At 36.4% G+C, this 72,089-nt stretch overlaps 1 protein-coding gene across 3 annotated transcripts; it reads left to right on the top strand.

Annotated features, from left to right (window-relative positions):
• The first annotated feature begins 40,315 nt into the window (after window positions 1-40,315).
• LOC131078381 (remorin 1.4) lies at window positions 40,316-43,866 on the top strand. Of its 3 annotated transcripts, none has more exons than XM_058016058.2 (6): window positions 40,316-40,428; window positions 40,519-40,595; window positions 41,765-42,211; window positions 42,298-42,502; window positions 43,036-43,117; window positions 43,461-43,866. In XM_058016058.2, the coding sequence occupies exons 1-6, from the start codon at window positions 40,403-40,405 to the stop codon at window positions 43,647-43,649; spliced, it is 1,026 nt and encodes a 341-aa protein (XP_057872041.2). In that variant the 5' UTR covers window positions 40,316-40,402; the 3' UTR covers window positions 43,650-43,866. The 3 variants fall into 3 exon arrangements, with proteins under 3 accessions (XP_057872041.2, XP_059073058.1, XP_057872039.2); XM_059217075.1 differs by having other exon boundaries at window positions 40,319-40,428; window positions 40,513-40,595; window positions 43,042-43,117; XM_058016056.2 differs by having other exon boundaries at window positions 40,319-40,428; window positions 40,513-40,595.
• The last annotated feature ends 28,223 nt before the right edge of the window (window positions 43,867-72,089 follow it).

The following is a 72,089-nucleotide window of genomic DNA, read 5'->3' as shown; positions in this document are numbered from 1 at the left end:
TGGGTCATGATGGAAAGTCTAACGAGTAATTTCCCATCGTGACCTAATGACCGCCATTAGATCAACCTTGATCTGCTCAACCGTTATCTCACCTAAGTTGCTCTCTTGTTGGGCCCCATCACTTGGTCGCCAAACCACAATGAATAAATTTTTATCATCTTCCCATCGTGGTATAGCGACAGCCGTTGGATCATCTCGAACTTGCTCACCAGATAGCCTGATCACAAGAAGAGGGTTCCATCAGCCCATCGACAAGAATCACACCGGCAACTATTCCATTGGGATAGGTTACTTCGATCAGTTTGAACACAAGTCAAGTGAATTAGAGGCACATTTCCAACAAACCATCCTCATGTCATCAAACTTTCCTCTTAGACTCTCTTCCTTGGCAATATTTACATGTTCATCACCGCTATAAATCTCTTCAAGTTTCTTCCATACCTCATATGCAGTCTCCAGACCATGGACATCTACATACTCTGCATCAGACAAAAAATTGATAATAGCCTCCAGTGCTTGATTTTTTTCTTGCTGCTCTTTCTTTTGATCATTAGTCATAATCCCACTTGGTGCAACATATTGAGTATTAGCATGTTCAAGTATTGATTTCCAAGACTCTTGATATGAATTTTCATTCTGTCACTCCATATCCTATAGTTCTCTCTATTAAACTTCAAACCTTCCTTCTTCATCATGATCTACAAGATATTTACCTCAAGCTGTTAGACTTAAACCTTAGAGGACCTGAGATGCTTTGATACCAATTGATGGTATGATGAAAGAACCAGGGATCCGGTCAACTACTAAGAGGGGGGGGTGAATTAGTAGATAGAAAAACTGATAAACTTCACTAATCTCAAAATCAATCTCTCAAAGTAAACTTAGGACTATTAATATAATATCACTGTCAAGCTTAAACCGATTGACTATTACAATAGATTAATAGTAAACAACTTGTAACTCACAAACATCCAAATACTTTTACAGACATAAGTAAAACTTCATTTCATATTGTTGTTAGTTCATTATTGGCATTATGGATGAATTGATTATGTGTTGCATTGATGTTTTGTCATTCATGTCAACACTAGTTGTTATGGTTGGTTACTGGTAGACAGGTTTTGGTTACCGAAATAAGATCTAGTGTTACCGACAGAAGGGACTTTCTCTTGGATACTTCCGACATGTTTGGATCAATGGAGTATGTTTGATTTTATGTGTTACATGTTCCTGGAGTATGTTTTGGTCAGTTGGTATTGACTTGGTGATCGATGATATCGTACACTCTTCTAAACCCTTACCGACATGGGTTTAAGGTTTTACCAGTAGATTTTTTATTGAGAATCTTGGATAGGATGCATAAGTGGTGTTGGTGCGGCTTCTACATGGATTTCAGGATGCTGAAGATGTTCTTTGATCATGCCTCAACTGATTGAAGACATTTCTTTGGCATGGTGGACCCAGATTAGGTCTGATACCTATCTAGGTTATGGACTGGTATCATGTTAACGTGTTCTCTACATGTTATTGAGATGATTCATGGATTGGTTATTGTTGTTTTGGTCTCAAGAAGACATGGCATATCATTGTAATATGGATGTATGTAATTATCTTATTGTAATATCTTTTAGGTGGCTGACCTAATTGGTTTAGGCCTTAGGGTTGGTATAAATTGATGTAAGATCTCATTGTAGATTATGGTATGGGAATGGAAATGTAATATCATATGCGAAGGAGTTTTGGTCGATCATTGAGGATCGAATTGGGCTTAAAGAAGAGGTCAAAGGCCTTTGATATTGAGCTTAACTAGGACTGTAATCAACCATGGTAGATGCTATCTTTGGTAGTTCATTCTTTTGGATTGTTGTCCAATTATCTCGAGGTGGTTATAACCTCTCTATAGTCAGTGATACTCTTTTGTAATGAGCACTATGCTCTAGACAGTGTGCCTTCCTGCATGTACAAGCCCCTCATTGTATCACATACTTTCTACAGAAGTATCATCTGATTGTGGGTAGGCTTCCCGCCGTGGTTTTTCCCTTTCTGGGTTTTCCACATACAAATCATGGTGTTATGTGGTATGGTTGCATTGTCTATTTTATTGTTAAGTTGTATTGTTTACCGGTATCTATTTTTTCTATTCCGGTACTTAATGTTTATATGCTCTGATTAAAGGTTATTAAGTGGTTTGATTGATATAATATGTTAACAACTGATTCACCCCCCCTCTCAGTTGTTCACCGGTCATCCTAACAATCATGACTTATCAAAGTGGATTAAGTAGTTAAGAAAATCAACCATATAAAACATAACCACAAAAACATTCACCACTTGACACAATATTTTTGACTTGGAAACCCAAATGGGAAAAACCACGGTGAGATGAGACTCACAAGATAACTATTTGAACTCTTCTGAAGTTCACCTTGTTAGGAGCCAAGCCTGTTAAAGCATTACACAAAGTCCTGTTAAGAACAGATCCTGTTAGGGACCACCCAATGAGGGGATTTCAATCTACTGTAATTGTTAGCAAACAACAGAAGTTTGCCGATCTATTTGAATAGCACTACACTTGCATGTTAAGATCCTTTTCATGCTCCTATCTGCCTTTACTCAAACTACAAATACATCATCCAGTTTGGCAACCACACACTCAACTAAAACTTTGCCAACTCTGAAACTAAACAACTCATCAATCGTATAAACAAATCAACTAGGTCAGTAACACAACACAAACCTAATTCACATAGAGATTACAAACAAGTCGGTTCTAGTATGACCATTGGATTACATAACAATCTCTACACATCATTCAAGAAAGCCTCGATTTCTCCTTGATCACCGCTTCATCAAACTTAGTAACTCATCACACGCTTTGCATTACATGCAGTATACTTTCTCATTCCCAAGAAAAAAACTGTTACCTCAATGCGCCAAAAATACTTTGAAACTCTCTTCATACAATATGCATACATGTCATAATCATTACCTCTCACCATCAGATCATAAACCAATATAACCAATTCACCAGACTTAATTGATTAGGGTTTACTGGTTCAACTCTCCGATACTTAGCAATATCGGTTCACTCCACAAACTTACCTATCGGTTGCAGTTTCCTTTCACTAGCTCTTCCTACCGATTACAAAATAATATTATCACAATAATATTACCGGTTTAATTAACATCAATGACAACATAACATCTCATTAATGCAATCTTCATGCAAATGCCAACAATTGGTACATCATAGAGAAGCATACTTACATAAGAATCTATGGATTTGAGGGACAACCACATTTGTTGTCTTTGATACTTCCCAATAGATTGGCATATCTAGAAATAATCAGAAAAATGTGTGGGGTAGATGCTCCTTTTGATAAGTCACATAAGGCCTCTTTTCTCCCTTCTTATCTTCATATTGGAGACTTTCAAGTTTCTTCATCATCTGGCTTTGCAAAATCCATCAATATCTTGGATAGTTATAAGTTACCCCTACATTCAGAGGGATAGAAATTTGATCCAAAAGGATACATCACATTTTCAAGAAGTTGTGAAAGTTTGGGCACATACAGTAACACATTTGTGCTCAAAGAGGAATTAACAAGGAATTTCCCCACTTATGAAGCTACTGTGGAAAGGGTTAAAGCATGGATAATAATCCATCAATCTGAGAAAGTGAGAAAGTTGGCTGACCCTACATACAAGGGTGCATTTTCAGACGTCTATGATAAAGTCAGAAGATGAAGTTATTACTCCAACATGAATCTAGGTTGATATCAAATGTGACAATCATTTCCCCATCTGAATCCACTATCTCATCCATCATGGTGCAAGGACATAGGGATGTTCCTCCTTTAGCTCAAATGTCTCCCACTCCATCAGTAGGATAGGAAGTATCAAAAGATGTGGGAGAAAGTACAGCACCCCATGAGGAAGAGGAAGAGGTTATTCAAAAAATGCAAGTGCATGTGCCAACTTACTAGCCCGCAAATGATCAAGATGACAACATTGCTGAATTTGCCAATTTCTTAACAGATGAAGTTAGAGATCTAGCTTCCAAGAAGTTTATATTTGATGATGACTTCATCAATACAAGAAAGTTCAAAGTGTTTATTAATAAATTCATGGGAAGGAAATTGAATGAAAGAACTTGTGATACACCCTCAGAGAAAATAGATCAGGTTATCAAATAAATTTGGGCAGAGGTCCACGAAGAAACCAAGGACATGACCCCAAAGAAGGGAAAAAAATTGCTAAAAGAAGCAGGATTTATGCTCCTTCCAGGGATAGGCATGTCCTCTTCCATTACCTTTGAAAATCTTAGGAGATATGAAGGTTTGGATCTAGAGTTAAGTGATGAAGGAATAGATAAGTTGTACTATGGTTCAGATTTTAGGCCTAGTGACAAAGTGTTGGCTATATGGTGTTTGTATCCACTTGACAAGAGACCTATCACCATTGCAGATCCACAACATATTTTGGGGCCATTTATGGTTTACAGGGTGGAAGATGTCATTGCAAAATAGGTAGCATATTTAAATGTAATTACTGTATTATTTACCAGGGTTGCAGTAGAGAAGCTCACATCTAAGAACGAGGAGCTAGATCATAAGAATCGTAAGATAAATAAGAGATTAAGCACCTCTACACAATAATGTATTCTATTATCTATAGAGCATCATGCTACTCAATTGAATATTTACCTATCCATCGAGAAGGAAAATAGGATAGAAGTAGAAAGATGAGTAGCCAAGGCTCAAGAGGAAACTCAAAGGCTTAGTAACAATCTCAGAATTTATAAGTTCAAAATGCCTCGGAAGTTGATTAAAGGTAAATTTGTATAGATGCTACCTCATTTCCAAAGAATGTGGAACAGGTGCCAAGATATTGTTGGTCTTGTCAAAAGATAGAGGAAGATAGACTTTGGATTGAAATTGACTGAGAGGTACATAAAGAGAAAGAAAGAACTGTTACAAAATTTTGAGAAAAATGGAAGTCATTTTGATAATGATGTTCAATTGCAATTAGTAACTATAATGGATGAGACAAAGGATATATTGTCAGAGATGGATCTATTGTTGAATGAACATCATAAATATCATGGGCACCTAGGGGAAGCTTTGAAAAATTTCAATAAACTGCAAGGAACACAACCACCAACATTTTTCAAGGACACGAGAGAAATAAAAAATGAAGCTGAGTGGAAAGAAGATCTTGGGAATGCATTTATCCATAAAACAATGAATGAAGTGTTTGATGATGCTAACAAAGTAGAAGAAATGTCACAAATGGAGTTCAGTGTGAGGTTCTTGAATAGAAAAAATGCTTTGGTGGCTATTGAAGCTTATGAAAAGCATATAAAGACCTACACCGAATTCTTGCAAAAGGAGAAATGGTTTCTCATGAAGACCATATTCTGGTTGAGGCTAATGAGATTTTGAAACATGTGTAGATGATCTGAAGCTTGTTTGGCTGCTTTGCTATTATAAAAAGGAATTCAAGGCCATTTACAAGTTGTTCTAAAAATTCTCTTGGCGAGTAGAATGTATAATGTTTGAGCTTTTTGATAATGATAGATAGTTGTAGAATCTCTACTGCTTTACGAAATTGTATACACAATTAAGTTGAATAGAATGACTACAAGAAAATTCAGATTGTCTCTTGTTTTATGTGTGTACTTATATGAATGGATGTGTCTACGGTGCATGGATTTGGAGAATTATAATCCCTTCTTTCTTCTCTATGTCTTTCCAAACTTGAAATTTTGAATTTTTGGATTCTTAGCTTCCCACCCTTTTTTTTATAAACTTAATTTTCTTTTCTTCTTCTTGGTTAGAAAATATTTGATTATGTATTTCTTGATTAAATCACTAGAATTTTCTTCTATCTCAAATATTTTATCATATCTTTCATGTGATCCAGAATCTTATATGAGTTAATAGAATCAAGGATTTTAAATCCATATCTCTTCATTGTGTTAAATGAGTTTGAGTGGATATTGGCTTCTTCTAAAGTAGGAGATTAAAAATTGCTAATTTTTGTTCAAAAGGATTCTATGTAGAAAGAAGGTTTTGTGTTGCAATTGAGAAATTCATCTTTTGTTGTGACTAATACCTGTAAAGCGGAAAATCGCGATCGAACCCTAGTTGTTCTCCCCTCTTCCAACTCCGAGGAGGGAGAAGGGAGGTTCGCTAGGATTCGATGGTTTTTCACTTAGGGGAGAGACTTTACATTCAAAAGAGGGGTTGAAACTCATAAGATCCAATCCCACGCAATGCAAGATTGGATGCTAAATGAATTTCAAGGGTTAGGAAAGCAAGGCTACCCTCTTTTGTAAAGAATGTTGTTAAGGAAATTAAACTAAGCATGCATAGAAAGTCATAAAGATTCGCTTATAAACTGAGTTCAGGTTATAGGATGAAGCTACGGACCTGGAATTAGCAGTAGAATGTCGATACGGCGCTGTCCTGCAAATTTGAGCAAAAGTTGTCGGGACGATGGCGCCCAGCGCCACGGTCCTCCGAAAAATCCGCGAAACGAAGGGGGATCTGTTCGTCTCTGCACAAGGATTCCAGATCTTCAATTTCAGCCACGTACCTGCAACCTACACACAGAAAAGCGAAGACGATTGGGGGGTCAGGGATTGGGGGTTTGCCTTTAGGTCAAACCCCAGTTTTGGAATTAACCAAGAAATGAGCAAGAGCTGTAAATGTAAATGATTGTAAAACAAGTACTAATACCTTGTTCTAAGGATGTTGGTATGCTTATGTGCGAAGGTTTAGATGTTGTATGTTGTAGCATGTAGTATATGATCTCCTCTTCAATGGTTGAATCCTTGTCTTGAATGCAACACTTAGCCTTGAATGGAGACTTGAAATGATCAATTGCTTGAAAGAATGCTTGAATGCTTGAATGCTTGAGTATAATTTCCAAGCCTTTTCCATCATGTCGAATGAAAGAGGAAAATGTAGTTTATATACTTGTCATTTAGGGCTGATAGACTGATTTTCCCGACCTTAGGCTGACCAGGAAATGTAATTTCCAAATTGCAAACAAAAAGACCCGAGCCCCTTAGGAGACCGGGCCCAAAATAGGACCCAGGGACCAAGGCGCTGGGCGCCATGGTCTGGGGACCAGGGCGCTGGGCACCATGGTCCTGGGGACCAGGGCGCTGGGCGCCCTGGTCCTGAGGGACCAGGGCACTGGGCGCTCTGGTCCCACCTCCCGGGACATCAGGGTGCAAGGAGGTTCAGGCCAGGGTGCTTGAAAAATGCAGTTTTCAGTGTCGCGAGCAAGTTTTGGGGTCTCCATTCAGGTTGCGTGTTGCGTTGCCATCGTGAAGACCGAAATGTAGTCGAAATTGCAAGTGTCACAGTTTTAGGACGCTACATTTAGCCCCCACTTTAGCGGGAGTATAAGCGTACGCTCATACTTTCGGTAACGTACAAGGAAACAACATTGAAAGACTTTCACCACGTCAAGGAGGCAAGACACACCAAGCCCCCAGTGGACTAAGGATCTTACGACTTCGATTGACAAAGTAAAAGGGAAGATCACGAGGGAGAACCATGACTGTCAGTAGTAAGGTTCCCTCACTATGAGTCATGTAAAAGAAAGATATCAAAAATTTTCAAGGCAAGGTTAAATTTACCAAGAAATTTTCAAGTATCTTGAAAAGATATGAACGGGATGTATGCCCCCCTACGTTAAAGCAATCGCACACGCCTCACCGGGGGTGATTGTTTTAACGTAGTGATACATATAAGAAATGAGAAAGGAGCACGTTATCGCAAGGATTTAGCCCCCAAGTGTGAGATAAGCCCAAGGATAATAGACACAAAACACAAAGCACGAGGTGACTTCGCTTTCCTTGGGGTCAGTATGTTGTATGATAATTCATGTATATATATCATATGTATGTATGCATAATTGTTCTTCATTCCCCAATCAAGGAAGGTCACCTAGAAGAAGGGAACACATGTGTCTTTTGAGTCAACATGAGAGAGATCGAGAGATCTCAATGCTTTGCATCGTCCTCAAGTAGACAACACCAAGGACAACAAATAGAAGAATGAGAATAACATATAGAAGAAGTAACAAAAGAGAGGAGGAGAGAATCTGCTATGCTAATGTAACTAGTCTAGCATGTCATCTATCCCCCGATCTTGCTGATCAATGTTTCGGGAAGGCAGGGAACACGCCAGAGGAGGAACATCCAACACAGCAGATGGACCTATCACAAGATCCAAACAAGGGCTATGTTCATGTTCCGAGCCACATTGTTCTTGTCTAGGAGCTAGGATAAGTGCTTTAGAAAATTCATTAGATAAATGGTTATCGACATCAACAAGTTCATATTCACTATCAGAAGCAAGAGGAGTAATATTTTCATCATGCATAACATTTTCATCTATATCATCATCAAGATTTATAAAAATAGGATCTTTAACTCGCACCGGATCAAGACCATCATGCATCTTATGTTTAGGAGATTTAGGCTCAATGTCCGGCTGAGGAGAAAATGGAATAATGCTTGTTGAAGGTGTTTTTGGAGATTGCAAAGTTTGAGAAGCAGCTGCCTGAGCTCTAAGACGACGCTTTCATCGGCGTTCACGTGCAGAACGATTACGTCTAGTCTTAGTAGGAAGTTGAGAAGATTGAGGAGGAGGAATGTTCTCATCCTTAGCACTTGGGTGTTTAGGTAGTGGTCTCTTAGGCTGGATAATAGGAGAAGAAGAAGGTCTCTTCTCTCTATAAAAAGAAGGAGGAGGAACTGCTCCATATAAAGGAGGAATTTTTGGTTTAGGGAGAAGACCAAGTCCATCATGACGAGGAGGTATAGGTCTACTCTTAGGAAGTTTATTAGGCATAGACATAGTCACATCCATAGGGATGGGTTGAGAATCTTCTTGAGGAAAGACATTAGTTTTATCTTTCAAAGGAAGAACTTCCTTCTCAAGAATGATAGGAATGTCAAGTTTAGGTGTTCTAGGTTCACTTAGAGATAGGATCATATTTGTTTTCCACTTTTGATAAGATTTGAAAAGATGATCACTTTGCGGAGGAAGAGATTGGAATTGTTTAGGCCAAAAGTAATCAAGAGGAACACTAGAGGTTCTTTCAGCTAGTTTAAAGAGACTATGATTGACAGTAACAACTTCACCATTGTGGGGAAATTTCAAACACTTATGAATAGGAGAAGCAATAGCTTTCATGGAAGATAGCCAAGGATAGCCAAGCTTCACACGAAATTGTTCAGATGAAGGAATAATAGCAAAGTTCACATCAAGAGAATTGTTATGGACCTCAATAGGCAATGTAATAGAACCAATTGTGGGAGAAGAAAATGCATCAAATAATTTCACAATCACATTTGTTTTGTCATAGATCACTTGATTCAATTGCAAAGTAAAAAGAAATTCTTCAGTAATAACATTAACCATGCACGAAGGATCAATAAGCACTCCACGGCAAGGTGTATTCTTGACTTTTGCAACTATGTATAAAGGACTATCAGGTGCCCTAATGGTTTCGCTAGAATCAAATGTGATGGAAGGTTCTTTAGGGTTTTCTTGCTGCTCTACAAACTTAATCACATTCGGAGTCATAGACACAAGACCATCAGATGAGAGAGAGGAATCATTAGTCTCAATCGCATTAGAGGTATGAGAAAGCAATGGATCAGTGAAAATCTGAAGATTTTGATTAGGAGGAGCTACATATGTGTTGCCTTTATCATTCACTCCAGAAACAGAGATAGTATTATTATCAATCAAATCCTGAATTTTACCCTTTAAAGAAAAACATTTTTCAGTATCATGACCATGCTGACGATGAAATTGACAAAAGGCTTTGTTATCAAAATAAGGTGAAGTAATCTTTGCAGGATCAATTTGTCTTATAGGAGGAAGAGTAAGCACATTTTGTTCCAATAACTTATTCATAATACTATGCAATGATTCATTCAAAGGAGTATACTTTCTTTCTTTCTTGAAAAATTTAGAAATAGGAGGCACACCTGATGCTGCATTCACATTGTTGTTGATGATGTTTTCATTGAATTTGATGGAATCTCTGTTCGGTTTAAACTTCCCAAATGGTTGTTGACTGCTATCACCCTTATCACTCGGAGCCATAGGATGTGATTGTTCCATTTGACTCACAGTCAGTTGATAATTGTGAAGAGTGGCGCACAACTGTTGGAAAGAAGTAAACTGAGAAAACAGAAGTTTGTCTCGAATATCTTTTTGTAAATTAGAAATAAAGATTCTTTGAATATCATTGTCAGGCACTGGAAAAGAAATTTGAGCATACAAATGCTTATATCTACCAATGAAATCAGTCACTTTTTCTTTAACACCTTGTTTACAATGCATTAAATCAATCAAAGTAACTTTAGGACTTATATTGTTTTGAAATTGTTGAATGAAAGCATTTGCAAGTTGTTCGAAAGAAGTAATAGAATAAGAAGGCAACGAGCAATACCATTGTAGGGCTTTGTCTCTTAATGTTCTAGTGAATAGTTTTGCAAGCAACCTTTGGTCATAAGCAAAATCAGTACAAATTGTTTGAAAAGTCTTAACATGTGTTAGAGGATCTCCTTTACCATTATAAAGCTCCAAATGCGGGATTTCAACATGTTTAGGAGGAACAGCTCGGACAATGTCAAGAGAAAGTGGGCTCGCAACGTCAAATGTGGGCACACTGAACTTAGATTGATTCATAGAGGCAATTTGTTGCTGTAAAGAAGAGACAGTTTGTGCTAGATTGTTAATGGTCGCTTCAGTCGAAGAATTCATATTGGATGTGTTAGATTGTGATGGAGGTGTTATGTTATTGAAAGAAGGTAAAGAGTAAGGTGGTGGGACTCTATGATAATTAGTCATAGGAGATGATTGGACAGGAGGAACACTACAAGGAGGAATAGAATGGTTAAATGAATTGCCCCCTTGCGTCATGTTCATTTGTGGAGATGTAATAGGGACACTCATTGAAGGAATGAATGAAGAAGTCGGATTGAATGAAGGAAGAGGGTTAATTGAAGAAGAAGGATTGCCCCCATGACTAGTTATCACAGGAGGAATGTCTTGTATAGAAGTAGCCATTATGTTTCATGTAAAGGTAGGTACGCTAGCAATAGAAGTCGTCAAAGGAATAGAATGATTGTCTTGAGTAGGAGGTTGTGTATAACCTAAGGTTTCGGCACAACTCTTCATAGGCATCACGCTCGAATTCACAATGTGTGAAATACCACGCAAAATATCAATTCCATTCTTATCACTTTGAAGCATACGTTTTAGACCCTCAATTAAAGGAAGAGCTTGACTATCAGGGTATTCTTGAGACATCCATTGTCGAAAATCGTCAAATTGGTTATCCAATTTCGAAAGTTGTTCTACAGAAACCTCATGGAGAGCTTCTTCATCATTAGGAGGATTAGAGGAATTACCCATGTCCTCGTTAAAAAGGCTATTCAAATTAGGTTCCATCTCCTCAGTAATTAAACCTCGGAAAGACTTAATTCTACGGCTTCGTCTAACGGGAATAGTGTAAGTAGGGCTTATTGTTGTAAAACTCATGCACTAGAAAGAGAGAGAAGATTTTGGATTTAGAGGTAGCAATTTTCAGTAAAATCAGCCAATCTTCTGGATTTAAGCTGTTAAATGCAATCACAACAGTCTCCCGAAATTTCAGAAAAAAAGTCCGGGACCGTGGTGCCCAGAGTGCAACACGGTCCCTGCAACTTTTTTCGAAATTTGCAGGGATGAGAGGTATGATGATTTTAGAGCTAATCTGAAAAAATTGAGTGATTTTACGATCTGTAGATAGGCCAAATTAAAGTTGCAAATTCAAAATTGAACCCTATCAAGATTGTCGAAAAATGCAAAATTTGAAATTTTGAAAAAGAGAGGGAAACTGAAATTTTGAATTTTATGATTTTAGAGGGAATGTCAAGAGCAATGCAAATTTTGAAATTTGAAAATTGACTCAATTTCACGCAAAATTCAATTTTGAAAGCGGAAATCAAAGTTGTTGTAATTAAACACTTAATTTCAAAAGTCACAAAATGCAAGAATTTGAATAAAGCACTGAAATTTCGAATGAATGCAAACACACTTTTCAGATTTAGGACAGTAAGAACACAATTTTGACACAAAATTTCAATTTTGATGATTTTTGAATGATTAGAAGCCTTAGACCAAGCAATCGCAAGACCAACTTTGACTGTAATTTTGAAAGTGTTATAATTGACAAAATCAGCCAAAATTCTGGATTTTAGCAGGAAAATACAGCAAGATCTCGCTCCCGAAATTTTGGAAAAAATGTCGGGGACGATGGCGCTCGGAGTGCAACACGGTCCTCGCAACTTTTTTCCAAATTTTCAGGGATGAAAGATATTGTGATTTTATTGCGGAATCCAAAGTTACAGCTGATTTGGAGATGTTTTGATCAATGAAATTGTCGGACATAGGTTGAATCAAGAGGGTTTCAAAAATTAGGGTTTTGACACTTAACCACTTAATTTTTAGAATTAAAGCACAAATATGAATTGAAAATTTGTAATAGAAGGGCAGATCTGAAATAGGCATTAACACTTAGACATTTCACAAGTTCAATTACTAAAAAGAAAATTTAGGGTTTTTATGCATTCACCTCTAAAATTTTGCAAAAGATCCAACATGGAAATGTAATCAATTTTTTTCAGATCTAAGCATGAAAAATCAGAAAGGATGTTCACGTCGGGTTCACCAAAATGTAAAGCGGAAAATCATGATCGAACCCTAGTTGTTCTCCCCTCTTCCAACTCCGAGGAGAGAGAAGGGAGGTTCGCTAGGATTCGATGGTTTTTCACTTAGGGGAGAGACTTTACATTCAAAAGAGGGGTTGAAACTCATAAGATCCAATCCCACGCAATGCAAGATTGGATGCTAAATGAATTTCAAGGGTTAGGAAAGCAAGGCTACCCTCTTTGGTAAAGAATGTTGTTAAGGAAATTAAGCTAAGCATGCATAGAAAGTCATAAAGATTCGCTTATAAACTGAGTTCGGGTTATAGGATGAAGCTGCGGACCTGGAATTAGCAGTAGAATGTCAATACGGCGCTGTCCTGCAAATTTGAGCAAAAGTTGTCGGGACGATGGCGCCCGGCGCCACGGTCCTCCGAAAAATCCGCGAAACGAAGGGGGATCTGTTCGTCTCTGCACAAGGATTCTAGATCTTCAATTTCAGCCGCGTACCTGCAACCTACACACAAAAAAGCGAAGATGATTGGGGGGTCAGGGATTGGGGGTTTGCCTTTAGGTCAAACCCCGGTTTTGGAATTAACCAAGAAATGAGCAAGAGCTGTAAATGTAAATGACTGTAAAACAAGTACTAATACCTTGTTCTAAGGATGTTGGTATCCTTATGTGCGAAGGTTTAGATGTTGTATGTTGTATGTTGTAGCATGTAGTATATGATCTCCTCTTCAATGGTTGAATCCTTGTCTTGAATGCAACACTTAGCCTTGAATGGAGACTTGAAATGATCAATTGCTTGAAAGAATGCTTGAATGCTTGAATGCTTGAGTATAATTTCCATGCCTTTTCCATCATGTCGAATGAAAGAGGAAAATGTAGTTTATATACTTGTCATTTAGGGCTGATAGACTGATTTTCCCGACCTTAGGCCGACCAGGAAATGTAATTTCCAAATTGCAAACAAAAAGACCCGAGCCCCTTAGGAGACCGGGCCCAAAATAGGACCCAGGGACCAGGGCGCTGGGCGCCATGGTCCTGGGGACCAGGGCGCTGGGCACCATGGTCCTGGGGACCAGGGCGCTGGGTGCCCTGGTCCTGAGGGACCAGGGCGCTGGGCGCTCTGGTCCCACCTCCCGGGACATCAGGGTGCAAGGAGGTTCAGGCCAGGGTGCTTGAAAAATGCAGTTTTTAGTGTCGCGAGCAAGTTTTGGGGTCTCCATTCAGGTTGCGTGTTGCGTCACCATCGTGAAGACCGAAATGCAGTCGAAATTGCAAGTGTCGCAATTTTAGGACGCTACAATACCAGGTATTAACCACTCTAGGCCCAAGGAACTATAGAGAATACATATATTTCTATTGTAATAATGGTTCATCTAGTGCATAGCCCAATGTGTTGGAGTGCTTTTTTTTTCCTACTAATAGGTTTAGGGTTTATCTTGTGCATCTTGAAGGCTTTTAGGTCTAAAACCTTAAACCCTGAGTCCTATTTTTTTTGTTTTATTTTTGTTCTATTTTGATGGTGATTGTTGATTGCTCGTTTATGATGGCTTAAGTTATCTCATAAGCCTTTTACCTCATGTCGGTGATCGACCCATTGACATTATCCATCCGGTTTATCTTTCCCCTCAGACTCCATATTCACCAAGCACCTCTACCTAGATCAACGATCACAAGAGCCACACAATTGCTTCAATATGCATGATACAGCTAACTCCGCCCTACCAGTGTAGACGTATCAAGGGGTGAAAAGGCTCTAACACGCAATGCTGGAGGTCACTAAATGGTCCAAGCTAGAATTCACATATCAATGGGCCCTGTTTGAAAGAGTCGAATGCTGATGAAGAAAGAAGGGCCCCACCTGAGTGAGTCATTCCCTAGGTGGACTTATGAATGGTTGCCATGTGGATCATAGGCCATGAAGCAAGGGCATGGGCCCAACACCCCGTCTCATAAAGGGGAGGTAAACGATGATCATTTTGATCAAGATCAATGCTACATGATGAACATGCAACTGCACAATTAAAGAAAGATGCAAGCAAAAGTTAACTCTGCAACTCCACTGATGATGTTGCATGAGGGTCCCACCAAGATGAGTCACCTCCCATATGGACCCAATGCAGATAATATGCACTCACATTTGATCAAATCAATGGTTGTGGTTATTGAGTGATTGTTCCAAAGTGCACCCATAGGCTAATTCCAATACCATTGCAGATGTGGTATGTAGAATCCACAGACAATAATGGTGAATACTCTAGCAAATAAAAACACAGATACATGTATAAGTGAGCCACGCAAATAAGATGGATTTTTCATGATTAACGACGACAAATAAAATATAATATAAAACTATTGATGTGTCGAGCTCTAATTTTTCATCGATTGACCGTGAACTTGTTGTTGGGGCCCCAACATTCAAATATGAAATACAATGGCTATCTCCCACCATCACACCAACATACATGCCTACAATTAATTTTACCATTCTATTCATTATGATCCAATTTATTTGTCTATTTTAGCACCAAGATTGCTCCAATTCATTCTTACAGTGCTTTGTACATGCTCTCAATTTTCTTTCATGCTTCTTCTTTCATAATTAGGGTTTCTACAAATGATTGTCAATTGCAGTTTTAATTGCACTCTCCTTAGTTTTCTACTCTTTCATGTGAAATTCTCAGTTGCTAGTAGTCATCTAAACACATAAAATTTAGCTTGTGTTAAATTTACAATTTTTTGTAACCATTTCATTTAGTTCGCTCACAAAAACCATAACCCTAAAAATGGTAGAATCCTCCAGTCTAAGAAAGAGAAAATTATTTGAGGAGATTATAATCCAGCTTCCTAGATCAACCGAGACTCATAAAAATTTGAAGCCTGGATCAAGGCCAAATGAATTCATTGTCGACCGAACTGCAGACATCAGAGATGCACTAATCCCACCAAGGGGTTTCAATCTATGGAGGAAGGGTTACAACAAGAAGAAAGAAAGAGTTCTAGTCTCTAATATCTAGACTTGTACTTTGGGGAGGCTTGTTATACCCAATGTATATGTGAATACAAAGTTGATTGCTGCAATTACAGCGAACTATAAGCCCGCTACTAGGGAGATTTTGACCAATGAAGGTGGTAGACTAACATAGATTAATAGAGATGTAATCAATGAAGTGTTTATTCTCAAACCCAATGCTAATTGGGTTATAAATACAAAGGAATTGAAATTAGAGTATGAGAAGAATGAGCACATATATAGAGAAAGTTGGTGCAATTCTTGCATCCAATATTCAAAGGGGAAGATAGGCAGTTAACACCAAAATAAACAACCCCTTATAGTGTGGACCTATTTGCTAGCTATTTTTTGGACACATACTATGCCCTCTATCAAGTATGTGTTGTGCATGCCAGGGAGTTGCTACCAGTTTGGATACTGATGCTTTGCATTGATATCCAAAACAGGGATATCAACAGACCCTTTGATTGTGCTTTTGTGGCGGCTGAGGGTTTACACAATGCCCCGTCTAATTACAAGATTGGAAAATCAAATATTTTTAGGTATTAATGTCTTTTGATGCATATATTCTTGTATAAAGGTCTTAAAGTATGACATCCTGATTTGAAGATTATTACTAAGATTAGAGGAGAACCTATTCTGATTCATGAGTGGACCTATATTTGGATTTCACAAAATGATAAGTCTAGTTATTTGACTTTTGAAAATCTTTTTGTATGGAAGCTTCTTAGAATTTTGCAGAAGAAGGTTAGGTGGGGAATAACCCTGGAGGCTAAATTTTTTCTTAGTCCTAAGGACCTTGGGCCTGAATTGGGAATCACTCATAATTGGGGATGATGGTTTTATTTCAAGGACCATACCATCATAAGAATTTTTGATAGTTCAGTTACTCCTAGGTGTTTGCCCATTACTGTTCAATCTAAGGTGGCTTTCCTTGAAATTATGCATCAATTGGTAGAGGTAGATGAGTCTTTGGTAGGGGTTCACACAAGAAAGGTTCCATGATCCCATCACAAGTTGTCATTGGAATGTATCACTTTATAAATAGGAAAGTACATCGCATCCTCGACTCAATGCTAAATATGTATAGGCTTTATTGGGATATGTATAGGTACTATGATTCAAAATGGCTTGTCAAGGGCCTTGGAAAAGGCAAGGTACAAGAGCATCAATGAGATTAAGAAGATGATGATGACCTCATAAGAAATGTAGCAGATTATGAGGAGGTGTTGAAGAGAAAAGAAAGTTGGTACAAAATTCAGTATGAGGAGAACAAAAGAAGGAAAGAGGACACCTCATATTCTCCTTCTTGGGAAGAACTACTAATTTGAGAGGCTAGGATGAGAGCAATATTTTTCACCTACATAGATGTTGATAGAATGACTCTACCTCATGAAAGGCCCCACTTGGATGTTGTACCTCTGGTGCAGCTGGTGGAAGAAGAAAGCCCTCAATCCCTTCAATCAATTGGTTGCCACATTGGCTCTACTTCTCCTCCATTAAGTCCTCAAGTGCCTCCCCCTATAGTTGTCATTGACCTCGAATCATCACACCCCTCCCCTTCAGAGAGATTGCTTGAAGAAGCAGCCAAGAAGAAGCCCATGGCTGCCTCATCCTCTAGTGACCCTCTCTACTAAATACCAGAGAGCCCTAGAGTTGTTACTCCTTTACACACATTATCACTAGGAAGAGAAATCCCTTATCAATCAAATCAGGGTTTTGAGTTCTAAGGGGATGAGCCCCTACCCACTCATAGGTTTGACACTAGAACAAAGGTCACTATTCAGGAGACTTCTAAAGAATGGGCCCTAGAGGTATTCAAACTTGGAGGATATTTGAGTGAAGATGTAAGATTAACTATATGTGAACAATTTATGACTAGTGATGATTTCATCCATACAAGGGACTTCAAATAGTTTGTTATAAAAAATTTGACAGATAGGATAGAAAGGACCAGAGGCATTAATTTTAATGAATTAGGGTATGAAGAAAGGACAAGGTTAAAAGATGAGGTCCTAAGGGATGCAAATCAACAATTTTCTACTATGACCCCATTGATAGGTAGGGAAATTGTAAAGAAAAGTGGAGTACTCCTTTTGGAGGGATGGGACATCTCCTCTGCCATTGTCTTTGATGAATTGAGAAGGAGACATGACATAGATTTGGATTCAATGGATTCAACACAAAGGGATAAGATACTTGAAGGAGAATTATTTGATTATCATCTTGATCAACTTGTGATTTGGTGCCTCCACAAGGTCACAAAGAAGGCTAGCATGAGTAGAGAGGTTGATTAATTATTTGGAGGTCTGTTAGTCAAGAGAGTGGCTGACACTTCCATCATAGAGGCAAAAAGCCTTAATTTGAATGTGGCAAATTTTTCTCATAAGGTATCCCTCAAGATAGAAGAAGAAGTCACACTTTTGAGAGAAAAGGTAATTACTCTAGAAGAATAATTGAGTAGTACCTACATACACACCCCCTAGTATAATTGAGCATGTATCTGATGAAAGCATTGGACTGAGAGATGATCTGGCTCAAGATATTGGAAATTGTTGACCTCAGAAATGAAACGGATAATCTAAAGGTAGATGCTTTGTAGATAGAAAGGAAAATGAAGGTGAATATGGTAGGAACACTACTACAATAAAAAATCAATGAAATCTTGGAGCATGTTGATGTAGCATGGGATGATCATAGGGAGTTGTTAAGTTTTTCTCAAGAGCATTTGAGGTGGCAACAATTTATAGCTTTCTCATTATCACATATGAGCAAGATGATTGTAGTATTTGAAATTTCATTGATTAGACCTTTTCCAAGTTTTCTACATATTATAGTGGAGAATTTTAAGGCCAAGTTTGAAGTGATAGAGCAACTCTTAATCATTCACATGATGTACACACAAAAAATCAATAGTGAACTCAGAGGCTTCCATTGCCTAGTCACTAGCCATATGCCCACCTTGTTTGACAGAGAAAGAAGTAGGACAAAGCGAGAGAAGATCTTAAGGTCTAAAAAAAATGGGTAGCTGACATCAGAACACTCCAACGTCAGATGATTCCTGATGTTACTTCATATGATGCACTACTTAGCAAAAAAGCTAGAGGCATACATGGATGCCCTATCAAGAATCGACAATGGTATGACAAGAATGAAGGTTGTCAAATCAGAAATTGTTGACAAAGAGTACCAATAGCACCTCAAGGCTCTTCAGGACCTCAAGAAACATGGATTTGGAGAATTATAATCCCTTCCTTTTCTTCTTTCTATGTTTTTTTGAATGTTGAAATTTTGAATTTTTGAATACATAGTTTCCTGCTCTTTTTTGTAATCTTAATTTTCTCTTTTTTTTTCTCGATGGTAGAGTATCTGATCATGCATCTTTGATTGAATCACTATTCTTTTCTTTTATTCCAAATATTTTATCATGTCTTGCATATTTATTGCATATCTTTGGGAAAAGGTTCACAAGCTGCTCTCTATCACTAGGTATTAAATAAGTCTATAGGGTTATCACATCTTCCAACTTGATAAGGAAGCCTGCATGTAGAAAAGAAGGATTCTAGATCATCTCCAACATCTACTACCTACGGAAGAGGATAAAGGAATGTATGTTCCTGTCAGAGAGCTAAAAGTTTTTTGTCTTTTTCTTGTCGGTTGGTTACCTACATTCTGAAGTTGTAAGAGGCCCGGAGCTTGTTGCATCCTTGTTTTATAAAAGGATACTCAAGGCCTTGTTTTTCTTATTCTTTGAGAAAACTAGAAATATAGAGCACTAATTCTATGAGAAGCTTGTATGCTCATTTGCACCAAGGGTGAATAGTATGCAATATGTTTTAGGAGTTTTTTGCAGTACAGTATTGTGACCATAGGTGTCCTATTTGCAGTAAACCTTGCAAAGGATTATATGTATGAGCTCTACATATATAAAACACCTTGAAATCCAACTTAATGATTTCAAAGTTGTTTCTCTTCACTTGTGATCTAGAATCTTATATGAGTTAATAGAATCATGGATTTTAAATTCATATCTCTTCACTGTGTTGAATGAGTTTTGAGTGGATATTGGATTCTTCTAAAGTAGGAGATTAGAATTTTCTAATTTATGTTTAAAAGGATTCTATGTAGAGAGCAAGTATTGAGTTGCAATTGAGAAATTCATCTTTTGTTGTGACTAATTCTAGGTATTAACCACACTAGTCCCAAGGCATTGTAGAGAATACATAATTTTTCATTGTAATAATGGTTCATCTAATGCATAGCTCAATTGACAAGGCACTGGTCATACTATTGTGCTACTAACTATACTAGAGGTAAAAATTCATCAAAACACTTTTACTTTTAAGTTTTTAGGAAAATTCAGTTCTCATTGTGATCAGAAATAACATGGATGAAGGCCGCATCTTATAGAGTTTAAAGACCATTGATTCACATAGTAGTCTAAGAACACCTCTGTTGTAGCATCATATCTACCTGATAGAGATTTCTTGGAGCAATCAGTTGGAAACACCAACAAATTGCATGTTTATTTCAAGGAAAAAAATTAATTCAGTAATTATATTGCAGCAAGGTAGACACAACTTATAGTTCATAGAGGGCATTGCCCTGATTTAAAATAATACAAATATAATGTCTATAGAGTTGTATAGAGCATGCACTGTGCCAAGTTGTTTGATTGATGACCTTTTATCACCTTTAAATTTGATTTGATAACCCCATTGACATCACGAATGACATGAATTTTTGTCAACCCATGTACCTGCACATTTGGATCACCATGTGAGACCCAAATTTGTATTGAAATTTTATTTAGAACACGTTTTATCTTTTCTCCAATTTCATTTCACTACAAAATATGAATGGTTGGTGAAAGAAACCTACACCAAGTAGTAGGTATCACAAATTGGCTGATTTATCCTGAACATTCACCATCGAGAATATTCATTGCACCTGAAGCTAAAAAGTATAAAACTAATATTATATTTGATAAAAAAAACATTTAAACAATCTAACATATGGGATTAGATAGTGAAGAAGAAAGTACAATGTTTTGAAAATACACCTTGTTCATATTTTGAACAAAATCTAAAAAAAATTGTGATCTCTTTCTTCTAATATGTATGTATCATTCCTAGCATTGTAAGATAAGTTGGTTGTTGCTATGACATAATCAAGTTCTATAAAAGCATGATTTGTCAAATCATTCTTGTGATAAATAATGATGAACAATAACTACTCAACAGATACTGAGAGGTGGGGGTGAATCAGTATCAACAAAAACTTCCTTAAACCACTTTGACTGTAAAGCCTGCACTAACTGGTAAACGGGATCACCAATCTAAATCAGGGCACTACCAGTAAAACACAGAGAGACTGTGAGACACATAAACCAGTAACACTTAGATCTTCACAAAACCTAATAACTCATTTCCACTTCACCCATATGCATAAGCAAGTAATACATCATCAAAAATATAATGACCACTGGATCAGCATGCTTTACCACTTAACAGAAAACACTAAGACATCACATGAAAAAGCATTACACATAACACATTGATTTTTAATGTGGAAACCCAACTGGAAAAAACCACGATGGGGATGAATACCCACAAGTTATTCTTTGAACTCTTCTAAAGTCTGCTCTATTAGGAGCCTAGTCTGGTTAAGAACTTTACAATAGGTTCTGCTATGAACCGATCCTACTAGGGATCACCCGGTTTAAGGGATGGCTAAATACCCAGTTAAAGGTTAGAACCCTGTTAAAGGTTACCTCACAAGAGGATTTGAAGAACTCAATAAATTTGAGTCACCCTGTTAAAGGATTTACTAAAAGTCTGTTAAAGCTACCCGGTTAAGGGATTTTCCAACTGGTGAAATGATTAGAAGTCAACAGGTAATACACTGATCTGATAACAACACTCAATGCCAATACAGATCCACTTTAGTTCCTTTTCTTCTACAATCACACTCTGCAGGTATCAACACACTTCTCCGGTCTGGCAATAATCAAGTATCTCTTCACTTGGATACACACATAACATTTACCAACAACTTCACAATGCAAATCATCATCGACCTTATAGACAACAAATAGGTCGGTGGCATAAACCCTAAACCCTAAACATTTAGGTTATCAATACAGTTGGTCCAATCCTAACTGTTCAATCACATTGCATAGTGTAAAATGATCTTGAACAAACTCAAGATGTTCTCCATTGTTCGTTCTTTGCCGCTTCAGGAAGCTAATAACCCATCACGCTCTCTCCACCGTTTATTGAGACTTCGCACATTCCTGAGGTAGATAGGATAAATCTTCTTAATGCAAGATCCTTAAGGAAATCCTTCACGTGCACAAGGCTGATGTGGTAACATGATCTAATCTTCATTTCAATGCTAACCAATCACAGGATATTGTCAGTTGAATCACACAGACTTGAAATGTATCAACCGGAAACCTTGAAGCTGAGACTACCAATCGGTAGTCATACCAAATGAAACCCCGATATAAAAATTTCCATATACTGGTTCACATTCCAACATACTACTTCACTTTTTCACATATACTGGTTCACGTCATCATACTGGTTCTCTTGCCAGTTTGCTTACTTCAATATACCAGTTCATACTTCAGCATATTGACATCAATGACAACATACAATATCATCCTGTCATCACACTCTGCACATATGCCAACAATGTCCCCCTCTGGAATTGATGGCAATATACAAAGATATCTCTCTACTTCACATCGTCTCCCCCTTTGACGACAATGCCAAAGTGGAGGCACAACATCCATGTTCCACTATGCTACCCCCCCTGAGGAGTAGCATCCTTCAACACACCATTCCTGAAAAAGATTTGTCAATGCAATACCTGACTGATGTGGAGCACATACCTTTAGTTCACCCATTGAAGGGGCAACACCCCTAATTCATCTCTTAAATAAGTAAAAGTAGCCTTTGGTAGAGGCTTGGTGAATATATCTGCTAATTGCTCCTTACTAGAAACATGTTCCAATACAATCTCTTTGTTCTGAACTTTCTCCCTCAAGAAATGATACTTGAGCTCGAAGTGCTTGGTTCTAGCATGCAATATCGGATTCTTAGAAATATTAATTGCACTTGTGTTATCACAAAATATACTCACCGATTCAAATACAGGGACTTTGAAACCACTTAATACATGCTTCATCCAAATTGTCTGAGTACAGTTCATAAATGCTGCTACATATTCTGCTTGTGTTGTAGACTGAGAGATACAACTCTGCTTCTTACTCATCCATGAGACTAGTCTACCACTGAGGAAGAATGCACCACTGATTGTGCTCTTACGGTCATCCATATTACCAGCCCAATCGGCATCTGTAAACACTTTGAGATTGAAATCATTACTGTAAGGATACCACAATCCATAATCTATAGTTCCCTTTAGATATCTAAGAATCCGCTTGACTGCTACCAAGTGGGATTTTCTTGGACTTTTCTGGAAACATGCAGTAATGCCCACTGCATGTGCAATGTTTGGTATGTTGTGTACTACATAGTGCAACTTACCAATCATTGATCGGTATTCCTTCTCATTCACCAATGTTGAGTCATCTTCTTTTGACAATTTACAACTGGTCACCATCGATGTACCAACCGGTTTGTTGTCTTCCATGCCAAAAGTCTTCAACACCTCTTTGACATACTTGGACTGAGTGATAAAGATATCGTCTTTCATTTGTTATATCTGTAGTCCAATGAAGAACTTAATCTCTCCGATTAGTGACATCTCAAATTCCTTCTTCATTTCATCTGCAAATACATGGCTCATCTTGTCATCTCCACCAAAAATTATGTCATCAACAAATAATTCTAGATCAAAATCTGATCTCCTTCTAACTTCAGATAGATATTCCTATCTTCACTTGTTCTTTCAAATCCAATCTTCACAAGATGGGAGTGTAAATGTTCATACCATGCTCTAGGTGCCTGCTTCAATCCATACAAGGCTTTAAGTAGCCTACACACAATATCACTATCTTCTGATAGGGCAAACCCATCTGGTTGCTCTATATACACTTCCTCTTCAAGTATTCCATTTAGGAATGTAGATTTCACATCCATCTAATACACTTTGAATCCCTTGAAGGCTGTATATGCAAGAAGCATTCGAACTCCTTCCAATCTAGCTACTGGAGCAAAAGTTTCTCCATAGTCTTCTTCTTCTTCTTGAGCATATCCCTTACATACCAGTCTGGCTTTGTTTCTTACCATTGTGCCATCTTCATTCAGCTTGTTTCTAAAAACCCATTTGGTGCCAATAAAATTTTTGTGATAAGGTCTGGGTACCAAAGACCATGTACCATTCTTTTCTATCTAGTCAAGTTCCTCTTCCATAGCCTTGATCCAATCTTAATCTTTATTTGCCTCTTTAAATGTTTTAGGCTCAAATTTAGAGATCATGCAAGAATTTTCTCTGACCTTTCTTCTTGTAAGAATTCCTTCATCCTTGTCTCCTATGATATGCTTTGGATCATGATTCAGCTTTACATACCTAGGAATGATCTTAATTGTTTCCTCTTGCTTTTCCTCTCCATCCTCATCTTCATCAGCATTAGCATCTATTGGTGTAGGAGCACTATTACTGGTACTAGGTTGTTTTGCAACCGGTTCCCAGAAGGTTACAACTGGTTCATCTACCACTTGCTCACTACCAGTTTCCTCGGGTTTCTCAGAGGTTTCATCAACTCTAACATTGATACTTTCAAAAATTCTTTGAGTCCTATTGTTAAAACACTTGAGAGCTTTGCACTTGGTGGAATATCCTAGGAATATTCCCTCATCCCATTTTGCATCAAACTTGCTCTGGTGTTCACTCCTCTTGATATAACATTTGCTACCAAACACTCTAAAGTAGCTTACTACAAGAGTCTTACCGGTCCAATACTTATAAGGAGTTTTATCCTTACCTTTCTTGATGAGTACTCGGTTCATATTGTAGACTGCAGTGCTCATTGCTTCTCTCCAAAAAGTGTGAGCAACCTTCCCTTGAATCAACATTGTTCTGGCTGCTTCAACTACAGTCCGGTTGTTCCTCTCTACTAGGCCATTCTGTTGTGGATTCTGATAGTTGCCTCTTGATGCCATTTTCTTCACAGTACTTATTGAACTCACTAGAATTGAATTCACCTCCTTGGTCAATTATAAGGCATTTGATTCTCTTACCACTTTCTTTTTCAAAAAGTGCTCTGAAGGCTTTAAACTTTCCAAAAGCTTTAGACTTGTCTTTCAAGAATGTGACCCACATCATTCTTGAGCAATCATCAGTAAGAATCATAAAGTACCCATCTCCCTGAACACTCCTAGTTTTCATAGGACCACACAAATCAATATGCACGAGATCAAGTAAATTATCTATTGTGAAAGATTTACCTTTGAAGGTTGAGGAAGACATTTTCCCTAGTTGACATTCTCTGCACAAAGGATTCTCTGGTTTGTTCAGCACATGCAATCCCCTAATTGCCTTGATCTTACTAGCCTTCACAATGTTATCAAAATTTACATGGTAGAGTCTCCTATGCCATATCCAACTATCATCATACTTAGCCATTAGACATTGACTGATATTTGCATTTAACTGAAATAAGTTACCTTTGGTTTGCATACCGGTGGCCATCAGTTCACCACTCTTTCCTTTTATTTTGCATACTCCATCTTTGAATTCTAGAGTGAGCCCATTATCATTCAGCTGAGTAGCACTCAAAAGGTTATGCCTGAGACCTTCTACCCAATACACATTATCAACACTGCTTTTTCTATCTAAAGAGATGGACCCTTTTCCTTTTACCATACAAGGTGCATCATTACCAAATCGGACTACACCTCCATCATACTCTTCCAGAGACAAAAACTTTCTGCGGTCACTAGTCATGTGGTGAGAACAACCACTGTAAATAATCCACTCAGTTGAATTATCAAAGTGGGAGACAAGAGCCTTCTTGTCTAACACATCTTCCTTAACAACTACAAATACTATGTCTTCGCTTTCTTCATCTTCTGATTCATCATCAGTGACACCTTCATCAACTACAACAAGACAGTTTCTCCTATTTCCTCCTTTGAACTTTTTGAACCTCTCCGATTTGTCCTTATTATCACCATTAGGATAGTTTATAGCAACGTGTCCTATCCTTTTGCAAGAAAAGAATTTCAAAGGGAGCTAACCTCTGTATTTTCCAGTTCCCTTAGGAAGTCTCTTGGCCAAAAGAGCTTCAAATTCCATCAGGATCTCCTCATCATCCATATCTCTCCTTTGTCTAGGTTCACAGCTGGTACTAGCTTCTTTACCCTTTCTGGATAGTGCAGCAGATACTCTAAAGGTTGAATCAGTCTTCAGAACATTGCCATCATAACTATTTAGCTCATATGCGGTCAACTTAGCAATGATAGAATCAAGGGACACCTTTGTCTTGTCAATAGATCTCAACTCCTGAATAGCAACAACCCTTATTGCATAGACCGGTAATAAGGTTCTCAAAAATTTGCTAACAATGGTGGAATCATCCATTGTACCTCCTGCACTCTTGATGTCTCCAACAACAGTTTTAATCCTTATCCCATATTGTTGAATGGTCTCTCCTTCAACCATCCGCATGTCTTCAAACTTTCCTCTAAGACTTTCTTCCTTAGCTTGCTTCACATGCTCATCACCACCATAGATAGACTCCAAAGTGTCCCATACATCTTTGGGATTGTCTTTTTCCTGAACATCTATAAACTCAACATCAGATAGGCTGTTGATAAGAGCTTCCATTACTTTCCCATTCTCCTGAATTTCTCTTCTTTGATCATCGGTGAGAGTACCGGTAGGGACAACATAACTATTCTCAACATAACTCCAATGTTGAGCACCCATGATTTTAATGTATATTTTTATTTTGTCCTTCCATATCTTAAAGTTATCTCTGTTAAACTTAGGACCTTCCCTCTTCATCATTAGAATAGGATCTTTTCCTCAAGTGGTTAAGCTTATAACACAAAGGACCTGGAGGAGGCTCTGATACCAATTGATGAATAATAATGAACAGTAACTACTCAATAGGTACTAAGAGGGGGGGGGGGGGTGAATCAGTATCAACAAAAACTTCCTTAAACCACTTTGACTATAAAGACTGCACTAACTGGTAAACAAGATCATCGATCTAAATCAGGGCACTACCGGTAAAACACAGAGAGACTGTGAGACACATAAAGCGGTAACACTTAGATCTTCACAAAACCTAATAACTCATTTCCACTTCACCCATATGCATAAGCAAGTAATACATCATCAAAAATATAATGACCACTGGATCAGCATGCTTTACCACTTAACAGAAAACACTAAGACATCACATGAAAAAGCATTACACATAACACACTGATTTTTAACGTGGAAACCCAACTGGGAAAAACCACGGTGGGGATGAATACCCACAAGTTATTCTTTGAACTCTTTTGAAGTACGCTCTATCAGGAGCCTAGTTCAGTTAAGGACTTTACAATAGGTTCTGCTAGGAACCGATCCTGCTAGGGATCACCTGATTAAGGGATGGCTAAATACCCGGTTAAAGGTTAGAACCCTGTTAAAGGTTACCTGCAAGAGGATTTGAAGAACTCAATAAATTTGAGTCACCCTGTTAAAGCCTTTACAGAAAGTCTGTTAAAGCTACCCGGTTAAGGGATTTTCCAACTAGTGAAATGATTAGAAGTCAACAAGTAATACACTGATCTGATAACAACACTCAATGCCAATGCAGATCCACTTTAGTTCCTTTGCTTTTGCAATCACACTCTACAGGTATCAACACACTTCTCCGGTCTAGCAAGAATCAAGTATCTCTTCACTTGGATACACACATAACATTTGCCAACAACTTCACAATGCAAATCATCATCAACCTTATAGACAATAGATAGGTCAGTGGCATAAACACTAAACCCTAAATATTTAGGTTATCAATACAATCAGTCCAATCCTGACCATTCAATCACATTGCATAGTGTAAAATGATCTTGAACAAATCTCAAGATGTTCTCCATCATTCATTCTTTTCCACTTCAGGAAGTTGATAACCCATCACGCGCTCTCCACCATTTACTGAGACTTCGCACATTCATGAGGTAGACAGGATCAATCTTCTTCATGCAAGATCCTCAAGGAAATCCTTCACGTGCACAGTGTTGACGTGGCAACATGATCTGATCTTCATTTCAATTCTAACCCATCATAGGATATCGTCGGTTGAATCACACAGACTTGAAATGTATCAATTGGAAACCTTGAAGCTGAGAAAACCAACTGGTAGTCATACCAAATAAAACCCCATTACAAAACTTTCCATATACCGGTTCACATTCCAACATACCACTTCACTTTTTCACATATATCGGTTCACATCATCATGTCGGTTCTCTTGCCAGTTTGCTTACTTCAATATACCGGTTCATACTTCAACATATTGACATCAATGACAACATACAATATCATCATGTCATCACACTCTGCACATATGCCAACAACTTGTACATGCATTTCCCCCAATATAATTTAAGCTCGAAGCCTTATGGCCTATCGAAAAGGTCAATGTCATTATGGTCATCAACTACCCTATTACCATCCTTCTACCATTATTTGAACCCTTCCAATGTATCAGGTTGCACAAGAAACACCTTGTCTTTTACTTTGAGAAATCCCTTTTCTTGTAGCACATTTAGTGGGAGGTATTGAATTGCTCTCAAACAACACCCTACAATATGATCCAATTCCAAAACTAATTGAAACACTTTTTACTGAGACCCTCCCATCTCGGCTAAAGTAGACCCCATTCCTTAATTTAGTCAACTTATCTTTGAATAACCTCAGATTTTCATTCAACTGACTAATCAAGCAAGCTTTGAACATATCCTTACCATCAAGCTCTACCACTCATTTTTCAGTTTTTGGTAATATTTTCATCAATGGAATCTAAAACTTCATCTAACTCATGCCTCCGCTCAATTTCCATTACTTTCAATTAACCAAGATTGTGTGCTAGTGAATACATAGACTAAATATAGATTTGGAATGAGTTGGTGCAAATTCATCAGCTACTTCATCCACAACTTGTAATGTTCGATAATTTTGGTCCTTTGTCCATGGTTTAGTCCACCAATAAGATTTTGTGGGATTCTCCGATTGCATGCCAAGAGATGATAAAATATCTTGTGCATCCTTCAATCCTACCTTGAGAGCTTCTATAATTTTATCATCTATAGATATTGAATCACACTCTGACAATATGTTTGCATTTAGTATCCTTTCTTGGTGCAATCTATTCCAGATACTTTCTTGCTTCTTATGAGATTTATTAAAATGAATCCCTTGGGGATTTGATTCTTCTTCTACAACTCTATTTAGGCTTCCAATAACATGAAGCAAGTCGGTGAAATCACAAGCCCTTTCTATTCTAACCATCCCACCAAATTTGCTAAAGAAATTCTCACATACATCTGACCCAATCAGGTGTAAAACACATGGCAAGTGAGAGTATTGATCTTGAAACAATCTCAACAACAAAACTACAAAGTGGCAAGAAATTTTCGCGTCTTGATATGCCTCTCTACTGATGAAATTTATGTTGACATTATTATTAGATTCTTTTTGTAGCCAACATAACCACAACGTGAAGAAATGATGAACTCGTGAAGCATTTCATACTCTTTCCCAAAGAGTCAAACTCCGAGACATAAAAATGTCAATGTAGCTAGCAACAATCATTAGATATGTCTCTGTACCTAGTGTCCTCTCTACCCTTCCAATGGATGTGCTTCTCATCTCTTTCAAACAACTATGAACATGCTCGAAGCAATTCTTTGTGTCGAACCCCAATTCTATCGATCTATCCTCTCTATATCTTCACTTTTAAGATTGTGATCATGCACTTTAAAAGTGTTATAAACCATCCTACCATGATTAAAACTTGTCATCTCTTCTCCTAAAATCAAATCTTGCTGACCACTAAATAAAGGATTCACTAGCTTTTTGTCGTTGTGGATGTAGTCCTGGTCATGCAATCTTGTTACATTGCAACCATTGGACAACCCACTTAGTCTCCACCCTTCCCAAGGAATTTGATATCAAATACATTATGTTGAACAATAGTCCATCAACATAAGTTGTCTTCTTCTACTATCCCCATGTAAGGAATGACCAACAATAGGTCCCAAATTATTTTCCACATGTCTCTTCCACAAAAACTCTATCATTTCCCATTGTTGACGAATACAATTTGCATTGAACCTATGGCATGTTGGATGAGCAACCACAACCAAACAAGGAAGATTTTCATGTAATCGGTTTGCAATAATAACACGTGGATAGTGGCCAATAAAATTATTCTTAAAAGAATCTATTATGATATCAAATCCCGCAACTCCCTCACCAATTGTCACCAAGAAATGTGAGTGGCATTGATGTTCTTCATTATTACCACAAAAACCCACCAATGTATCACTTTTTACTACCCACCTAACATACTTTCTCAAAATAGTTTCATCTTCCGCAAGGTAGATAGGAATTGGACCATCTATACCATGTTTTGGTTTTATAATAAGCATAAACTTTTCCTAGTGCCTCAAAAATGTAGTCGTTCTCCCCCGGGATGTATGCTAATGACTTTCTAACTTGCCTCAAAGTTGCAAAAATTGAAGGACCATCTAGATTCAATCTAATAAAGCTATGTAATCTAGGACCTCCCCATAACTTGATCATCTCATAAAGTGATTTAGTGGATGTACTTTACCTTCTCCCTGCATTAGGCTGAGAAAGATATCCTTGACAAAATCCCAAACTACATCTTTACCTTGTAATTTTCCTTGTTTACGTACCTCACACACAACTTTGCAAAACCTAAAGATATCTTTCCTTTCAGTTGATTCAAATGACTTCTCCTTTAGTGATCTCATTCTAATAGAGAGTATAGCAACCTTTGTCTTTTCCCACCAAAGAGCTCACATTGTTGATCTTTGGCTATCATTTGAAACCCTAGCAGCTATTCTGAGTTCATTTTGAGTCAGATAGTCTAGTGCTCTCCATCTCCCTATATCCCCCCCTCCATGTCTTTTATTGGCACATTTTGATTCACGCTATAAACGCATCCTAAAATTATCACATTCTGGAATCATCTTACAAAAGTTGCATGTCAATGATTCAAATGGGATCCCTGTCTCATAAGCTCTCTTGTAATGAATATGCCTATATGTGCCATCAATACAATATTCATTACCCTCATAACATAGCATCATCTTGGTATGCTTCTCTATGACTCGTAATTTTCCACCCCTTTGATCATCCATTAGGACGTTTGTGTCTAATCTCTCTCCATTTCTACTAATATAGGAATACCAATACCCCCAACATTGTAGCATCAATGGGGATGAATGACCTTTAATAAGATGATAAAACAAAAAATAAATAAATTACAATAGATCATATTCAAAATAAATTTGAATTTGGGTGGTTAACACACCTAAAGTAGAAGGATCTGCACTTGTAGAACCCCTGTGTAATATAGATGGTGATGATGGGACCAAGAACCTAGTCAAAATTTGTTGGGACTTATCATTGGTAGGCTTCTTGGGTCTCTCGATTATGCCAATCCTTAAAAAAATCCTATCATGTGAATCCTCATATGTAGTAGTGGTTTGATTCTTTGATTTCATGTGTTCATTTAGAGAACTGACAATATTACCACTTGTTGATACCAAACAAAACCGTTTATTGCATCATGTACATTCCACTCTTGCTTTTTTCTTATCCTCATAGCCTGAAAGTGTTGCTTCCACCACCTTGAACTTCAATTAGGCTCTAGTGTCTTGTTGAAATCATCTAGAATTTTAATTGCTTGATCAATTTCTGATGCAGAGGGTTTGGTATTAATTAGAAAATTATTTGGGTTCTTTTAAGGGTTAACACTTGGCACCATCCAATGGTCCAATCTCTCCAACCTTCCAAAGGTTATTAAGCATTTCCTTGATCCTTCTCAAGGATCAATCTACTCAGGACAACTTAGTTTCTCTAGGAGACTCCTACTCCTATGTACTCAACCCCTAAACCAAGACACCTCACAACCCCAAGCCCTTTGCCAACATGACCTTTTGCTCAAATGGTGGAATTTATCATGTGTGGGTGTTTGTACATGTTTTTCATCGTATTTTCATTGACCTTGACCCCTTTGGTCGATATTTACAAGTTCTTTGTGCCTTTTGTCCTTAGGGACCTATGAAATAGGGCTACAAGCACTTAGGCCTCCATTTGGAATTTTATCACTTTATCTACCCAATTCTCTGAAGAAACCCCTAAAAAAATTTTATATTCAAATACCCTTTTGGGCATTCTAAAATATTTCAAACTTTTGCATCTGGGTTTTGAGTACAAGTATTCAAACCCTATTGGGCCTATTTTGGTCTAATTAGCCAGTATAGGGTTATAGGCCTCAAAAACTTCACCAGTTAGATGGAAATAAATTCAAGGATGTTGGAGAGGGTCTTCACATGTCTAAGGGTCCCCCTATTCAACTTTTGACCATCGTTGTGTCCATTGTCCCAAGGATTCAATCAATCCTTCACTGCACAGACTTGCCACATGGAAAATGTCAAGTCTAGGGCATCACTTCAACAATACAAGGCAAGACCTTCTACTCCCCAAACCAAAAAAAATCATCTAGTATACATGGTAATCCAACATTCCCCATGGTTTCAGACCTTTCCCATTGAAGAAAGTTGAATGGTGGCTCCTTTTGCATCTAAACCCTGATTTTTGGGGTTTTACTAGGCAGGGAGAAAGAAAAATCAATTACTCCTCAACCACAGAACTTAAAGACCTAAAACCTATATAAAATGAAAGTCGATTCACTTCTACAACCGATTCAAGACATTAGCCCTTCCATAATTCCATACAAATCCGTACCAAAGCCAAGTAACACAAGAAAAAAACAGTAAAAATGACAGTTTCAGATTAGTAGGAAGCATAAATTTCATTCAAAGTCTCAATCTAACCTTTGGGAATCATTCCCCAAGCTTAAATAAGGCCAAGGAATCCTTCCAACCACTTCCCAGTGTACAAATGCAACCAACTAGTTGTTGGGCAACCACAACTCAAAAATTTGCAAAATTGCTTATGACAACATAACAACTTTTGACAAACTATGACATCACACACTTGCCTTCATATCAAAGGTTACAAAATGGAAACACAACATCTCAAGGACCCCTAGACACCAAAAACATAAATAAAATTCCTAGACAAGGCTTGTGACCAAGTATACAACTTTGGAGCCTTAGGGCTTATTACATAGCATTGGTAGCATTGGACCTACCATATCCATTTAGGACCTACACAAGAAACCTTCAAGGCAATACATCATGTTGCTTGCAAATACATGTTCTAGAACACCTTTGAGTGCCCTTGCACCAATTTCAAATCATTCTCTAACCATGATTGTCTTCTTTTCTATGCTACTTGAATGATTTTCACCATTCCCCTCCATTAAAATGTGACGTCGATGGGGCATTGTTTTCGTATGATTGTTTTTGAAGTTACAAACTATTCGTGTTGTCATGGATACTTCCCCTGTTCCATAATCAATGCCACAAATTTCACAATGGATCTTTAATTTAGGTTCTCCCTTTTCTAAATATACTTTGAGAGTGAGCTTCTCATTAACAAATTCTTCCATTAAACCATTCACTTTCTGATTCTAAGATGCCAATACATCATGATCAACAACTATGGTTTGTTCCACTGACTCAAACCCATCTCCAACTCTTGGCTATTTATGTATACCTATCTCCACATTATCTCTATTGTGTTGAGGGTTTGGTGTACTTTCCACTATAATTGACTCAATCGTACCACAATACACTGTGTCATGTTTCCTTTCAATGCTTATAAGTGTTGTTGTAGATTTCCTCTTTTGTTCTTGCTTTATATTTAAAGGATGCCAAAGCCCACTAATAAAATCGAAAGGATATTCAATGAGTTCATCATCCATAATTTCATGACGGATATCAGCAAGTGTACAACCTTTTTTATAAATGATTGTGCCAAAAACATAATTTTCTTCACTGGTAAAAATTACATATTTCATTTCTACAATTGGATCCATCTGCATTATTTTCCATACGTACCTATTAGTTGGTTAAGTAATGGATAAAATTATAATAAAAAATTTAGAAGTCTGGTTATAATATTGCTATGAAATGGTGTGTATTTTCATCCTGGTACATCCATAACTAAATGAAAAAAGAAAGTCAAGTTTACACATGAAGGGTTTAATTTGGAAATGGAAAAATTAAGAGTCAATGAAGGTGTTTGTTTACCTTGGCATTTGCCTCGAGGAACTGTTTCTTTTCCTTGATATTCCAATTGGGCTTACAAAAGCATGATTTATGAGATCTTTTAGTTTCAAATAAGTGCAAGTCAATATTTGTTACTTGGACAAAATGGCATGGCTTCACATGGAACTGGAATTGCATTCCATAAGATTGCAAATCTCCATTTTGGCAATAGAGTGCCATCCGTGAGGCCATAGAAAGGATAAAACAAAGATTACATTGGAACTTGATGAGTTGATTTTCTACCAGAAAGGAAAAGTAATTGATCCACAATTGGTCGTATTATCTAACCATGTCTATTTTTGTAGTCAAAGGTACAATATGTAGGTTTGAACGTAACAGGTGATAGATGGATGAAAGGGTCTTATCCTTTTCAACAAAACAACGATGATCTATAGCAAACTGAAAATTTGGGAAATAATTTCATAAACAAATCCTAAAAAGCTTTGCTTTGAGATTTGTTTCTATCATTAGGATATGAAAGCTATGAAGGCTATAAAGCAGTTATTCCTTCATCAAGACTGTGTATAGAAAATGGCCAATTCCTTTGGTGTTAAGTGTTTGTGTGAGAGCACGAACAATCTCAGAGAATCCCTAGAGGAGAAGATTTCTCGCCTATTGAATAAAGGGAATGATGACGAGAAGATGTCTATGATAAACATCTTAGGGATGTATCTCTCGGCTAACGGGCACATACATGATGGAATTGTTTGTGAGAACTTGTTCTCCCCCATCATCCAAATTTTGGGATATGCCCTTGACCCTTATGGTATTGTACATTGCATAGTGAAGGAGGAGAATGCTCAAAGTATGAAGACTGCACTGGGGACCCTTGAGATTGTGCCACAATGAAAGATCATGCTTGGTTTTTTTGATCTTAATGCAAAAGGGAAAAAGACCAAAATGGATAAAGCATGGAAGTTATTTAAAGTTGGGGTAAGCTAGAAATACAACCTGGATGAGTTTAAGGCCTTCATGAATGATAATGGTGATTTGTTCCGTACAAAGATCGTAGAAAGGTTGAAAGTGATTGGAAAGGGGATTGGTTATCTATATCACTAATCACCCATGTGTCCCCTCTCTTATCAATGATCCCCTTGTGTCCTCGTGGTGTCCCCCCTCTTAATATCTATGTTCTTGTTTTTCAGTTTTTGAACATATGGGAGCTACCCTCTTATGGCAGTACTTATGTAAAAAAATTAATAATTTTCTAATATATTGTGTTGTTGTGACAATTTCTTTTGCTCTATTTGAGATCTCCTAACTCACTCATGGGCATTTTTTCTAGTGTTTTTCTATTAGTATTGTTAGTTATTGTAAACTGTAATCATTATTCACTAGCTCTTACTTACAGATCAAATGATGGTTCTTCATGTGTTCTTCACCCTAGTTTACTATTTTTTTAAATGGATGTAGTAGTGCTTTCCATGGTCAACATTACTAAGTGAAAACAAATGAATGAGAATAATAGTTAAATGGAGGGGACAAGTTTTTTTTCTAAATACTTGATTAAGTATTGTCCCTTAGTGGTTCCTCAATCCTCTTTGATAGTGATTCCTCGGTCCTCTTTAACTGTAAATCTTGATAAGGGCTTGAAGTTGCAGGTTTCCATGAGGTTTACTCCCCACCTTCTAAATGAGCACCGTTTGACTCAAAATGAATATACTTTAAATTCAAAAACGCATTTACTACATCCATCTTGTCCTTCGCAGTGCCATTTTGTGCCTATGTTGAGATTGTTCTCACTTTTTGGAGTGAAATATACTCAACAAAACGAAACTCATCAGTGAAATTTTGAGTTCCGACAAATATCAAATCTCATCTTATTGACTTGATGATGTATACGTGGAGGCACACATCAGAAGGGATGACTATCGGCAAAATTTTGTTATAGCTAATGCTTTCAAATTTTTGACTCCCACAATCCACTGATGATGACACATGTGGAAGTCCTATGTCCAACCCCTACTTATGACATTTGATGAACAAAAATAACTTTGAATATTCATATTTAGGATAGCAATTTATAAAACCCCTACGTCCTTAATATATCAGCAATATATTGCTTTGGATTTTGGGGATATTAAAACCTCCAATATGAATGTAGGTGATATCATATTGCCTATCGGGTGAAGCCCTCATGTGAAACTTCCACCCCTTATTAATAGTTTATAAACAATATTAGGAGTAATAAATTGCATATAATTTACAAGGTCGATGGCACCTTAATCCTAACATTGGCTAGCATAAACACAACTTGATAGACCTTTTGACTCATTCTTTCTCTTTTCTAGGATGAGTTGACTAGCAAAACAAAACTTGCTAGAACTTTTGACTCTTCCTTTCCTTCTTCAAGATGGGCTAACTAGAATAATGCAACTTGTTAGACCTTTTGACTCTCCTTTCCTTTCCACACGAATCATACAACATAATACAACTTGTTGTCTAGTGGAATTCATGCTTTCATGGATCACCTAGCATAACACATCTTGTTAGCATGTGGAATTCATGCTTCCTTTCTCCTTCTCCCATGAACACACAACATAAGACACCTTCCTATTCATTGGATCATGGTTTCTTGTCTCATCAATTGATGTATTCTCTTGCTCTTTTCATGTAACTTCTTTTGCATAATAACATTCTAGGAATGATATTAATAGTTGGAACATTTTGATTATCGAGATCTCTTCAACTAGTTGACTTGGAGCCTTTGTTTTAGTACTAACACCTTTTTGTGTGTCTTTTATTTGTCCTTTTCCCTTTGTTTGTTGTTTTTTCTTTGTTTTGTGTGTCCTTGTATGTGATTAAGTGAGTTAAGATCATAATCTTCAGGGCTTTCTCCCTCAAATATAGTGGTGTCTTATCTCTTTGTAATTTGTCTCCTAGTTGCTCTCTCTCTCTCTCTCTCTCTCTCTCTCTCTCTCTCTCTCTCTCTCTCTCTCTCTCTCTCTCTCTCCTCCTTTATTATGATTATGAGTGTAGACTCATACTCCCACTAAAGTGGGTGCTAAATGTAATGCTGTAAATTGTAAACCCTTACAATTTTGCACTCCTTTTTGTGCCCTTGTCTTAGTGTGTTTTCTCTTGACTCCTATCCAAGCATTATTTTGGCCTTTGTATTGCAAAATTATCGTCATATGATCACATGTTTATTTGGGTCTCTATCCTAAGATTGAGTGCACCAAAGCCATCCTTGATTCACCTCTTTTTGGGTGGACAAGGGCACTATGTGCCTTTTTTCTAGTGGTCAAGGGTACTAGGTGCCCTTTTACCTCCAAAAAAGGCCCATATTTAAATATGTCAATGGCTAGCACTTGCTAGTCGATCCCCGATTTTTATATTTCAATATGACCGTTGGAGGTCAACCTAATTTGTGAAATAACTTGAGAATCCTATATAAGAAAATACTTTCAGTTCATTTCCGTGCATCCATCAATCCACAACCACAAGAATCCACACACATTATAAGCATCTTTCAAGAAGCATTTTATCCTAGCACATCCTTCAAGATCTGAGCATTATGGAGCAACAAATTCCATTAATCTTCATGCAAGAATTTTTTCATGATTTATTCTTTTGTGTCTTGTTATGTTATGTTATTGTATCAATATTTGTGGGTCACATTCAAAGAGCATCACACCATCACCACTAACAACTACAAAAATCTTGAGGTATAACATTTTGTATTTTACTTCAAAGCTTTCCATTCAATTTATCTATTTCATTGAAGGGTTAATTCCAACTCGAGGTTTGACCTAGGCAAACCCCTATTAACACAACACCTTTTTTCCTCTCTCATGTGTGCAAGTGATAGGATTTGGAGGTAGAAATTATAGATATGAGAAGAGAAGATACAGACATAGAACCATATTTGTAGAAATTTTAGTACTGGAAGAAGGTTGCCTAACATCAATGCTTGATGCTTTCTAGATGAATTTTTGGGGAGATACTCAGAGCGACATCCCGATTCCAAAAAAAAATAGTTGTTCGTATTTGATAGTTCTAGGTCAAGGTCACTTAGCATCCTTGACCCACATTTTTTAGTCCATTTTTTAACCACGGGTTCTTCTCTGCTTCCAATTTCCAAATCTATAGTTGATGTCTACATATTTGTTCTGAAATTGTTTGTGCATGTTGATCACTTCCAATTTTCCATCATTAGCCCTAGTTCCCATATTCAATCATTCAATTTCAACTTAAAAAAAGGGAGAGTGAAATCCAATGTATGTTTAGCCCTTTCAATCATAGATTTGAGGCTGAACCTATTGATCTTAATCCCCCTTTAATGTATTTTGGTTGGAAATAAGTTTCATTCCTTGTTTATGTCATTAAACTAATGAATCCTTATTTCCACATTATACACTCATTTATAGGTTTCACCTCATATATGATCAACAATGTAACGTATTCTTCATCTTCCTACATTTCATCATATTTCCTCTTCCTTACTAACTCATCCCTAATCCACAACCTTGCATATCTTTCCTATAAAAAAATTGACTTAAAATTTATTTATTTTATGATCAATCTCATGGGGGGACATCCTACCTCCATTTGCTATATCATCAACAAAATATTTCTTGTATCAAGATCATTTTATTTGAGACAACACAACAAAATGCATTGTTTCAAAGAGGGACAAAATGTAGACATCTAAATATGAGTAATGCATTTTCATCTTATTGTTTCATCATTTTCTCATTAATTCTTCTATCCATATTGATTAAATCCATAATTTAATTCTTCTATCCATGTTGATTAAATCCATATTAATTCTATCCATATTTTTTCCTCTATCATTAATTAAATCTTATTTAAGTAATTCATCTTTTGATCCACTATAATCAAATATTTTTAAAATTATTTAATTAGTTAAAACTCATTGCACAATTTCATTATATTTTTTCCTCTAAAATTTAAAAAATTATATATATATATATAACCATGCTTGCGATTAAATAAATATTTTATTTATTTAATTCTTTCAACTAATCCACCTCATCAATCCATGTACTAATTTTAGCTCCTACCATATCTCAAATGTTCACATCCATTGATCAATCCGATTTATCTGTTGATCAAATGTCAAGTGAAGCATATAAATAAAACCCTCCATCAACTCATTTCCCTTAGAGCTAACATTATTATCAAGCATTATCAACACGCAAGAGTATCATTTTGAAGCTATCTATCTACACAAGAAAGCTGCTAGATTTCCTATCTATCTACACAAGTACACAAGCTTTCTTATCTATCTTCTATCTTTGAGGATTTATCAAGTATCAAGCTATCATACTATCATTCTGTTATCATAGTTATGCTATTTTGAAGAGCAAGCTTTATCAACAAGCAAGAGTATCATTATGAAGCTATCTATTTACACAAACAAGCAAGTTTTCCTATCTATCTACACAAGTACGCAAGCTTTCCTATCAATCTTCTATCTTTGAAGATTTATCAAATATCTAGCTTTCATACTATCGTTGTGTTATCATGGTTATGCTATTTTGAATAGCAACTCGCATTTCAAACATTAAACAAATATTAAAAATATAATAGAACAATATAAAATCTTTGATATAATATAATATAATATAATATTTCATTATTATCTTATTTTATTTATAGATTAAAGACTTCTTGAATGAGCGTGAATATGAATCTGATTCTTGCATAGCATTTATTTAATGAGAGTGGATAGCACATTAAGAAATTTTACTTATCGTTTTACACGTAAATGAATATACTTATGGGCCACCAAGAAGTGCTTTAGACAAATAAACCTCGTTGATTAAGATTGCAGGGTCAACCATATCAACTTTATCACCTTGTATATGATGAGACAGCAACATATGAAAGAATTCTATATTTAGCGAGAGCATCTAATCAATTCACTCTTCCACGGCACACAGACCACAGATTCTTCATTCATACTTGTGTTGTAAAGCTACATGTAAGATTGACAGTGAAGACTAAACAATGGCGAAACAAGAAAAAAAAAAAGTAAACTTTATGTTATTCCGGCGGCTTAGCGAATTATATTCTTTTCGCCCGGCTGAAGGTCGACAAAAAATATGCAGATATATTCTGAGCTGGAGAATAACTTGCATGGGATGTAACTTAGGAGCTACATATTCATAATGCCACCAGGGGCGTCATAGTTTTGCTTAAATATGTGTGAGTAGAATGGGCATTTACTGAATTCTTTGTCTTCATAGATTGTTCGAACCATCTTTCAAAATTGCAGCAATGGAGAATATCGTTGAGGGAATCAGGTAGAAACCACAATCATCTTTTTTCTTTTTCTTCTGAAACTGTTTATTTGGGTTTCCAGATTCAATTTTTAACATTGGTTTCAGGTCTAGGTTTTTTCGTGCAACCGATGAGAATGTTATGGAGGAAGATGTTCAGAGGAAACAGCAGAAAACCAATTCACGTAAAGGTAATGATCATATTTAGCTTCTTTTGTTTCTTGTTGCTGAAGAAACATATGATCTTTATTTAATTGGGGGTCTTAAAAGAGTGGATCGGCTTGACTATCATGAAGATTTACAGTAAAAATGATTTTGGGAAAAATGTGTGAAGCATAGGGTTTAGGATATTAATCCATTGTATAAAGTGTTCAACTTACAACTTGTTTATGTATTTGTAAAGAAACTCATAAAAACAAAACAATAAGTTATTATTCTACATTCAGTTTTTTTTAATGTGAATGTATACTCTTCATAGCTATTATAGCTAGCTTCATTTACCTTAAGTTTATATTGCTATGTTACCATTCATTTTGACAATCATATAAAATTATACAATTGAACTAATACTTATGCACAAGTGGGCCAGTAATTATGCATTAGGGGAAGGGGCATAGATGCTCTAATGACCCTTCACTCTTTGCTCATCCAACTTCCAATTACTAACTTTAAAGAAATCAGAAACAATGATAACTAAAAGCTCATTAATAAATTTAAAAACTGATAATTAAAAACCCATTAATAAATTTCACATGTATCAATAGCTATCCACTTGTAAATTGGAAGAGTTGTGCAACTTTATTGGTACCTATAGTTCATGATTGAGGTATTTGTGCATAAGTATTGACAATTTTCATAGTTATTGGGGCATCTTTAACTAGATATGAGTCACTTCTAAATAACAATTTTTTGACACTTGTGTGTATAGATATCAAATTCCTCTAATTAGTAACTCTTTCCTGAATATACAAGTTGGTGCTCTTTGCTTATGGGTATCAAATTCTTCTAATTAGTAACTCTTTTCTGAGTATACAAGTTGGTGATCTTCACTTATGAGTATCAAATTCTATCGAATTCCTCTAATCAATAACTCTTTTCTGAGTTGGTGCTCTCCACTTATGGGTATCAAATTCTTCTAATTAGCAATTCTTTTCTGAATATAAAATTACTATTCTTTACTTATGAGTATCAAATTCCTCTAATTAATCATTCTCTCTGAGTATACAAGTTCATGCTCTTCACTTACCAATATCAAATTCTTTTTAATTAGAAACTTTTCTCAGTATACAAGTGAGCGACTATTGACCCAACATATAATTTTTCAGTGGGCTTTCTGAGATCCTGTGTGTAAGTTTTACAGAGCGCAAAGGTCATATGGAGAAGCAGAGATCTGGGTCAGGAGGCAGAGGGAAGGTGAGGCGATTCTTCACATCTCGGCCCTCCTATTCGAGCGATGATAGTAGTGACATTGATGCAGTGGTGGCAGCAGCTGCACTGGCTGTGTCCACACGCTTAGCCGCCGACAGTTCCAGCAGCTCCCCAGAGGTGAGCCCTGTTTCCAGTCGCACCAGAGCCCGAGGTCGCATGGATCCAATTTCAGAAGGCTCTTTCTCTTTTGGCAGCAGGAGACACTTGGATGAGGGCGCCAACTCAAAGGCCTTGGTGCCTTCCACTTCCATGGAAAGGAGGCGCCCTGCCAATCCACAGGCTAAGGATTCCATGGAAAGGAGGCGCCCTGCCAATCCACAGGCTAAGGACTCCATGGCCCTTGTGCCTGTGCCTTCAAGAAAAGATTCAAAAACTTCTGGTATATTTGATTCAAAGATCCAACTTCATGCTTTTTCTGAATTCCATTGATTTCTTATTTGGTTTCACTTGTTGTTGTTGTGTCAGATTCTGGGTCTTCTCGCTGGGACAAGCAGATGGTTCCTTATAGGTCCCATTCATTTGATGACAGAGAGGGGTCAAACAGAGCATCTAGAGCTTCAAGTGGTAAAGCCAGAGAGGAGAAGGAGAGCAATAGGCACAGGGCGTCAAGCGAGGTGGAGGAAAAGGCATCTGCTTGGTTGGAGGACCAACTAGACCAGATTGATAGCAGGTATCATCTTAAATCCAACTTCTATCCAGCATTACAACATCTTTGTGATTGAGCTTACAGGTATAAAGTCTATAGAACTTCAAAATTCAAAGCAAAATCAGTCAAAAAGGAAAACTATAAAACAACATTTAAGAAAGATACAAGTTTTCAGCTAATTCTACATGTTTTAAAAATTTATTTTATGATGGATAATTGAGTGTTATTTATAATTTTGGTATAAAAATTATACATAATGAATTCAAAGTATTTTTATTGTACAATCTGGATTTTGATCCAGAGATATAAACTGGTGAGGTCACAAACAGAGAACATATTGGATCAACGAAGGCTCAAGCCTACGATCACAATAGCTCAGTGAGAGTTTGAAATTCGGTTGATACAACACCACCACCGCCACTTAACCAACACACTATAGGATGAACCCTATTCTACAAATTTTAGAATTTGAAGAATAAATGCAATTTTCTGATCTCATAAATGACTTTGATAATACAACTTTCTGTTCATTTTTGGATTGAATATATTATATGTAGGTACAGCAAGAAGAATAGTGTAATTCAAGAATGGGAAGAAAAGCGAAGGAATGAAGTCAACATGATTTTCCAAGAAATTGAGGTGAGATCTCCACACTGAGAGTCAATCTTAAACAGCACATTCTAAGTTTTAAGTTGTTTAGGTGGCTCATCTGAAATCATATTGGTTTGTTCAATAAAACTCAACTATTAGTATGTTTCAGATGAACCACCTTAACAAATCAAAACTTAGAATGTAATGTTCAAATTATATCATGTTTTGTTACTTAAACAAAACGCTCAGATGAACCACCTTAACAAATCAAAACTTAGAATGTAATGTTCAAATTATATCATATTTTGTTACTTAAACAAAACGCTCACCCTCTTGTTAATAATAATATTTTTGTATGTAATTTGCTAAGGGAAACTTGTTTCATTGACAGAGGAGATTAAATGAAAAGAGGGCGAAAGCATTTGAGCAGCTCCAAATTGAATTGGAGAGAGTTCACAATAAAGCAGAGCGAAAGAAAGCGAAATTGAATGGCAAGAAAGAGACTGAAATGGCAGTGGTGATACACAAAGCTGATAAAATTCGTAGAAGTGGCAGGATGTCCACCAACTGCTGCTCATAACTTACTTCACCACGTTGGGAAGGAAAGAATCAGATGAGACCCACCAAAGCTTAAGCTTTGTTATTATTCATGTACAACTGTAACGTGAAATTTTTTTTTTTCTCTTTGATATTCCATATTCTTTGCCCGAGTTAAGTTAAAGACCTTCGGGACAATCTTTACGAACTTTGCTTTTGTAAATAATTACTAAACGATTTATTTTTGTGTTTGGGCCCCACATTCCTCTGTCTTAAAAAGGTAAACAACTTGTTTAAAATGATGGTCAAACCTGCACAAATTGTTGCCATTGTGTATCCAGCATTCAAAGTTATTATTTGATTGTGTATTTTAAATAATTAAAAATTAAAATGTAATGAGTTTTTTTCAACTAATTATTAAATACGGTCAATGATAAATTTTGGGTGTTGGATAGACATTGCGGTTAATGGAATGTCTATTTTATACAGTTTTATCTAGAAATTAATATCTCTTGTTTGATTAATGTGTGAGAGTTTGTACATATTTTGTATGACAATGATTAGAGATTTAGGTTAGTGACAATGAGAAATATTGAAGACAATATTCACCAACATTTAAGTGGTTATATATATGTAATCATTTAGGTTAGTGACAATGAGAAATATTGAAGACAATATTCACCAACATTTAAGTGGTTATATATATGTATATGTATACATGTGTATGTATATACAATACACATATATGTGTATGTGTGTGTGTGTGTATGTGTGTGTGTGTGTGTGTGTATATATATGTGTGTGTGTGTATGTATGTATGTATGTATATGTATGTATGTATGCACACGTATATCTATGTATATATACATGTACATATATGTGTATAGTACATGTATATATATGCACACGAGCACGCACGCACACGCACACACATATGCATATACACACACATATATAAACATATATACAATACATACTTATACACGCGTACACACACACACATGTACATATACATATAGCGACTTACATGTTGGTGAATGTTGTCTTCAATATTTCTCATTGTCATTAACCTAACCTCTATATACACATATATATGTGTATGTACATGTGTGTGTGTGTGTGTGTGTACACATATACATACATACATATATGTGTGAGTGTACATATGATGTGGATCTTCTTTTGTTCCTTCAAAAATTAAAGTTTGCTTTATTGGTTTTTCTTGTATTTGTACATTTTACATCAAATTAAGTAAGAAATTGAATATCTTTAAATGTCATGGTATAATATGTCACATAGACATGTGTCATGTTGACACATAATGGGTAGTATAAGGGGTAAAAAAATCTTATTATTTGAATTCAATATTAAATTTTAGGTGCATTCCTATGCACAACAACTTAATTTAATATCATGATGTGAATAGGAATGAACCATATGAGTGAACAACAAAATTCTAAAATAATAGAAATATATATAATGAGTATCTCCTACCTCATAATATAAATAACCATAAACTACAAGCAATTACACCTATTCATAAAAAATGAGAAGATTGAGAGAGAAAGGATAGACAATTCTACCTATATTTAAAGTGATGAAAATATCCTACATAGTGTAGCAACATGATATGAATCCATGTGATGTGGTCATGTGATTAATTTCATGCAATGTGGTAATATGATAGTGTTTTACATGATACATGTAATATTATCAACAATGTACATGATGTCATATTGTGACCAATCTTCACATGATGTTGTAATTGAAATGTGGTGGAATAAATGTTCTCTAGCCTAGAAATGCAAACTAGGAACCATTTTCACTTTCTTTTTGTAGCATCCTAAATTGTACACCCTTTATTAGTGTGTCCAATTTCACACTCTTCTAGCCCCTATTTTAGTATTTCTCTTTCCTCTATGCATTATAGGACCTTTATTGTAGTTAATTAATATTTAATTCAATATTATGGGTCTTATTCCACTTGATTGCATCATCACACTCTTATTTGGGCCCTTAATTCTAGTTGTTCCCTTTATCATTTTATGCTGATTTTTCCTTAATCTTGTCCTAATTTCAACTCTCAAAGCATATTTCGCATATCTACGCATCTTGCGCTGAGCCACCGAGCTGGATTTAGAATTAGAATCACAAGGAAAGCCATCACAACTAGGAGTTTTGTCATTAGCCATGAAAAAACAACTTCCATGAGATCATCAATCATAAGCATTTTATCACAGAAAGTTCTTTGGGCCTTTGACAACCGAGAAGGAACAACGGAGAGGCAATCTTGAAGAGCTTTGTCACTTTCCAAAGAAGGGGCCTGAGCAATAAAAACTTTCTCATAATAGCGCACAAAATCCTACAAAATATTTGTTAGCTCAGAGAGCATCATGTGGTCTTCCTTAATGAACTTGATGCCAAGTGAGGAGTAATGAGCTTGAAGGGCTGAAAAAAATTCTTTTGAGACCTGATCCCCACCTTAAGCCAGTGAAGTTTGGCCTTAATCTAAGCACCACGGGCTACATAATTGGCAACAACTTGCTTTTGATGGTGAAGCTTTGTGACCCGAACCTAAAGAGAAGGAGAGAAGGGTTGGTAGACAAATCCTCCATGACATGACAAAGATTGAAAATAGTGGCTTTATATGGCCATCTCCGAAAAATGACAAGTTGCCAGCCATAAATTCTAAGGAAACGAGTTGTGCACTAGATAGCCCCATTCCACCAATCAATCCATCCATGAGACTGAGATGTATGACTTCAAGGTTTCAAACCTGTTGAATGTGAGCCAACGTGGAAGAGTGACTCAACAAAGAAGTGCTGAAAAAATCTAAGTATTACTTTGTGAATAGTACCAACTTGCCAATCAATATTGAATTGAATGAGAAAATGATTTGACAAGGTGATGTTAGGCATAGGCATAACTGGCAGATCATGACAATTTTCAAAAGAACAGAAAGATTGAGTTGTAATCATGGCACGATCAAACAGTTTTAAAATTATGTTAGCCAACCCAAAAATTACTCCACATATGCCAAATATAGTTAGGGTAGCAGCGGTATGTATTAGGGTCATAAAGGACCAATTTATTTCACATGTAAAATCACGCTTCCCGCTCACCAATTGTCTAGCGAAAAGGAATAATACCTTATCAAAAGAAACTTCCACCATATTGAAATTGCCGCACAAAACCCAAGTAGGATGTGGTAGAGAATTTGCAAGCCACCACCACAAACAATATCTCTCAACAACATCATTGGAATCATAAACATTAATGATACCAAAAGAATGGTTGTCAATAGACAAAAGGACCCAAACCACCTGCTGAGTAGGATCTGAACCATCTGTCACGATGCAAGACTACCAACATGGTGCAAGAAAAATAACAACACCTCCTCGACCCGCTTCATGGCTAGAAGCAAAAAACAGGCCAGCTGGCCAAATAACACGACATGCAACATTGAGAAGAAATGAAGAAATTTTAATTTCTTGAAGACAAAGAATATCTAAACCCGGAAATCTCTGCCAAGCATTCCTCATAGCATATTTCCTAGTGGGGTCTATAAGATTATGAACATTCCTTGATAAGAAATTCATGAATAAATTTCTTGCATGTTATCCTCATCCTCAAGAGAGGAGAAACTATTATGTGAGACCAGAGTGTGGAACTCTTTGTTTTTCAAGAGCACGGCCACCATCCACATCGTGCCCACAAGGGTTGCGTGAGTGATAGAGAGTAGTGGGTTGACCTGAAATTGCCGCCACTGGGAGAGGGGTGTGAACCCACATAGAGAAAGCAACACTAACACCAGTCAAATCCTTCCCCTAATAAACATGGTTTGAAACAGTAAACTAAGGTTATGGTTGGGGCTGAGGCTATGCATGTGACTACCATGGCTGCAATTATGGTTACAACTAGGGTTGAGAAGCAATTACAGTCGATTATTTTTAAGAACTCACATTACGCTTCCCTTTACAACCAACAGTAGTCCAATGCTCATCAAATTTGGTGGGATTTGAAGGCTAAGATTACTCAAGCTCCTTTGGAGAAAACTTTGCCTTAGGGGAAACCAAAGGGTAGTCCTTAATCTTAGGTTCCAAAGATTGACAACGAAAACAAGTATTCGACAAGTTCAAACAAAGCACCTTCTGGGTGTGACAAAGACCACCAATCTGGATATCAATAGTATCTTTGAGATCACGAGCAAGATCGATCACAACACATACCCTCTGTTTAGGGCATGCACGATAAAAATGGTAAAACTCAACACAAACCACCTTCCCAAGGGATTAAGCAATGACTTGTAAAAATGACTAGCAAGGTAAAGGGAGGCTTGGAAATTCAATCCAGACATGGACCTTGAGTTTCTTTTCATCTGAAACAGATAACTCACACAACCATGGCTAAAAGATAAGAAAAATGATTGGTCATACCAAGGCATATGCTGAAGAACAACTTGGATGTATACGGTTGGACTCAGCAAAACAAAACAATTTTTTTTTTTAATAAGATTTTGGACACTGTTAAGGTGGACCCCATGAGGGGCCCAAGACTTAGAAACCCATTCATGAAGCATACTTTCAAGTGGAACCCTCCCTACAAAATATCCTATTAAAGTAAATTGCTCAAGCCATTGGCATGCACTATCAAAAACCTGAACAGACAAAATAACATCAGGGGTACCAGAAAACGTACCTTGTGAAAAACCTTGGGAACAAATTTCTTGGATCATTTGTTTGGGGGTGCCACGGTTGCCCGATGACAAAATTCCAAAACCAGCATCAATTGTTGGGTTGACATCGGTCGAGGCCATCATAAAACACTAATTCCCACAATAAATGTAGTATGACAACAGACACAACACAAATTATAGGTAGTCAGAGATTACTTTAGTGGCAAATATTCGCCAATGGTGAATTTTTCACGTCGGTGACCTGGGAAATGGCGAATATTGTGTACCGACTGGGGGTGGTCATGTCGCCAGAACATTATCAATTTCCATCAAATTCACGGCCTGATCGCCATATGTTGTATGTAATTAAATGTTTCTATGCGAGGATTTTGCCAATACAATATATGATGGACACACGGTAAATTTAATTTTTTTGCCTACACTCTTCAAGGTTGCCTTAATAGACGACCATAATTCGCCTATAGGCATATGAAGATTTGTTATCCAGGACGACCCAATTTTCCTGGCATTTTGCCGACGCGTGTCTCCATTCACCCCAACTTTTTCCAACTATATTGTATTTGACAATTATTTGGACGACCCATAATCGCCTCGAAAATTACATAAGTCATGTTATAGTTACACAAGATTCACCAAATATTTTTATACCATATAAAATTCCTGCAGAATTTACCATATAAGGATTGGTATAAATACATTCAAAGATCAGATCTCTCTTTACACAAGCTGGTGGGTTCTAGACTCTCAATTTTGATCAATAGCGAAGTTTCAAACCAAAGAAAATCATTGTTGTTGACTGCATTGGTGACCTAAAGGTGAGCGATCATATTTTTGATACATGTTATAATATTATTCTAGAATTTATCTATATTTGTTTGCACTATTGAGCTCATTCTTATTCAGTGGGGACCCGTTAGTGCCAAGTGGTCATCTGGGAGATTCAGACCTTAGACATCTCGATTGTAGGTCGTAGGGCCAATGAAACATATCTTATACTTTATAGTCTATTATTGCTTCTTCAATAAATTGATATTTTTTTAGCAGCCTCGTTGGAGATGTCGAATAGGAAGAAGGGTAGGAAACCTGAATGTGGGGAAGGCCATGAGAGACCAACAAAAAGCAGAACATTGTCTTCGTACTTTTTCTTTGGAAAAGATTGTGGTGAAAATAAGGAAGGTACATCATCACAAGTACAAGTACAAAATTCATAACCTACACCGCATGTTGAAGACGATGGCGAACCTGATATCTCAAATTAGGATGATCTTGAAGAAGATTATCTGGTAGATACCCAAGTTAGTTGGAATGATATAATCGAATTGGGTGATATGCAATTGATGATAATGCACGGAAGGGGAAAAGAAAAGCCAAATAAAAAATGGATCAATCACAATAAAAAAAGGATCCGGAGTGGGATATGTTAGTGAGGAATTTTCAAATTAATTGGGCATCAAAGTATCCATTCATTGAACCAATGGAGAATCCAATTGAAGGCGAGCCTCCAATAGAATGCAGGTGTAAGATTTGCACTTGGAAACATAACAAGGAAATTAGGTTGCAACTAAAATTTGACACCATAGAAAAGCATACGGGTAAAGTTTATGAAAAACAAATGATAGACGGAGTTGAAAAATCAGTGATAAGATGGAAAAGAAAGGAGGAATGTAAGCATGTGAGGAATGTCGAAGAGTATTATTTTCACGAGAAAATATAGACGAAGCCTGCTGAAGTTAAAGGTTCTATTGAAGCTAGTTTTGGAAAAGCAATGCAAATAGAACAACTAGGAAAAGTTGTTCAGTTAAGCATTGTTTTTTTATATTTTGAGCAGAGGGCGTGCTATCACAGAATTCCCATCAATTAGTGGTTTATTACACTTTTTGAAAGTTCCTAACTATCCTAATAGACACTGGTCAGTAAATAGTGGATGGGAATGGGAAAGTTGTCTTGCTGAGGTTGAAAAAGAAGATGTAAAGGAGAAAATAAGAGAGTCAAACTTTATTGCATTTTCTTTAGATGAAGTTACAATAGTAGACAATACTTCATGGGTATGCATGCATGTGTATACTGTACAGAATCATGCCTACCAACCTCAGCTACTATCTGTTTATAAAATGAAAGAGAATGCGACAACGAAAAAAAATTATTTCAACTAGTAAAGATAAGTTTAATTGAATATGGAGTTATGGATGACATGACGGTTGCCAAAAAATTGGTGTGTGTTGGAACAAATGGAGCTTCAATAATGCAAGGTCACAGGAATGGTCTTTGTACAAAGATTGAAACTTCATTTGCACTGTACATTACTACAATTCACTGCATGGCTCACATAATGAATCTAGCTTTTGGAATTGTGAGCAAGTATGCTTCGGTAAAAAAAATTGAAATTTTAATCAAAGAGCTCTACTCACACTTCTATCGAAGTCCTAAGCGATTTATGGAATTTCAACACTTTGCTGATGGAATAATTGATGGGTTTTGGCATTTTGAGTTTTTTGGTATTTTGCATAAAGATTGCATTAATGATATGTTGTCATTGATGTCAATTGAACCAATAATGGTATTCATGTTATTGTTGATATTGTTGTTTTTGATATTGGCTAGTAACCGGTAAGAAGAGCTTTGTGGAAGATGTTGTAAACTGGTATGTAAAGTTTGTGAGTTGAATCGATGAACCGGTGTAAAGGGTTAAACCTTTCTATGTAATGTAAACGGTAAACCCTATTAGTTGTTAAACCCTAACCGATCAAGTTTGATGGTTTATTATCTGATAAGTGGTAATGATGGAGACATGTGTGATCATTGAATGAGGATATGCTAAAATTGTTTTGGCACGTTTGTTTTTTGTCTAGGGAAGGAACAAAGTGGATTGCATCTAATGCACAATGAGTGATGAGTTACAAATGTTGGCATTTCAATAAGGATATTGAGAAGGTTGTTGATGATTATGGATAAAACTGATTAAGGATGTTTACTGTCTTGATATTATTATTTTGTCATTGATGTCAAGAAATTGATTTTCTAATTCAGTATGATCTTGCCATATCTTGAGAAGTATGATTTGATGAGTATAAAGATGTCGGTAAAAGACACAGAAAGAATATGATGGATAAGGGGAGAAATAAGTTATTCAATGGGCAACTATTACCAAGTTAGACAATGATGAGATCATGATGATTAGATTGTTTTGATATCCTACATATGTTATTGATTGAAAGGTTAATACTATACTATGTTACCAAGCAAAGAACCTAGTCAGTAAACCCTAAGGTTATCGCTATCGGTTAATGAAGGCAGAATGTCTACCGAGTGAAGTTTAGTATTTATCGAGTTGCAACCAAATAATAACAGAATGCATTGAATGAATAAAAGCATTGTTTAATGAAGGAAGCTGATGAGTTGCCTATGATTAAATGATTGATATGTCATGAATGAAGTTTGTTAAAGAATCTATGGCAAAGGATAATCGGCAGGAAGATCTACAGCTCAGATTGAACCGCAATACCCTAGCACAAGTTCCAAGAAATATATGCAAGTTCCAAGGCGGGGTAAAATGTTTTCAGATCTAAGGATACATTGAACCTGGTCAAAGTTTGAAAATCTGATGGCTATGATTGATCATGAGAAATGTGATCAAGGAGATAAAGCGGTTGGCGAATTATTTATAAATAGGGAACTGTTGATAAACAATGTATGCGGGAAGTGTATGCACAGGGATGCTACATAGTGATTACCAGGCACAGAAGCTTGAAGATCTGTTTTGAATAACAGAGTATAGAGCCCAACATATGGGCAAGATTAGTTCTATGTCTATATTGTATTGAGCAAATAAGAATCTGCTTTAGCATTTTAGATGTGAAGTTGTAGATAGATTTTTATTACTGTTATTTTGTGAAGTGACAGAAAATATCTTAACCGAATGGACTTAACAGTCTTATTTGTAAAACCCTCTAGCAAGGTGACATTCTGATTGAGTGTTTGAAATCCTTTAACAAGGTCACTTCTAACAAGGTGAAGATCCTAACAGATCTTAGGGAAATCCCTTAACCGGGTCACATCTAGCAATGTGTTTGTAATCTTTAACAGGATTTGCTTTTAACCGAGCATACTCTAGAAGAGTATATTTCTTAGTGGGTCCGAAATCCCACAGTGGTTTTTCCCTATTTGGGTTTCCACGTTAAATCTAGTGTTATGAGTGTTATGATGTTTATATGCTTTTGAGTTTACATGTTTAGTAGTTCTGGTTATATTACTAAAGTATATGTTACCGAGGTTGAATCTGATGTTTTTATGGAAGATTAAGTTTGTATGATTCACCCCACCCCCCCCTCTCATCTTATTAGCTTGGCATCTATACTTATCTTTAAGTATCAGAACTATCAATTGGTATCAGAGCTTTGGACTCTGGAAGGAAAAGTTTACAAGTACTTGAGGAAAAGATGCAAAGATGTATAAGAGGGATGCACCGAAGCTGAACAAGTCAAGTTTCTCTATATGGCAAAAAAGGATGAAGCTGCACCTATCAAGAGTTGGAGAATATGTTGTATATTATATGGAGAATGATTTCATCACACGGAGCACCTATCCATTGACAATGGAAGAGATAAAGGCAAAGCAAGAACATATTCAAGCAATGATTGAAATAACATCTGCATTGACCGATTCAGAGTTTAATGATCTAGAAGGCTGCAATGATGCAAAGGTAATGTGGGACAAGCTCATATCTGTGTATGGTGGAGATGAAAATGTTCAAAGAGCAAAAGTGGATAGTCTAAGAGGACAACTTGAATCTATGAGGATGAATGAAGGTGAGAACATAACCCAGTACAGTACAAGACTAAAGGAGATTGTCAATCAAATCAAAGGAGCAGGTGGAACTATTGAAGAAAAGGATATAACAAGTAAGTTGTTTAGAACCCTTCTACCGGCTTATGCAATCCGAGTCTCTGCAATCAATGAATTGAGGTCTATACCTAATATGTCAGTTTCTTTAGATGCTACTATTGGTAAGCTACATGCATTTGAGTTAAGTAACTTTGATAACAGTGGGTCATCGGTAAACAAAGTTGAATCTGCATTTAGTTCTCTTCATATTGGTGAATCTAATGATTACAATGATAGAATGAGTTACACTAAAGGGGATCACAGTGGAGCAAGTGAAAGATTCCACAAGAACATGGAGGAAGTACACAAACTGTATGAGGAAATCAGAAAGGAAGAAGAGTTTGAAGCACTATTAGCTAGAAGGTTACCGAGAGGCAAAGGTAAGTATAAAGGAAAACTACCTTTGAAAAGTTTAAATTGTGATAAGATAGGACATATGGCTTCTAACTGTCCTGACAAAGATTCTACTGAAAAGAGAGATTACCGAGATGAGAGACAGAAAGATAATCATTACAGAAGACACTGAGACTTCAGAAGAAGAGATAGAAAGTCATGCTTAATAGCTGATGAGGAATCCAATGATGATAAATCAGATGAAACTGATACAGAGGAAGTAGTTTATGTGGCTATCAAAGATGGATCAGATGAAGAAAGGTATGAAGAAAAAGCCCTAATATCTCACATAAATATTAATGGTTCTTGGATCATATATAGTGGATGCTCACATCACATGACAGGTGATAAACACAAGTTTGTTATGTTAGAAGACTATGATGGAGGCTATGTAAGATTTGGTAATGAGGCACCATGTCCGGTAAGAGGTAAAGGATCCATAACACTTCTTGACAATGCAAGATGCAATGATGTTTATTGGGTTGAGGGTTTGAAATACAATTTGTTGAGTGTAGCACAGCTAAACAATACAGGATACGGAATAGAATTTCAGAAAGGAATTGTCAAAGTTCATGACAAGCATGGAAAGTTAGCTACTACCGGGACACAAACAAAAGGTAACATATTTCACCTTGACTCAACTCGGAATAAATGTCTGTATGCAAAGATAGATGATACCTGGTTATGGCATAAAAGGTTTTGTCATGTAAATTTTGATAGTCTGATCAAAATAAGCAAGAAGCACCGAGTAAGAGGTCTACCGAGTCTTGAAAAACCTGAGAATGCTATGTGCCGAGGATGTCAGATGGGTAAAATGACAAGATAAAGCTTTACAAGTAAGTCCTACACCTCCAAGGGAATTTTAGATCTTGTGCACACTTATCTTTGTGGTCCTGTGAAAGTTCAAAGTTATTATGGTGATAAATATTTCATATTATTTGTGGATGATTACTCAAGGATGATGTCAATAATGTTTTTAAAAGAAAAATCAGAAGCTTTTCAAATGTTTAAATGGTACAAGGCAAGAGATGAAATTGAAACAGGAAGACAACTGAAATGTCTTAGATCAGATAGAGGAGGAGAGTTCACATCTGATGAGTTCAACTTATTCTGCAATGATCATGGTATAAAAAGACAAGTCTCTGCACCAAGAACTCCACAACAAAATGGAATTGTTGAGAGAAGAAACAGATCTATTGTGGATTGTGCCAGAACCCTGATGATTGAAAAGAAAGTGCCACAAACTTTTTGGAGAGAAGCAATAAGAATAGCAGTTTACACCCTGAACCGAGTACAACTGAAGAAAGGTACTTTGAAGACACCATATGAAATCTGGTATGACAAGAAACCTAATGTAAGTTATTTTAAAATCTTTGGAAGTAGATGCTATGTACACAAGGATGATAGAAATGGCAAGTTTGATCAGAAAAGTGAAGAAGGAACATTTCTTGGTTATTCTTCTAGAAGTAAAGCATTTAAATGTCTAATCAAATCATCTAACAAAATAGTAGAAAGTGCAAATGTGAAAATTGATGAATTTGCAGAAAGAAATGATGAAGGAAATTCCAAGGAACTAGAAGATTATGATGAATTTGTCTATGTTCAACCGATAAGTCCTACCGAGAAAATGACAGAAGGAAATGAAGAGAATATCCAGTTACCGAGTGATGAAGAAGATCATACAAAACCTACCGAGCCTGTATTAGCCAAATATGTCAGAAGACATCATGCACCAAGTTAGATTATAGGAGATAAGGATTATCCAGTGATGACAAGGAACAAACTGAGACAAAACACATGTCTGATATCTGAATTTGAACCGAGAATAGTGAAAGAGGCATTTAACAGTGAAGATTGGATAAATGCTATGACAGAAGAGATTGATCAAATCAAGAAGAATGACACATGGACACTGGTCCCAAGACCAAAGGACAAAAATGTAATCGGTACAAAATGGATTTTCAGAAATAAGCTCAATGAAAAAGGAGTGGTCATTCGAAATAAAGCAAGACTAGTTTGCAAAGGTTATGCCCAAGAAGAAGGAATTGATTATGGTGAGACTTTTGCACCTATAGCAAGAATTGAAGGAGTAAGAACATTGTTGGCATATGCTACTTACAAGAATTTCAAGGTATATCAAATGGATGTCAAATCTGCATTTCTGAATGGTATATTAGAAGAAGAAGTTTTTATTGAACAACCTGAAGGATTTGCTAAAGACAATAATAAAGATCAGGTATGTAAATTGAACAAAGCTTTATTTCGTCTGAAACAAGCACCTAGAGCATGGTATGAAAGTTTGCAGTCTTATTTAATCAAGATTGGTTTTATAAGAACAAGTGAAAACAACAATATTTACATGAAGAATGATGAAAATGGAATACTGATCTCAGCCATATTTGTTGATGATATTATATTTTGTGGGAATGACTCTCTATGTAAGAACTTTGGAAATGAAATGAGCAAAGAATTTGAGATGTCATTAATTGGTGAGATAAAGTATTTTATAGGTTTACAGATACTACAAATGAAAGATGAGATTTTCATTACTCAATCCAGGTACATAAAGGAAATCTTGAAGAAATTTGGAATGGAGGATTCAAAACCAGTAAGTACTCCTATGACTACCAACTCTAAACTATCAAAGAATGATGAAACTGCATCTATTGATGAGACACTTTATCGATCCATGATTGGAAAGTTGCAATATGTTGTTCACAGCAGGCCAGACATAGCACATGCAGTAGGTATAGTTGCAAGATTCTCTGTAGATCCTAAGGAAACACACATGACAGCAATCAAGAGAATTTTTAGATACTTAAAAGGCACTGAGGATTATGGCTTAGTATATCAGAAAAGAAATGATTTTGATTTAAAAGTTTATATTGATGCTGATTGGGTAGGCAACATTGATGACAGAAAAAGCACAAGTGGAGGAGCTTTCTTTTTAGGAGAAAGACTAGTGAGTTGGCTTAGCAAGAAATAAGGATGTGTTTCACAGTCAACAGCAGAAGCTGAATGCGTTGTTGTAGCATTGAATTGTACCAACATAGCATGGATCAAACAACTGTTGGAAGGTATAAATAAAAAATTTATCGAGCTAGTAACTATATTCTATGACAATACTAGTGCCATTAACATTTCAAAGAATCCTGTTATGCACTCTAAGACAAAGCACATCTCTATCAAATATCATTATCTTAGAGAAGAAGCTCAAGAGAATAAAGTGGTGTTGGAGTATGTTAGCACAAAGGAACAAATAGCAGATATCTTCACCAAGCCACTACCAACAGACACTTTTGAGTATCTCGGAAGTAAGTTAGGGGTCTTACCCCTATCTTCTACTCACTGACTGAGTTCGGTGAAAGCATCAATTCAATGACTCTACAGAATATCTTTTAGGAGTTGATGCTGATTTACACACTTTAGGATGTTTTCTAAAGGTGTGCAGGAAACAATACAGGAAATAATACAGGGAACAAGAATTGAAGACATAATGCTCTGACCGAGACTAAGTTGACACATAACAACAGGAAATCACTTCATACAGGAAGAATTTATGTTTTAGTTCTTTACTTTTTGGCATTGTTGTCAAAGGGGGAGAAGATAGAAGAGAAGAGGAGAAGACTGAAGAAGAGGAGAAGACTAATGTATGGGGGAGAATTCTGATGACAGGGGGAGAGCATTTCAGCATTTCAGAATATCACAGCAATCCGAATCAACTAGGTCAAATCAATTGGTTTTGCCATCAATGCCAAAGGGGGAGATTGTTGATATTTGGCATTATAACAAACAAGGAAAGATTGTTGGCATTTCTATAAGGATATTGAGAAGATTGTTGATGATTATGGATAAAATTGATTAAGGATGTTTACTATCTTAATATTATTATTTTGTCATTAATATCAAGAAATTGATTTTCTAATTCAGTATGATGCTGCCATATCTTGAGAAGTATGATTTGATGAGTATAAAGATGTCAGTAAAAGGAACAGAAAGAATATGATGGATAAGGGGAGAAATAAGTTATTCAATGGGCAACTATTACCGAGTTAGACAATGATGAGATCATGATGATTAGATTGTTTTGATACCCTACATATGTTATTGATTGAAAGGTTAATACTATACTATGTTACCGAGCAAAGAACCTAACTGGTAAACCCTAAGGAACCTAGTCGGCAAACCCTAAGGTTATCGCTATCGGTTAATGAAGGCAGAATGTCTACCGAGTGAAGTTTAGTATTTACCGAGTTGCAACCGAGTAATAACAGAATGCATTGAATGAATAAAAGCATTATTTAATGAAGGAAGCTGATGAGATAGCTATGATTAAATGATTGGTATGTCGTCAATGAAGTTTGTTAAAGAATCTATGGCAAAGGATAATTGACAAGAAGATCTACAGCTCAGATTGAACCGCAATACCCTAGCACAAGTTCCAAGAAATATATGCAAGTTCCAAGGCAGGGTAAAACATTTTCAGACCTAAGGATACACTGAACCTGGTCAAAGTTTGAAGATCTGATGGCTATGATTGATCACATGGGAAATGTGATCAAGGAGATTAAGCAGTTGGTGAATTGTTTATAAATAGCGAACTGTTGATAAACAATGTATGCGGGCAAGTGTATGCACAAGGATGCTACATAGTGATTACTAAGCACAGAAGCTTGAAGATCTATTTTGAATAACAGAGTATAAAGCCCAGCAGATGGACAAGATTAGTTCTATGTCTATATTGTATTGAGCAAATAAGAATCTACTTTAGCATTTTAGATGTGAAGTTGCAGATAGATTTTTATTACTGTTATTTTGTGAAGTGACAGAAAATCTCTTATCCGAGTGGACTTAACAGTCTTATTTGTAAAACCCTCTAGCAAGGTGACATTCTGATTGAGTGTTGGAAATCCTTTAACAAGGTCACTTCTAACAAGGTGAAGATCCTAACAGATCTGAGGGAAATCCCTTAACCGGGTCACATCTAGCAATGTGTTTGTAATCTTTAACAGGATTTGCTTTTAACCAAGCATACTCTAGAAGAGTATATTTCTTAGTGGGTCCAAAATCCCATAGTGGTTTTTCCCTATTTGGGTTTCCATGTTAAATCTGGTGTTATGAGTGTTATGATGTTTATATGCTTTTGAGTTTGCATGTTTAGCAGTTTTGGTTATATTACTAAAGTATATGTTACCAAGGTTGAATCTGATGTTTTTATGGAAGATTAAGTTTGTATGATTCACCCCCCCCCCCTCTCATCTTATTAGCTTGGCATCTGTACTTATCTTTAAGTATCAAAACTATCAACAAAGTCCGATGAAGCTGTGATGATGGAGCAGTTGGAAGTTTCTTGAAGAATGTGAAGAGATTGTCATGATTTCTAAAGGTCAAGATTGTACTGACTTGTTTGTAATCTCAATGATGAGAATTAGGTTTTTGTTGTGTTACCGACCTAACTGATTTCTATTTAAGGTCGATGAAGTTGTTTGTAAAGGTTGTTGGCAAGATTGATGAAAACATGTTGAGTGTGTAGTTGCCTAACCAGTGAATGGATCTACACTTTGAGTGAAGGCAAATTGAAGCTTAGAAGGATATGATCAAGCAAATGTAGTGCTACTCAGACAGATCAAGAAAACCTATTGTTTTCTAACAATTATAGAAGAAGTGAAATCCCTTAACCGGGTAAGCTCTAACAAGCTTGGTTACTCATTAAATCCTCTAACAAGGTGGTCCATTAGCTTGGATTCTTAAATCCTCCAGCGAGGTTACTCCTAACAAGGTATTGTGTTTTTCATCGAGGCATATTTGTAAATCCTTTAACCGAGTGATTCCTAACCGAAATTAATTCTTAACAGGGCTTATTGTAAAGCTTTAACAGGCTTGGATCCTAACAGGGTGAACTTCAGAAGAGTTCAAATAGCTATCCTTGTGAGTCTCATCTCACCGTGGTTTTTACCTATTTGGGTTTTCCATGTATAAACATGTGTGTCAAGCGGTGAATGCTTTTGTGGTTGTGATCTGATTTGTTGATATGGTTAATTTTTTATAAGGCATGTTAAGTAGAAGCATTGAGAGATGAATATGTTGAGTTATGATTAAGCATTGTTGATGTTTACAAGATTGAAGTTGTTTACTGTTAAAGTTGTCATAACAGTTAAACTGGTTGATGTCAAGTATTCTTATGAATATTGATCTTGACTGAGATATGTTTACTTTGTTTGACTGAGTTTGAGTTTGGGAACTTTGTATCAGTTTTTCAATATACTGATTCACCCCCCCACTCTCAGTATTCTACCGGATACTTACACTTTCATCATACCATCAATTGGTATTAGAGCATCTCAGGTCCTCTTAATCTAAACGCCTAACTGCTTGAGGAAAAGATCTTGTAGATCATGATGAAGAAAGAAGGTCCGAAGTTCAACAAAGATAAGTATAGAATATGGAGTGACAGAATGAAGATTCACATTAAGAGTCTTCGTAGTCAGTATTGGGATTATATTGGAAATAAGCATACTACACCAACTGGACCCCTGACTGATGATCAGAAGAAAGAACAACAAGAAAATCACCAGGCATTAGAAGCTATTATCAGTTCCCTGTCTGATGCTAAATATGTAGATGTTCATGGTCTTGAAACTGCATATTAAGTAAGGAAGAAATTAGAAGAGATTTATAGTGGTGATGAACATGTTAGGATTTCCAAAGAGGAGAGTTTAAGAGGAAAGTTTGATGACATGAGAATGTCTGAAGGTGAGAATATTCAGCAGTACGGTCAAAGGATTAAAGAGATAGTTGGTGAGATAAATAGTGTAGGAGGGAAAGTGGAAGATGCCACAGTAATCAGTAAGGTACTGAGAACCCTGATACCGGTCTATGCTATCCAAGTTGCATCTATTCAGGAGCTGAAATCCATTGACAAGACAAAGGTAACTATTAACTCTATTATTGGCAAACTTACTACTTTTTAACTAAATGGCTATGATGGTAGTGTACAGAAATCAAAATCTACATTTAGAGCTTTTGTCTCTAACCCATCTGTGAGAAGAAGTAGAGATATTGGCCATAACTATGAATCTAAATCTAGCAGAGATGCTGAAGATGAAGATAGCTTAGTGGAACTTGAAGCATTGTTGGCAAAATGACTACCTAGAGGAACTAGTAAATATAGAGGTAAGCTACCTTTAAAATGTTTTACATGCAACAAGATTGGTCATATAGCAGCAAATTGCCCTAATGGTGAAAATGAATACAAGAGAGACAAATTTAGGAAATACAAGGGTAAAGGCAAGAGAGATTGTCTTGTAGCTATTAACAGTGGTATTACTGATGAAGAATCTGATGATGATACTAGTGAAGATATTGTGTTTGTAGCTATTAAGGAAGAAATATCAGATTGGAAGGAACTAGTACCCAGAATGGTTAACTCTGATGATTGAATCATTAATAGTGGTTGTTCACATCACATGACCGATGATCGGAGCAAATTTCTTTCCCTAAAGGATTTTGATGGTGGTGTTGTCAGATTTGGCAATGACTCACCCTGTATGGTTAAAGGTAAGGGAATTATTTCTCTTAATGTGAAGAGCAGTGGTGACGATGTCTATTGGGTTGAAGGCCTAAAGCATGATCTTTTAAGTGTGGCACAACTTAATGACAAAGGATACCCACTGGAGTTTAGAAATGGAATGTGCAAAATATTTGACAACAAAGGTGAATTGATTGCAATCAGGAAACAGACCAGAGGTAATCTATTTCATCTAAATCCTAAAGTTAGCAACTGTTTGATTGCAAAAAATGATGATAGTTGGCTTTGGCATAGGAGATTTTGTCATATAAATTTTCACAATATTGTTAAAGTAAGCAAGTCTAAGACAGTAAGAGGTATGCCTCAGCTAGACAAACCGGTTAATGCTCTTTGTAAAGAATGTCAACTAGGAAAGATGACTTCTTCAACTTTTAAGAGCAAGTCCTTAGCAGAGCACTTGTTAGATTTGGTTCATACAGACCTATGTGGACCAATAAGAACAAGAAGCATTCAAGGTGACAAATACTTCATGATCTTCATTGATGATTGTTCAAGGATGATGTGGGTCACATTCTTGAAGGATAAGAATGAAGCTTTTGGTAAATTCAATGAATTCAGAGCCTTAGCTGAGAAAGAGTGTGGCAAAAAGATAAAATGTCTAAGAATGGATCAAGGTGGTGAATTCACTTTTGTGGAGTTCACTAAGTATTGTGATGATAATGTTATCAAGCGGAAGCTTTCTGCACAAGGGACACCATAACAGAATGGTATAGCAGAGAGAAACAATCGGTTAGTGGTTGAAGCTGCTAGGACTATGTTGATACAAGGAGGTGTATCAAAAACATTTTGGAAATAAGCTATAAGTACAACTGTGTACACAATGAATCAAGTTCTGATGAAAAGCGGTAAGGACAAGACCCCATATGAGTACTAGTATGGGAGATCACCTGATGTTAGCTATTTTAAGATATTTGGAAGCAAATGTTTTATTAAAAGAGGTGATTACATAAGCAAGTTTGAAGCTAGGAGTGATGAAGGCATATTTCTTGGCTATTCCACCAAGAGTAAGGCCTATAAATGCTTCAACAACTAGACACACAAAATTGTTGAAAGTGTTGATGTTCATGTAGATGAATGTCCTAAAATTTCAAAAGGAACTAGTTCTAAGAAGAAGGATGAAGATCCTTGCAGTTTTCTTTTGGAACCTGAAACTGTTAAATCAGAAACCAGTAAAGCAAATCCTGATGTACTTGTTCAACTGGAACAAATAAATTTAAAGGAAGATGATAATGAAGAAGCTAAACCTAAAGAGAATGATCATGTTATTCCTAGGTATGTGAGACTTAATCACAGTCCTGAACAGATAATTGGGGATAAGGATGTCGGTGTACTAACTAGAAGGAGAATAAGAGAGAACTCTTGCATGATCTCCACCTTTGAACCTAGAAGTGCTAAGGAGGCATTTGGTGATGATCATTGGGTGAAAGCTATGGAGGAGGAGTTGGACCAAATTGAGAAGAACATCACTTGGACTTGGACCCTAGTACCTTGACCGGTAAACAAGAATGTTATAGGTACTAAATGGGTGTTCAGAAACAAATTAAATGAAGATGGTGTTGTAGTTCACAATAAGGCAAGATTAGTATGCAAAGGTTATGCACAAGAAGGAGAGGATTGTGGAGAAACTTTTGCACCAGTAGAAAGACTGGAAGGTGTTAGAACATTGCTTGCATTTGCAGCTCATAAGAAGTTCAAGGTATACGAGATGGATGTTAAGTTTGCGTTCTTGAATGGGATACTGGAAGAAGAAGTTTATATAGAGCAGCCTGATGGTTATGCACTGACAGATAAGGAAGACATGGTATGTGAATTGCATAAAGCCTTGTATGGATTGAAGCAAGCACCTAGAGCATGGTATGAATGACTTCATACTCATTTGATAAAGATAGGCTTTGCTAGAACCATTGATGACAACAACATTTATCTCAAGTCTGAAGGAGATGAAATACTGGTCAGTGAAGTATTTGTAGATGATATTATATTTGGAGGTAACGATGACATGAGTAATTGTTTTGCAAATGAAATGAAGAATGAATCTGAGATGTCATTAGTAGGGGAAATAAAAAATTTCATAGGCTTACAGATACAGCAGATGAAGAATGGTATTTTCATTACTCAATCCAAGTATGCGAAAGAGGTTTTGAAGACTTTCGGTATGAGTGACTGTAAACTAGTTGGAACCCCAATGGTTACAGGTTGTAAATTGTCCAAGGAAGATGCATCTAAGTCTATAGATGGAAAGGAATACAGGTCAATGATTGGAAAATTACACTATGTTGTTCATAGTCGACCAGATATTGCCCATGCAGTTGGTATTGTTGCTAGATTTCAGAAGAATCCAAAAGAGGCACATATGATGGCAACCAAGAGAATTTTTAGATATCTGAAAGGTACTGTTGACTATGGGTTATGGTATCCATATGGTGGAAATTTTAATTTGAAAGCATACACAGAAGCTGATTGAGCAGGAATATTGATGACCTAAAGAGTACTACCGGTGGAGCATTCTTTCTAGGAGGAAGGCTAGTCTCATGGAGTAGTAAAAAGCAGAGTTGCACTTCACAATCTACCACTGAAGCTGAGTATGTAGCAGCTTATATGAATTGCACGCAAGCTATGTGGATGAGGCACATTTTGGAAGGTTTGAAGATGGAAATATTAGAACCAATAAAGATTTTGTGTGATAATACAAGTGCAATAAACATTTCTAAAAATCCTGTTTTGCATGCAAGGACTAAGCACATTGAATTGAAATATCACTTCTTGAGGGAAAAAGTTCAAAGTAAAGATGTTATCTTGGAGCATGTTTCTACCAAGGAGCATCTTGCAGATATCTTTACCAAACCTCTACCTAAGACCACTTTCGAGTATCTTAGAAGTCAATTGGGGGTTGTCCCTCTTCATGAAGTTAGTTGAGCATGATGCTGATTGCATTAGTCCCTGAACCACTTGCAAAACTTTACATGGATTGATGAAGAAGTGGATGTATTCCACAAGGGGAGCATCAAGTTGCAGAATGATGTTGATGCATAGTGAGAGCAGAATTACATGTTTTACTTTCACTTTGGCATTGTTGTCAAAGGGGAGAAGAATTATGTGTCTAATTAGGTGAACCAGCGATAGGTTGAAGACAGACAGAGTAAGGTGAATACTTGGTAACGTAAACCAGGATTCCTATTCACCAATCTCAACAACAATTAGAGGCATTGATATTTGTATTGCCATCAATGCCAAAGGGGGAGATTGTTGGAATTTTGAGTTTGTTGGTATTTTGCATCAATGATATTTTGTCATTGATGTCAATTGAACCGGTAATGGTATTCATGTTATTGCTGATATTGTTGTTTTTTATATTGGCTAGTAACCGGTAAGTAGAGCTTGTGGAAGATGTTGTAAACCGGTATGTAAAGTTTGTGAGTTGAACCAGTGAACCGGTGTAAAGGGTTAAACCTTTCTATATAATGTAACAGGTAAACCCTATCAATTGTTAAACCCTAACCGATCAAGTTTGATGGTTTATTATTTGATAAGTGGTAATGATGGAGACATGTGTGATCATTGAATGAGGATATGTTCAAATTGTTTTGGCGCATTTGATTTTTGTCTAGGGAAGGAGAAAAGTGGATTGCATCTAATGCACAACGCGTGATGAGTTACAAAGTCCGATGAAGAGGTGATCATGGAGCAGTTGGAAGTTTCTTGAAGAATGTGAAGAGATTGTCATGATTTCTAATGTTCAAAATTGTACCGACTTGTTTGTAATTTCGATGATGAGAATTAGGTTTTTGTTGTGTTACCGACCTAATTGATTTCTATTTAAGGTCGATGAAGTTGTTTGTAAAGGTTGTTGGCAAGATTGATGAAAACCCGTTGAGTGTGTAGTTGCCTAACCAGTGAATGGATCTACACTTTGAGTGAAGGTAGATTGAAGCTTAGAAGGATCTGATCAAGCAAATGTAGTGCTACTCAGACAGATCGAGAAAACCTATTGTTTTCTAACAATTACAGCAGAAGTGAAATCCCTTAACTGGGTAAGCTCTAACAAGCTTGGTTACTCATTAAATCCTCTAACAAGGTGGTCCATTAGCTTGGATTCTTAAATCCTCCAGCGAGGTTACTCCTAACAAGGTATTGTGTTTTTCATCGAGGCATATTTGTAAATCCCTTAACCGAGTGATTCCTAACCGAAATTAATTCTTAACAAGACTTATTGTAAAGCTTTAACAAGCTTGGATCCTAACAGGGTGAACTTTAGAAGAGTTTAAATAGCTATCCTTGTGAGTCTCATCTCACCATGGTTTTTACCTATTTGGGTTTTCCACGTATAAACATTTGTGTCAAGTGGTGAATGCTTTTGTGGTTGTGATCTTATTTGTTGATATGGTTAATTTCTGATAAGACATGTTAAGTAGAAGCATTGAGAGATGAATATGTTGAGTTATGATTAAGCATTGTTGATGTTTACAAGATTGAAGTTGTTTACTGTTAAAGTTGTCATAATAGTCAAACTGGTTGATGTCAAGTATTCTTAGGAATATTGATCTTGACTGAGATATATTTACTTTGTTTGAGTTTGGGAACTTTGTATTAGTTTTTCAATATACTGATTCACCCCCCCTCTCAGTATTATACCGGATACTTACTTTCATCATACCATCAATGGCAACAAGATTATCAAGGATAATGATACTAGATGGATTTCTTTGGATGTTCCAGCGCATCAAGTTTTTTAAGAATATCCATCCTTGATTGGACTATTTCACACAACTCACAACAAATCAAATCAACCTAAATTTCCTGACCTTCTTCGGAGGTTAAGTAATCTAGAGACACTCTTAACTTTAGCAGCTCTTCTGCCCATGCTAGAGGAAATGAGGAATATTTTGAAGGCTTCCCAAAAAAGAGCTTTGTATATTGCAAAATATGCTACGTTACATAAGATGACATGCATGACCCTCGATAATCTCTATCGAAATCAACCAACACTATCTGATGAAAATTTTGTTAAGTGGCAGACACTCACAGATTTGAACAATCGTGATAACTTTTTACAAATTGATGCAAATGGGGAGTTGAGATACCAATGCACTTCTATACCACAATCGACCCTGAGGAACCAGGAAAGCGCCCCAGGAAGCAACTAGCAAGAGTTACAAGGGAATATTTTGACAAGATTGTTGAGTCTGTAACTACTTCTGTGAAGAAAATTGCCTATGATATTTCCTCACAAATTAGAAGTAGATTCCCTCCTGAAAACCTACTCGAAGCCATGTCTATTATTTTTCCTCAATATTGGAGCCTCAACAGTGCAGCTGGTTTTCGAAGTAAGCTACTAACTTTGATAAAACAATTTTGCATATCCAAAGAATTGAATGGAGTAACTATACATGAAATATTAGACGAAACTCTTCTTAGAGAGCAATCATGTCATTTTGCATACACTATGAGGGAACAATATGGCACAATGGAGAACCCCCGCAAAGAAGGATCAGTAACAAGGCTTTGGAAACATATAGCTAAGAACGCAACATTGCGTGATTCAATGCCAGAATATTTGAAGCTTTCTGATTTATGTCTTACCATGATATTGGGTTCGATGGAAGATGAGATAGTTTTTAGTGCTTTGGGGTTCCTAAAATCAAAGCTAAGAAACAAACTAAACAAAAATTTGGATAATTGCTTGAGGCTTTATACATCTAGGTATGATGTCCACACCTTTCCTTACGATAGGGCACTGCAAATCTGGAAGTCCAAATGTGAAAGAAGAGGTTTGGTCAGCACTTCAAACCAAAGTGCCAGTGGGACTATTGACTCATGTACTAGACCTACTGGTAGCATTGAGATGCAGTTCAACGAAGGTATGCAGACTTAGAGTGAAGATAACACAGACACAAATCAAGAAAGCTCTGAATTTGATGAGGATGAATAGAAACTATAAGAGATTGGTATTTATTAATCTTATTACTGTATCTCATCATTCATATTACAAAAGAATATTATTATGGTTGATAACTTGATGATATTTTATGAGTCTCAACTTTTTGCAACTAGAATTTAATATTGATTTGTAATTGTATTTTTCAACTTTCTATTTCCAGATTTAAAATAGCATAATAAAAGACCATAATGTGTTTATTGATACATAGATGTTTATTTAGACATGTTTGAGAACTTATATTTTCATTAATTATTTCAAAATATATCCATATGATACAATTCATTCAATACCCCACTCTGTGTGATTCTCCATGAAAAAATCAATACAAAGTTTCAGAACCCTTTGCAAATGACCCTGAATTCCCTTTTATAGAAACAAGGGAGCAACAACAACTTCAGATCGATTTGCAACATGTGAAGACTCAACATCAAAATCACAAACTCAGTCTTCAGCACAAATTTAGTTTTACATGGCCATCACAGACCAGATTAGCAATTTAACAACTGCTACATGTCTGATGTCTCTTGTTCAAAAAATAGAGTTCAAAATTAAATATTAATTCAAGCCATGACAGATTAAATATAGATAATAGCAGTGCCCAAAACCTAGTAATCAAAAATAGAGAAATGCAGAAATGATAAAACTTTGGAGAATTTGAGAATACAAATTTACAGGCTGAAGGTTTGCACTGTGCATTATGGATTCATAGACTGGATTAGCAATAGTGAGTGTTGGTTTTTCTTGTTCATAAAACAGAGTTATTTCAAGTGATGCCAAATTCCAAACAGAAAAAAACATAAAACCTTGAAATTAAGAGTGCTCCACTCTTCATCCGATGGAAGGTCAATATTCTTTAAACTATGGAAAGTCAACTACAACTTCATCAACAATCCATATTTAGAAGAGTGAATTGACATCACTGTTTCACCCAACACCGCATTCAGAGTTGTAAATGGTTTGATGAATTCCAAAAAGCTTTGGGGAGTTGTGTTCTTAGGAAGCAAGTCTAAATCAGACTTCATTTTTATCTCCATATTTTTTTTGTAAGCTTCTTTTCCAATGAATTTATTTGATGGGTCAACGGTCTTAGGCAAACCAAGTTTAATCAAAGTAGTTTTCTTTTATTGGAGCTTCAATATCTTTTTGCCACAATTATCCATAACTTTTGATGTTTCCCTTAGTTTCTGGCATTTTTTAAGGATAGATGATGTCTTAACTGTGGCATCAATGCGGCTCTTAATTCCCTTGGATGCCAAATAGTTTTCACTAGTACTATAGACTACTTGCAAAGTTTGTTTTGACATATCCTCTTTTGAATAAACGTGTATGTTGTTTTCAATGTGCCCTTTGATTTTCATATAAATTATTCTCACTTTCATTCAATTCAAACCATTCACACAACTTGTCACTCCTCTACATTATTTGCCCCCAAATATTTTCTTGTATATACTTTGTTGTATTTTTCATATTATCTTTCTATCTATCCTCCGAAGTTTTAATTTTATCATTTGCATTATGCAGGTCTTCTTTCATTTGTGCACTTTTTTTCCTTTCTTCCTCTACTTCCTCTTCCAAATGTTTTGCTTTTTCCTTCTCATGATCTAGTAGGCCCTATATTTTTCTTATTTCGGCAGCAATAGACTCGTAAATTTTGTATAATTTTTGAAAACTGCCTCTTTCCTCATCAATTTTCTACTGATTTTAGCTAGTTTTTCTCTCAGGACCTTCAATTCTGCATCCATTCTGTAAATCATTGCACTTGTTATCTGTTGCTTTCCTCTTTGATTTTTCATTTGTCGGGTTTGCCTGTAACTTTTCTATTTGTTTCTCCAATTTTTTTTCCCTCTCTCGACCTTTAGCATTGAAGTGTAGACCACTTCGTTAGTCCTTTTTGACACACTAATTTTTTCCACATTATGTACTTTGGAAAAATCCATTTGGAGGGTGCTAACTTGAAATTTAGAGAGATCTATCTGACTGTGTGGTGGATTTTTATCTTTAGTTGGTGGAATAACAACCATGAACTCCATCATATCTTTCTGTGGGTCATATGTTGGAAATACCCTGTTCCTTGCAGGTTGTTCGTCTAAAACTTTAGTCAGGGCAACCCTATGAAATGCTCTCTTTTTTTCTTTATTTGCATTTGTTGTGTGTTCAAATTTATCATAGCAATCACGAAATTGAAAATTTGGTCTTGTTGAAGCAACTGAATGTTTGAAAGGTGAAATAGGAATAGCAGAGGCTCCAGTTCCACCTATGCCTATGGTTTTAACTAATGCATTACTAGGATTACCAACAACCATTCCTGATCCTATCCCACTGTCACTTTCATGTGTAGTTTTTATAATCTTTTGAGGGGTTTGATCTGAAGTTGCAAATGATAGATTTGTAGTGTTAGTGGCACTTGATATAGGATTCTGAATAATATGAGAATCTACCACTAGTGGTCTCTTGCGAGAGATATTTTGTTGTTTCCCTTGTCCAACACCAAGACAACTAGTCTTAGTAGTAGTACCCATGCCAACCCCACCAATCACAATGACACTTGACTGAACACTAATAGGAATACTATCCCCAGATCCCCCACGAGTGGTAGTGGCACTTGATTCACCACCAATGGGAATACCATGATGTGGTGGTGGTTGTGGATTTGAACCTGAAACAAATGCAAGTGGACCCTGAGGGTAATGAGTAGTACCCTTTCGTGATGAATATGAAGAATCAAGTCCAATGACTGGTTTAACATGAGCTTTTGATTTTGATTTTGATGGAAGTTGTACCTCAAGTGGATACCAAATGCATTCTCCTATGGGACCTAGACCATCACCTTCAAAACCCATTTTTTCACAATGTTTGCCCCTTTGCTATATTTTTCTTTCATGGACTCATTGACTCCACCTAATATTTTAGGGACTATAGTAGTTGTTGGAGTGGGATCAACCTCATATGCATTATCATCTTCACTTTTGTCATATGTTGTTGTGGGATGCTCCATATTCCATAATTTTCTAAACTCTTCATTCTCGTTGATGGACTCAAATTCTACACTGGTCTTTGGTTCACCGAGATTCTTCCTCATAGTCCAAAAATCATTTATTTTGGTTTGAGTCCAATAACTTTCTTTACATTCTTGTAGAATTGTTTTGGGAATAGATTTGTTAGATGGATTAGCAGATTTTTGGTAGAAATTGTAGGACCTCCTATTTTGGATGCTTTGACCCTCCTTTGGTGTCCTTTGTGTGTGTAGTGTCATAATTTGTGATGACATTTATTCTATTGAAATGTTATTGTCAGCAACAATTTTCTCCATCTCCTTTTTTACCTCATCCTAGGAGTCCATGTTTCTAAGATTTTCTAGCAATGGTTTACTTTCATGTTGACATAACGTCGAAGAGTTCCCATTTTTCTTAAGCCTTGCTTGAACTACACCGATTGGATCATACTACCAGAGATCCTCATCACCAAAGCTAAAAATTGTCAAAAAATCATGTGCCACATTGAATGCTTTTCTCTCAAATGTGAACCCTCGACATGAGAAAGGCAAGGAAGGAAATATGCTCTTCTTTTGCTGACCATGGAAATGCCTATCTGTTCTCTCCAACTGTCGTACATAATTCAATGTAAATACCCTCTCTGTCACATGTATTGGAAGTTTGTATGGTTTTATTGTTGATCCATAAAACCTTAACACAGTGTATTCTTCCATGAAGAACTAGTCAGCCAATTGTATTTGACTTCCGACTTGAATGCAATCTCTACAAGACACATGCAATCTAGGCATTGGAGTGTTGGTAATTTCATTATACATTGGTGCCAAAAAGAAGTCTACAAAATGGTTGTAGTTCTTTCTATTATCATGCATCCTTATCTTTAGTGTCCATTCATATATTGGACACTTTGTTTTGTTCCGAGTCTTCTCGTCAATCTTATAGTTCACAATTTGAAGATTGTTGGTCTTGAATATTGCACGATACTTGGATAGAAGGAGATAGCACAAGTAGGATGAGAACCTAAATGTCTTACAAGAACCTTTTTTTATCATTAGTAATTGTTTTTGCATGGATTGAACAACGTTCTCAACAAAATTATATCTTACTGACTGACATACACAATGGATATTAAAAATCATTTCAAGAAGGCTAGCACCCACTTCCCTATCATTTTCCAATCCTAGGCAAAATGTCAGCAAGGAAATAGAATCCCGAACCCATGGAATAGAAATGTTAGAATCATAAGGAGGCTTATGATTCTGATCCAACAGAGTACCGCGCATTATTAGAGCTTTGATAAATGAATCTCTGTGAATTGGATCGAGACTCTCATAATTCTATTCTAGCTTTCCTAGGTCAATGTGGACGTTTGAGTTTTGTGCTTCAAACCCTAGGTTCAACAAATGAGCAAGTTCTCCAACGTTTATGGATAGAATTTCCTTTTTTGTATTTTTATTGACAATTGCTTTTTTATCTTCATCATAGTTCTCGGTGTAGACTATGACAAAATCAGGGCAAGGGAATACTTTAGGTAACACCATGCTTCCTAATCCAGCATCCCATGATGTGATTTTATTTGTTCTTTGTTTTGACATTGTGTTGAAAACATTAAATTTTTCCCTGGTTAGATCTGTCACCTTAATAGACAATGCATACCTAATATCTATGATACGCTTTTCACCATGGATAGCAAGGTCATAAATATCATGGTATTCATTAGTGAAACCTAATGTTTTAACCAGTTCGGTTAGGTACATTTTTTTTCACTTGGCTTCCTGTTGAACTACTGCCTCCCATTTTCCCCATCGTTGTTATTGTTAATAATTCAAAATAATGCTAGATACAAGCCAGAACATGTTAACCCTCAAATTGAACCATGAGATTTTAAAAAAAAGTAAAAAAGGCGGGATGTAGGTGCTCTAGATTTTATCCGTAATTTCTATTTCACAAGATTGGCACAGACAGTCTCTGTTGCAACTTGCATTCCTCAATCTAGT

The sequence above is a fragment of the Cryptomeria japonica genome, chromosome 3 (genome assembly GCF_030272615.1).
Source record: "Cryptomeria japonica chromosome 3, Sugi_1.0, whole genome shotgun sequence".
Classification (NCBI taxonomy): Eukaryota; Viridiplantae; Streptophyta; class Pinopsida; order Cupressales; family Cupressaceae; genus Cryptomeria; species Cryptomeria japonica.
This window is presented reverse-complemented; position numbering and strand designations above follow the sequence as displayed.

Bases quoted from the DNA above. Each gene is read 5' to 3' on its own strand.
- LOC131078381 (XM_058016056.2), top strand. From the start codon at position 40,403: ATGGAGAATATCGTTGAGGGAATCAG. The intron at 40,429-40,512 runs GTAGAAACCACA...CATTGGTTTCAG, and splicing joins AATATCGTTGAGGGAATCAG to GTCTAGGTTTTTTCGTGCAA. The intron at 40,596-41,764 runs GTAATGATCATA...TAAGTTTTACAG, and splicing joins GAAAACCAATTCACGTAAAG to AGCGCAAAGGTCATATGGAG.